We start from the raw sequence: 71745 nt of genomic DNA on the forward strand, positions 1-71745 counted from the left end.
AGGCAACGGATATTCCAGGGTGAGTATGCCACACAGATAAAACCAAAGCACTCCAGGCCCTGACTGCTGACTGGGGTGATGGATGCTGGAGATCTCCTCTCCAAGGAATTACAAGGAGCCAAAAGAAACTGCCTCACCCAAAGATGCTTCCAGTAGGCACCGCTGGCGGCATCCACACCTGCCCAGCATCCCTTACCTTGGAGAAGGGCTGAGGGCTTTCCCAGACTCAGAGCTCTGCAGCAATGCCCCCAGGCCCTCTGTCTGAGTTCTTACCAGCCTGACTCTGCTTCACACTCCTCCTCAGAGACCTGAGCAGCGGTAAGTTAGGGAAGCAAACTCCCTTTGCTCCAACAAGAGAGATGGCTAAGGGAGGCTCAGACACATTTTCTCACTGTGACAAGGCCACAGTGGCGGGCAGGCTGGAGCTAGGATCTATCCACAGGGTCTGGACACCACCTGCCGATGACAAGAACTGGGGACTATGGAGACCAAGGCCACTAAGGCTACTTAAATGCTTTATTTGGATTGCTGTATGTTCAAAGCGTTTTGTTGTGGTGGTGTCGATATTCTGGTGTGGTTCTATCTAAATCTTCCAAGCCTTGGATTATTTGGTCTCCTAAACGTATGGGATGGTTGTGGTGGCAGAAAGGGCTCCACAGGCAACTATTTTTGAGGCATAAGCTCGGAGACTCTAGTTCAATTCTCCAAACCCAGATGTCCACTTTGCTCTCCGTTGCTGTGATAAACACCATGACCAAAAGGATCTTAGGGGAGAAGAGGGTTTATTTGGTTTATGTCCCCTACGGGCTTGCATACAGTCCAATCTTATGGGGACGTTTTTTGCAATTGCCATTTCTTCTTCTCAGAAGACGTCAGCTTGGGTCAAGTTGATATGAACCCAGCCAGCTTGGGGTGCTCATTCATGCCCTGCCCTCTCAGCTTCCTGTTATAAAACCCCAGTCACAGGGTTATCATCGGAACCTTAATCTCAGGCAGAACACTTGTAAGTAACACGTAAGAACGCAAAGCAACCCATCTGCTAGTTTCCCAGGAGAAAGCACGTCTCGCCAGGGAGTACTCAGGTTTCGTTCAAGAAGCAAGCAAAAGCCCTACTGAACCCAAGGTTGAGTTGGACTCTTACGAGGAAATGTTATTATTCTATGTTTAAAAAGAGATTTTTGAATATTTTAAGCATAGAGGCCCCACAGCACGTGCAAGTGGAGTCAGGGTGGGTGAAACATCTGGTCGCACTTAGAGTAACTCATTTAGCACATGTAGTTGGTTCATACTGTTTTTTCTCCTTCAGGGGAGAGAGAAATACAGTTTCCCTTGACTAGGAAAAAAAATGCCATCAACACAGGAGATTTGGCTTCAGCTTCAAATTTACATTATGGTCACATGACCCAATCTCCCACTGAGTATCAGCCAATATCCTCAGGGTTTTCCTTCCCCAAAGAGAGCACACTGGGTTTAACTAGATTTGTTTTACATGTAAGCTGATTATACAAAGGCCCTTTTAGCTTAGGTAATATCAAAATCTACAGGGGAGAGCATGATTCATCTCTCTCTCTCTCTCTCTCTCTCTCTCTCTCGCTCGCTCTCGTTCTCTCTTCGTTAAAATCATATAAAAGTTCAGCATGATGGTGCATGCCTGTAACCCCCAGCACTCGGGAGACGGCGATAGGAGGCTCATGCGTTCCTCCAAACCTAGACCACATAGACAGACCCTCATCTCAAACAGAAAAAATAAAAATGACAAAGTACAGGAAGCTGTTCTCTTCTGGAGGACACACAGAATGTGGCAGTTGAATTACAGTGAAGTAAAAATATTGTGTGTGAGGAAAAAACATCAAATATTTGTGGGAGCCTAGGCAGCTTGGATGCTCACCTTACTAGACCTGGATGGAGGTGGGTGGTCCTTGGACTTCCCACAGGGCAGGGAACCCTGATTGCTCTTAGGGCTGAAGAGGGAGGGGGAATTGATTGGGGGAGGGGGAAGGAAAAGGGAGGCAGAAGAAGGGAAGAGACAGAAATCTTTAATAAATAAATAAATAAATAAATAAATAAATAAATAAATAAATAAATAAATAAATAAATAAAGGAAAATGGATTAAAAAGCAAAATTTCTGCAAAATACTTGAGGGAATCAAATGGCTAAGTTCCCTCTAGTGGCAGAGATTGGAATTGCAACAGAATTTCCTTGATGGCCTTTGGAAACAGGCAATGAAATGTTGTCTAGGTTACCTATTTAAAAGTTCATGCACCTTAATGGCTTTGTGGGAGCCTAGGCTATTTCACCTTACTAGACCTGGAAGGAAGTGGGAGGTCCTTGGACTCCCCACAGGGCAGGGAACCCTGACAGCTCTTCGGGCTGATGAGAGAGGGGGAGTTGATTGGGGGAGGGGGAGGGAAATGGGAGGCGGTGGCAGGGAGGAGACAGAAATCTTTAATAAATAAATAACAAAAAAATAAAAAATAAAAAAGTTCATGCACTATTTCAGCAGCAAGAGGCTTTTTATCACGTGATCTTCCTAGCTTTCTTTTCTGTCATTGTGATAAAACATAACAAAAATTAACTTATGTAGGAAAGGGTTTATTTCATCTTACAGCTTATAGTCTACCTTGAAGGGAAGTCAGGGCAGGAACTCAGGGCAGGAACTCAGGGCAGGAACTCAGGGCAGGAACTCAAGGCAGGAACCTGGAGGCAGGAACTGATGCAGCAGTCAAGGAGGAAGGTTGCTTGCTAGCTTGCTCTGCATGTCTTGTTCAGCCAGAATTACCTACTCAACCCAGAGTGCGCTGGACCCTCCCACATCAACCAACAATTAAGAAGATGCCACCCAGACTTGCCCACAAGTCAATCTAATAGAAGGTTTTTCTTAGAACTTGTTTCCCCTTTCTCAGATGACCTTAGCTTGTGTCAAGTTGACAAAAAGCTAATGACTTTCAGTTTGTGACTATTTGGTGTAGAGAAGTATCTGGTTCTTCTCACGTTGACCTAGACTGGGTCTCATTCAGATTTCCTTGGGAAATTTTCCATGGAGCCACAGGCGCTTTTATACCAAGCCTAGTCCCAACAGAGTCCTTCCTGCTTGCGCACACTTTCACGATTTTTACGGAATGTGCCATCACTTCACCGTTGGGTCACCCATACTAATGCCCACATCTCACCCTCCATTCCAACATCCAGGATGGGCGCTGAGGCTAGAAACTGGTCTGCTTTCGTATGGTTTATACGGTTTAGTTTTCAGTTAGAGCAACTGTGAGTACCTGTATAAACCCATGCCTGACATCATGTCAAGAGATAGGTATTGAGACCTGAGCAGGATTCTGAACTCCTGAGACTCCATCTCCCAACAACACACTCATGCCCAAGGAGGGCATGTCGAGCAGTTGAGTGTGCTTGGTACCTGAGGACAAGGACCTCTCTGCAGAGCAGGGTGGCAGAAGGACAGACTTCCTTTAGATGCAGACATTTGAATTTGTTTAGGCATTGTGTACTGAAGGAAATGTGAGCACAAGGCAGGGTAGTGAGGCAGGGCTGTGTTGTGGAGACACTGAGCTGAATGTCCTCAGTGAGACAGCAGCTGTGCATGTGTGGTGTGAGTCCTGACAGAGGTTTCTCCTGAGGGGATAAGACAGAGGATTCTGAAGTGGGAAAGAGCTGGGTCCAGGACAGAAGGTCCCCACACATCCTATTCATTTATTTTTCTCTGGCTCTATCCTTTCCACACTTGCAGGCAGGAATGAGGGCTTCAAGCTTGTGTGTGTCTACACTGAACATCCTGGAGGGCATCGGATGGTGCACACGGAATCACTAAGTTAGTTGTTCAGTTGTCAAAGCAAATGTTGGGTTGTCGATTTTGTTTCAACTCTATGGGGATCTGTCAGACAGCTTATTGGGGAATATCGCTAAAATATCCAGTCAATCATGACAATCTATTCTCCAAAATAATGTTCTATTTGTTTTAACCTTAGACCTATAAACCGAACATTCTTATGGTTACACTCCCTCTTAGGTTGTATAAAATTCAAGTTGGCAATAAATAAACAAAATTGATGCACTTTCTCATTGATTAGCTTGAAAATGACAAAACACTGAAGCTGTAACAAATATTTCTCAAAATGCCAAGGTCAATACTGAGCCCTTGGTTCTTTATGTAGCTCATTTTAAAAACACAGCCTGGCATGAAGGCATCTGTCCTCTGCTGGGAATATCAGCAGAAGCCATAAATCCAAAAATCTAAATAATAACAACAAAGAAAAGGAAAACAAGCGTGGTTTCTTTCCTATTTTAATAAGGGCGGGTTTTCCTTTGGAAGCAATGACCTCAGAGATAGTGTTGGTGGTGTCTGAAGGGGACAAAAGATTTCCTCCCATTGTCAAAGTTCATCTGCAGTGGAGGTGTTGGCAGCCCCATCCAGTACACATGTGTTTTGGGGTGACTCTGACCTGTACTCTGAATGGTCCAGTCTATCTGGGCAGCCTTGACTCTGCCCCAGGCTGAAAGATAAGGTCACTGGGCATTTTTGCTCTGACCAGGACCTCGGGTTTCCTTCTCCTGCCCCTTCAGCTGCTCTGGGGAGAGATGCTGTCTTTGTCACTGACACCACACAACAGTGACTGCCATCTAAGGAGTCTGCCTCCCTTTCACTGTGCAGGTCCAGTCCTCTGAAATAGGTCACCTGGGAAATAAGGGAAGCTCTCCCTGAACGTCCTAACATTTCTCTGACAGGCCTGGAGATGACGGTCATCTCTGCTTGTATCAAGACACTGCTGGAGTTTCCACTGTGAGGTTTCCAGCTGCCTATCTTCTTCCTGCCAAGGAACAGGCAATAAATATATTTCTTTCATTCTTTTTTCTAGACAGGGTTGCAGGTGACTCAGGCTGGGGTCAAACTTACTCTGTAGCAGAAGATAACCTTGCAATTTGGATCTTCCTTACTCCACCTCCCCCGTGCTGAGATTACAGGTGTGAGCCCCTCGTTGAATTTTATGCAAAGATGAAGATCAAACCCGGGGCTTCCTGTCCACTAGGCAAACACTCTACTAACTAAACCGCATCTCAAGTCCAGCTAACATTTCTTGCTCTGCAGGCCACAGTTCGTGTTAGAGTTAACCGGCTTGGTGCCACCCTGGGGAAGTCACCACAAAATGACATCATTAGGGAAGGGGCACAGGCTTGCTCCTCAGAAACTTTAAGGACACTGAAAATGGACAGACTATTTCTTTTATGTTTTGCTTGACATTTAAAATTATCAGTTGGCTTTTTCTTTCAAAGCTGTCATAGGTGATGGCAAGAATGTCTAAATATTAACCTACAGGTTAAGTATCAAAAACTCTGTAAACTAAGCATGCTTGGGAAAAGCCATATGTAAACCCACATGTTTATAAACATCATATAATTACACATGGATATATATGTACATATAAATATATAAAAGTATACATACATATAAAAGAATATACATGGAGTTACTTTATATGGGTTATAGTGTTCCTCCCAGAAGCATAGGTTGCCAAGCACAAAGTCCTGTGCCAGGTGTGGGACTCACCGAAGTATTTAAGGATCAACAGACCAGGACATCGAGTTGGGAGAGGAGCATGCGTGAGGGACCTAGGAAGGGTTGAAGTGGTGAAGTAATGAGTGTATAGAATTATACTGAATACATGTATGATAACTTCAAAGAATAAATAAAATTACTACCTTTTTTTTCTTTCCAAAAACCAATACCTCTGGTCATTAGAACTCTTTATAATAAAACACATTATGTTTATATCTGTGTTTTACTATTTTTAGTGACACACTTTTTCTTGTGTGTGTTCATAGGTTATTGAGATGCAAACTAGGCATAGTACTTACATAAAATATTCATCCAAATACAGATATGCATAATAAAATGATGGAGCTACTGAATCCAACCATTCAAAAATGCATTGTGTTCACACAAACACTTACTACTGTATTCAAGTGAGATTTTTCTCATTCATTATTGCATAGAGATCAAAAAAGTAGTTTTAAAAATTATTTTGGCACACACCCGCTACCATCCTCCACCACATCTGTGAGCACTGGAGCCTTAGCTTAGGCCGCCCCTGGACATAGCCTTGGCTCAGCCTGCCCCTGGAGAGAACTTTGGCCCAGCCAACTGCCCCTGGAGAGGAGACCCAGAGTCTCATCAGCGTCCACTAGAGGCACAAACCTGCTTACACACAGAGGGAGAGCAACCACCTAAGCCACAGGTCTCACTGTCACCAATTGGAAAAAGGGGACCCCCCTGAAGCACAGGCCCCACCTGCACCCACCGGAAGAAGATATGGGCAGGCAGCAGTGTAAGAACACATCCAACAACACAAAGACCAATATGATACCATCAGAACCTAGTGGTCCTACAAAAGGAAGAACTGATCATTCTAACCCAGAAGAAGCAGAAGAAAATGGCCTTCAATATAACTTTATGAAGATGACAGAGACCCTTAAAGAGAAAATGAAAAATTCCCTTAAAGAAATGGAGGAAAAGACAAACAAAAAAATTGGAAGAAATAAAAAAATTCTCTTAAAGAAATCCAAGGAAAAAACAATCAAACAGGTGAAACAAACAGTTCAAACAGTTTAAGACTTGAAGATTGAAATAGAGGTGATAAAGAAAACAAACCAAGGGAAATGAAAGATCTGGGTAAATGAACAGGAACTGCAGATGAAAACATAACCAATAGAATACAAGAGATGGAAGAGAGAATATCAGAAGTTGGATATATAGTAGAAGAGTAAGATTCATTGGTCAAAGAAACATTAAATCCAACAAATCAAATTTGTAACAAAAAAAATCCAGGAAATCTGGGACAGCATGAAAAGACCAAACCTAAGAATAATAAGGATAGAGGAAGGAAAAGAACTACAGCTCAAAGACACAGGAAAAATATTCAAAAAAATCATAAAAGAAAACTTTCCCAACCTAAAGAAGGATAAGGCTATGAAGGTACAAGAAGCTTGCAGAACACCAAATAGGCTGAAACAGAAAAGAAAGTCCTTTTGCCATATAATAATCAAAATACTAAACATACAGAATAAAGAAAGAATATTAAGAGCTGCAGAGAAAAAAGGTCAAGAAACATATAAAGGCAGACCGATCAGAATTACACCTGACTTCTCAATGGAAACTCTGAAAGCCAGAAGGTCGTGGTCAGATATGCTGCAGACACTAAGAAATTATAGATGTAAAAATTACTATACCCAGCAAAGCTTTCAATCACCATAGATGAAGAAAACAAGATATTCCATGACAAAACAAATTTAAACATTATCTATCCACAAATCCAGCATTACAAAAAGTACTAGAAGGAAAACTCAAACCCAAGGAAGTTAGTTACACCCACAAACACAGGGAACAAGTAACCTCACACCACATACTAGCAAATCCCAAAGAAGGGAAATATACGAACACTACCATCGATAAATAAAAGGAGTAAACAACCAGTGATCATTAATATCTTAATATCAATGGACTCAATTCACCTATAAAAAGATACAGGTTAACAGAATAGATCCAAAAACAGGATTCATCCTTCTTCTGCATACAAGAAACAAACCTCAACCTCAAAGAAAAATGTTATCTCAGAGTAAAGGGTTGGGAAAATATTTTCCAACTAAATGGACCTAAGAAGCAAGTAGGTGTAACTATCCTCTTGTTGAAGAAAATAAATTCCAAACTAAAGTCCATCAAAAGAGATGAGAAGGACACTTCATACTCATCACAGGAACAATCCATCAAGACGAAATCTCAAGTCTGAACATCTACGCCTCAAATACAAAAGCACTCACACATGTAAAAGAAACATTACTAAAGCTTAAATCACACATCAAATGCCACACACTGATAGTAGGAGACTTCAATATCCTATTCTCACCAATGGACAGGTCTGCCAAACAGAAACTTAACAGAAAAATAGGAAAACTAACAGATGTCATGACTCAAATTGATTTGAGATAATCATAGAACATTCCACCCAAACACAAAAATACCTTCTTCTCAGCACCTCATGGAACCTTCTATAAAATTAACCACATACTCAGTCACAAAGCATACCTCAACAGATTAAAAAAAAAAAACTTTAGAATAACCCCCTCCATCCTATTGCGTCACCATGGCTTAAAGTTAGAACTCAACAACAAAACTAATTGCAGAAAGCCTACAAACTCATGGAAATTGAAGAGTGCTCAACTGAATCACCCCTGGGTCAAGGAAGAAATAAAGAAATATGTTTAAGACTTCCTAGAATTCAATGAAAATGAATACACAACATACCCAAACCTATGAGACACCATAAAAGCAGTGTTAAGAGGAAAGTTCATAGCACTAAGTATCCACATGGAGAAAGTGGACAAATCCACAGTAGCAACTTAACAGCACATCTGAAAGCTCTTGAACAAAAAGAAGCAGACTCATTTAGGAGAAGTAGAAGATAGGAAATAATCAAATTGAGGACTGAAATCAATAAGATAGAAACAAAGAAAACAATACAAAGAGTCAGTGAAACAAAGAGCTGGTTCTTTGTGTAAATAAACAAGATAGACAAGCCCTTATCCAAATTAACCAAAAGACACAGAGAGAATATCCAAATTAACAAAATCAGAAATGAAAAGGAGGACATAACTACAGACACTGAGGAAATCCAGAGACTCATTAGGTCATACTTTGAAAACCTGTACTGCACAAAAAAATGGAAAATATAAAGAAATGAGCAATTTTCTGGATAGGTATCACATACCAAAATTAAATCAAGACCAGATGAGCAACTTAAAGGAACTTCTACAGGCCTGACATTAATCTCTACTATAGAGCTACAGTAATGAAAACAGCTTGGTATTGGCATAAAAACAGGCAGGTGGACCAATGAAACTGAATCAAAGACCCTGATTATTAACCACACCCCTATGAACACTCAATGTTCGACACAGAAGCTAAAATTATAAAATGGGAAAAATAAAACATCTTCAACAAATGGTACTGGCATAACTAGGTGTCAACATGTAGAAGAATGAAAATAGACCCAGATCTATCATCATGCAGAAAACTTAAGTCCAAATGGATCAAAGACCTCAACATAAATCCAACCACACTGAACCTCATAGAAGAGAAATTGGGAAGTACACTTGAATGCATTGGCACAGCAGACCACTTCCTAAATATAACCCCAGTAGCACAGACACTGAGAGCAACAATAAATAAATGGGACCTTCTGAATCTGAGAAGCTTCTGCAAAGCAAAGGACACAGTCAGTAAGACAAAATGGTAGCCTACAGAATGGGAAAATATATTCACTAACTCCACATTGGACAGAGGACTGATCTCCAAAATATATAAAAAATCCAAGAAATTAGACATCAAAATACCAAATAATCCAAATAAAAAAATAGGATACCACTCAGGATCTGTGAAGAATTTTGATGGGACCTTGATGGGGATTGCATTAAGTCTATAAATTGCTTTTGGTAGAATTGCCATTTTTACTATGTTGATCCTCCCAATCCAAGAGCAAGGGAGGTCCTTCCATTTTCTGGTATCCTCTTCAATTTCTTTCTTCAATGCCTTAAAGTTCTTGTCAAATAGATCTTTCACTTCCTTGGTTAGAGTTACCCCAAGATATTTTATGCTGTTTGTGGCTAACATGAAAGGTGAAACTTCTCTGATTTCCCTCTCTGCTTCCATATCCTTTGTGTATAAGAGGACGACTGATTTTTTGGAGTTGATCTTGTATCCTGCCACATTACTAAAGGTATTTATCAGCTGTAAAAGTTCTTTGGTGGAGTTTTTGGGGTCGCTTATGTACACTATCATATCATCTGCAAATAACGAAAGTTTAACTTCTTCCTTTCCAATTTGAATCCCCTTGACCTCTTATGTTGTCTTATTGCTATTGCTAGAACTTCAAGCACTATATTGAAGAGGTATGGAGAGAGTGGACAGCCTTGTCGTGTTCCTGATTTTAGTGGGATGGCTTTGAGTTTCTCTCCGTTTAATTTGATGTTAGCTGTCGGCTTGCTGTAAATAGCTTTTATTATATTTAGGTATGACCCTTGTATCCCTAATCTCTCCAAGATTTTATCATAAAGGGATATAATTGGTGATCCTAAAGAAGCTAAATAGGAAGAACCTTCATCTGGTGATGGATGGAGACAGAGACAGAGAACCACACTGGAGCACCGGACTGAGCTCCCAAGGTCCCAATGAGGAGCCGAAGGAGGGAGAACATGAGCAAGGAAGTCAGGACCACGAGGGGTGCACCCAACCACTGAGACAGTGTGGCTGATCTATTGGGAGCTCACCAAGGCCAGCTGGACTGTGACTGAAAAAGCATGGGATAAAACATGGCGAACAATGAGGGCTGATGAGAAGCCAAGGACAATGGCACGGGGTTTTGATCCTACTTCATGTTCTGGCTTTGTGGGAGCCTAGCCAGTTTGGATGTTCACCTTCATAGACATGGACGGAGCGGGGAGGACCTTGGACTTTCCACAGGGCAGGGAACCCTGACTGCTCTTTGGACTGGAGAGGGAGGGGGAGAGGAGTGGGGGGAGGGGGAGAAGGGTGGGAGGAGGGAGAGGGAAATGGGAGGCTGGGAGGAGGCGGAAACTTTTTTTTTTCTTTTTCTCAATAAAAAATTAAAAAAAAAAATAGGATACCGATCTAAACAGAGAATTCTCATCAGAAAAATCTCAAATCACCAGAAGACACTTAAGGTACTGTTCAACATCCTTAGTCATCAGGGAAATGTAAATCAAAAAGACTCTGAGATAACATCTTACATCAGTCAAAATGGCTAAGATCAAAAACATCAAAGATAGCTTATGCTGAAGAGGATGTGGAGTCAGGGAAACACACCTCCTTTACTGGTGGAAGTGCAAACTTGTACAGCCATCTTGGAAATCAGTGTGGTGGCTTCTCAGAGAATTTGAAACCCACTTACCTCAAGATCCAACAATACCACTCTTGAGCATATACCTACAAGGGTATCTGCTCAGCTGGGTTCAAAGCAGCATTATTTGTAATAGCAAGAACCTGGAAACAACGTTGGTGCCCCTCAACCTAAGAATGGATAAAGAAAATGTGGTACGTTACACAACAGAGTATCACTCAGCGGGGGGAAAAAAACAGTGGCATCTTGAAATGTGCGTGCAAATGGATGGAACTAGAAAAAACATCCTGAGTGAGGTAACCCAGACCGAGAGAGACAAACATGGTATGTACTCACTCATAACTGGACATTAGACATAAAGCAAAGAATAACCAGCCTATATTCTACAATTCCAGAGAAACCAAGTAAAAGGAGAACCCTAAGAGACATAGATGGATCCCCTTGGGAAGGGGAGACAGATAAGATCTCCTGAAATGATGGGTGGATGGGGTTGGAGAAAAGAAAGGAGGGTGGAAGAGGAGGGGAGGGAGGAAGAGAACGAGATGCTCAAGAAGAGGGAAAGACAGAGAGGAAGAACAAGGAAAGAGATATCTTGAATGAGGGAGCAATCAAAAGGCTAGTAAGAAACATGACACTAGGGAAATTCCTAGGAATCCACAAGGATGACCCTCAGCTAAGACACCAAGCAACAGTGGAAAGGGTGCCTGAACTGGCCTTCCTCTGTAATCAGATTGATGACTACCTTAATTGTCATCATAGAACCTTTATTCAGCAACTGATGGAAGCAGATACTGTGATCTACAGCTCAGCACTGGGCCAAGCTTCCAGAGTCCAGTCCAAGGAGGGGGGGGTACTCTGAGCAAAGGGGTTAAGACCATGATGGTGATACCCACAGAAACAGCTGCTCATTGACTCTAGCAATGGGAACCTGCATAGGACCAAACTAGGCCCACTGAATGTAGAGAACAGTTGTGAGGCTTGGGCAGTCTGTGGGCCACTGGCAGTGGGACCAGCATTTATCCCTAGTGCTTGGAGCACATTCTCTGTGAAGGGATACCTTGCTCAGCCTAGATATAGGAGGGAGGGCCTTGGTCTTGCCTCAAAGTGCAGTGTCAGACTTTGTTGACTCCCCATGGGAAGCCTTAGCCTTTCTGAGGAGTAAAAAGTGAGTGGGGGAAGGCTGGAGTGGGAGAAGGGGACAGAGCGGGAAAGGAGACGGCTATGTAAATGAAAAAAGATTATATTAAAAAAATCTTAATTAAAAAAAAGATAGAAAAAGCACCAGAAGGTGATAGTAGCACAGTGGCATTTTAAAAATAATTACTTTGAATCTCTTTGGAGTTTTTGTTTTAAATGATTACAGATTTATTTCTCTTTTCATCGCATAGATAAAATTGCTTTGTAGAAGAAACCTGGTCTTTTTTTCCTGACTCAGTAGCTCCACTTGACATGTCTTCCACATTTCATTTACAACATGAATATTTAGAGACACCCTGTACTGTGTCAGGCACAACTGACCCAGAGGCCAAGAAAGCCCAGACAAGGGGCACCGCATATGCGAACCATAGAGCAAACAAGATCACTTTACAAGGCCGCATACAAAGAGCTCTCCGGCTGCTCACTATGGAGCTCGAATCCCTTGTAAATTCTCTTGGCTTCCGGCTCTCATTCCCTGGTTTCTGCAGCTTATGTTTTTGCTTTGTGTTTCCTGTGACTTCCCCACCCCTCACTACTTCCTGTCCTTCCCTGCCTGAGAGGACTAGGTATCCTTGGGGCTGAGATACTTTTTTGCAGATGACCAAACTTTAGTGCTCCTGGTTATTGACTTTCTCCTAGGATTCCGTTCAGAAGAAAGAAACTGAGGGTTTCGACGCTGTGATCCTCGTCTCTCACAACAAGAAGAACAGGGTTTCTTTCTATTTCTGGCCTCAGTTTATGTCATCTGTATTGAACAAGCACAAACCAGAGCCAAAATAAGGCAATTTCCTGTTATTTAAAACAATTCCAGCTGCTTTAAAACTTGACCTCAAGTGAATTCCTAAGGGAAGCTCCACCAGGATGAGGTAACTGAACACATAGTCTCTAACAAAGCCAAGGGAAAACAGAAGCTCAAAACCAAACACATGAAAAGCAGTCTGGCTGATTGACAAGTACACTGAGCATCTGTGACTCCATCCCTGCATCCTGACACTGCTCCTCCTTTAGCTGTGCTTCTGTGATGGCCCCCTCCATGTTTAGCTGTGTTACTGTAATGTCCCCTCCATGCTTAGCTATGTTTCTCTGATGTCCCCTCCTCCTGGTCACAGCTCTTGGGTGGAGTCATTTGACAGAGCAAGTCTGTTGGCTCAGGTCTTGTGTTTTTTCCAGAAGAGCTGAGGCTCTGGTGGGGTTCTGTGCAGCCCCTGCCTATACGATTGCTATGCCAGCATGCATAACAACGGTGGGTGACGCGTGTAAGCTCCAGCCATGCGGCCATGTGTCAGGATTGTTTAGACACATATATAATGTCCTTACGTGTATTGTTGGAGTCCTGGAGGCTATTAAGCTCTCTGACACAAGACGGAAGTGAATCTCCTGTGGGAAGACAACCCCTATATTGTCTGAGGTTCACCATTAGGAAGAAAGCAGTCTGAGATGGGCTCAGAAGGAGATGTCCTTTCTGGATTCAGGGATGCACAGCTGTGCCTCACTGTTCTTTGTTCTCTTTCTTTGCTGTCCCAGAGTGAGCCTTGGACATCCCACTAATAAACTGCAAGTGTGGAGGGACAGTGGGAGCGCTAACTGGTGGGATGCAGAGCCAAGGAGTTTCCCATCCAGCATCTTTTAAGCCAGAGATGGAGAACTGACAGGAGGTGGAGCAAAAAGGAACATTCACACACACACACACACACACACACACACACACACACACACACACATGCTTGCTCTTAAATCACGTATTTCTATTGGGGATATGGTTTTGTGTGTGTTGGATAATTGAAAATGCTTCAGATTTCCACAAGAGCCATTACAGGATCCTAATTGACTATCAGTTTGATCACTGTGAGAGGGCCTCAAACATTCCCATTCCCAATCTCCATGCTTTCCCCTCTGTCCTTGCCAGTGATGATGGCTTACACCATCCTTCCCAGGTACCCACAAGAGCATTTGATCTATCTACTAGTATGGAGATGCCTCTGCCCTTTCGTTGGATAACACAGGCATGGGAATGCAGAATCCCGGATGGAGGGAGAGCGTTGCCCATGCACTCCCTCAAGTCCTTGGTTCACTATTCTCTGTTATACTGCTTCCTACACTCCCTTTCTGACTCCCAAGGCTCCTTTTGAATTTCCTTATAGTCTTCACCAGCTGCAGCTCTTCACAGATATCTGGTCTACCTTGGCTTCTTTATTCATCGTCTCCTGAGACTTTGGTTTCCCCCTCCCTGCCAGGCTCCATAGACTCTTTCTATATAGCGCCATTGTCCTCCTCCACAGACAAACTTCATCTACAGAGCTAATATCCTCCTCTCTACAGACACATTTGATAATGACCACTGGCCAGTGGCCCTAGCAGTTGCTCTTTGAATGACACAAAGCTCAGATTTCTCACAAAGCGAGTATAGAACCAAGTTATACATGTCTCCAAAAATGACCTTAGGCATAACTGCACAAATTTCAGGGCTTCTTCAGGCCATGCATAGCCCTAGGGATGCTACAAACATGGAAAGTTTTACTACAGGGGCACTCTGAAATCTGAGCTTCCATAATTAGGGGTTCCTAATAATGAATGCACCAAAGCCTTCACCATCAGCCTCCACACAAACCAGTCTATATGGACCTTTGGACACTGTCATAGGGTTTTTGTTGCTGGGATGAAACACATGACGACACCATCAAGGAAGAAAGGATTTATTCCACTCGCATTTCCACATCAAAGTCCATCATCCAAGGAAGTCAGGGCAGGAAGCTAGAGACAGGAACTAAAGCAGAGGCCATGGAGGAATGTTGCTTACTGACTTTCTCCCCATGGGTTATTCAGCTTGCTTTATTTTTTTTTATATAACTCAGAACCATCTTCTTAAGGGTGGTATGGCCCACAGTGGGCTGGGCCCTCTCACATTAATCATTAATCGAGAAAAAAATGTCCCCACTGTTTGTCTATAGGCTTATTTCTTTTCTAATTATTTTATGTGTGTGGATATTTTGTCTGCATGTATGTCTGTGTACCACACATCTAGGGAGGCATGAAGAGGGTCCCTGGCCCCTTGAGACTGGAGTTGCAGATATTGTGAGCTATCATGTGGGCCCTCTAGAAGTACAGCCAATGCTCTTAATTACTGAGCCATCTCTCCAGCCCTATCATATGGAGGCGTTTTCTCAATTGAGGTTTTGAAAAGTTAATCTCCAGACCTATGAGGGGGGAAATGTACAATTTTGCACTTTCCAAACATCTATTTTCAATTTATGCACCTTTTCTGGGCATGTGTGGTATGTGAATGTGTGGTATGTGTATTATGCGATAAGTCTGGTGTGTGTGTTGTGTGCAGTGTGTCGGGTATGTGTGTCTGGTATATGTAGTGTGTATATGTGTAAGGTGTATGTGTGTGTAGGGTATATTGTGTGCATGTGTGTTGGGTTTATGTGTATATGGTATATATGTACATAGGATAGTGTTCATGCAAGTCAAGCATCTACTTCTGAACTCTATCCCCGATATGAACCATTTTATTATAATGACAAAATTATATTTCCTTATAGAAGACAATAGAATAAGAATATTTCAGCATCCTACCTTTTTCTAGTCCTATTTCCCAATATCAATATCACTATATCAGGAAAGCCATGTTCTTTCCATAATTCTTTCAATAAACACTGCCCTGGAATGTTTTGTTCTTGCTCAGCTTTAGTTTTATTTTCTGCTGAAAGTGGTCACCCCTGAGTTTGGGGAACAAGCTCCACAGTGTCTCAGGACACAAAAGTCCAAGGGCGCTGTGAAGGCTCTGGAGATGCTCAAAGCTGAAGGCCACTTCCAGAGGCATCTGGGAGAAGAGGTGGACGTGACAGCGAACTTGCCAAGGCCTTGATGTCACAGCTAACTGTCAGGTTTTGCCCGACATCTAAGTCTTAGATGAGGTGGGCAGGTGAATTCAAAAACAACATTTTAAGGAGACATCACACTTTCAGTCAGGAATGCAGAGACACTGGCATAACTGCAGGCTTCCTGGCGGCAGAAGATAGGACCTTGATCTAGGTCCCAGGGAGAAGAGAAGGCCGACCGCCTTTGTTGTGGATAATGAGCCTGTACACGGCCAGCTGAGGGAGCCAGGTCCCACAGAGCAGTGCTTTAAACCAGATGATTTCATTATCGCGGCCCAGACTCAAACAAGCCTAATGTGAACATTAGAAAACCAGCTTGGAGTCCCCATGGGGGTACGAGGAGGCCACAGTGTACTTGGAGTGCCGGTCATGAGGTTGCGCTTCATCTGCGATGTGTAACGTGAATATTCAAACTCACTGGAGTGGACCATAGAACCAGGATTATAAGAAGTTGAGAGGAGGGTAAAATGATGACCAGAGGGTGAAATGCTTTCGTCTTTGAGAACCTCAACATGGGAATGGCAATGTCTGTTTTGGGCTATGGACACAATGGATAGCGCCATGAGGACGTTCAATGAGGCATTGTGTCGGTTAGGATGTCCCAGGGATATGTCTGTCAGCAGTTTTCTCAATAGAAATAGCTGGGATGGGAGGACGCACCCTAAACGTGGGCAGTCCCATTTCAGGAGCGGAATCTGCACTAAAATGAAAAGGAGAGAGAAAACTCAATCCTGACTTGTGTCCGTTAATTCACTGCTCTCTGCTCTTCTCTATGGAGGCGGTGGGACTGGGTTACTTCAAGTTCCTGACTGTTCCACGGCCACGATGGACTGGAAGCTGGAAATGTGAGTCAACAATCCCCTCCTCACTTAAGTCATTTTGTCTGGGATCTGTTAGCATAACCACAAGGACCAAAACTAAGACCCAAATGGCTAAGTGCCAGGAGATAGGGCCATGGCTTTGATGGGTGTGATCATGTGGCTTTAGGGTCTCTGGAACCAAAGCGTGGGAGGAGTGTGGAAGGGTTTGGAACTTTGGGGTGGAAAAGTTGTTGAATACTAGAAGCAGAGCTTAATGACTGGGTATTGTGTGAACTACGGATAGCCTGGCTGATGAGATCTGTCTTGACAAAAGTGGGAAGAGTTTGGGCCAAAGTTTGGCAGTCAAAGACGTTATGCTCAGGAGCTAGATGATGCAGTCGAGGTACTGGACTCAGGGACCGGGAGATGCAGTTGAGGTGCTGGGTTCAGGGTCTGGGAGATGCAACTGAGGTATTGCACTGTGGACTTTTACTTTCTTCTCAGCAAACATCTCCTGAGATCTCTGTGCAGACAGAAAACACCCATTTCCCTCAAGGAACAGAACATCACCTGCACTGAACAAAGTCATTATTGTTGTGGAGGGAACCAAAACCTCTGCTTTTTCTGTACCGGGAAACTGAAAACAAATGTGATGTGTTTAATGAAGACATCAGGACCTTGCACAAGCGCTTAAGTTCCTCCAAAGCAAAGACACTGTTATCTCTGGCACAACAGAGAAACACCTACGACCAGCTCACACACATATTATGTCCCTGTTAAGCATAATGCTAAGAGGAACAGCCATGCACCCTTAGTGGGAAAAAAATGGTTTAGTGGTTAAGCCCTGGCTCACTAGTAATGATGTAATCTGGGATGAATTCTTTTCATATCTGAGGTTTTTATTGGTTTGTTCATTCCTGATTAGTGTTCTATTTTAGGCATGGGCTCTACTACATCCCCAGCCATTCATCTGGGAAACACGGATAGTCGTGCGTTGCTAACACATGACATCATAATATCGAGGGCCTTGGTGTAGGTTCAGCACTAAGGGCAGTGCTTGCAGTAACAGAGTGAGGAATGTCCACTCCCCTTATGAGCCTGGTGCTGGGCTGTAGTTTGCATGATGATTCATGGTACAGTTTAGAACACCGACATCACTTAGGGAGCAAGATCTCAATGGGTGTTTAATGCCAGCCACACTGCTTCACAACTGACTACCATAATAGAATTGCCTTATCTTTGCTGGTGAGACTTCTCTGAGCAGGCCAGTTTCTTCATTCATTCATTCGTTCATTCATTCATTCATTTGGGTATCAGGCATGTCTTCATCTTTCTGTCCCTCTATGTGTGTTTCTTGAGCATTCCCGTGGTTCTATCCTATACCAGTGGCTAACACGAATGAACCTTGAGTGTGTGATAGTCTTCCACTCTATAGATTTATTTCACAAGGGAAACATTTCTGGCTGTGTGGATTTCAGTGTTTCTGAGAAGTTTAAGAGGAAGCAATCAGTTCCTAAAGGAGGACGGCACCTTCCCACGGACAGGAGGCCCAGGATGAACAAAAGAAGAAAGTGAGTCAAGCTTCAGTATGCATTTGTCCCTCCTTCCTGACATAGACACAACCAACCCCATCATGCCCCTGCCTCCATGCCTTGCCTACCATCTCCTATTACACCCTGAGTCAATAGGAATTCTTTTCCCTTTAAGTTGGTTCAGGCCAGGAACTTGACCATCACAAGGGAGCAGTAACTAATACAAGTGAGGAAGAGACATGCCCTGGTGTCAGGAGCTCACCCGTAGGTCATCTGTTACTTCTGAGGGCAGGCCCAGCCTCGCCTAACTCCTGTTCCAGCAGAGAGTAGATCAGGGGAGTGCAGCTTAAAAACACAACACAACAATAAAAATAAAATGGGCTGTCTCCTCTCCCACAGTGAGCTGGAATAAACCCTTCCTTGTTTAAGCTGCTTTTGTTGAAGCACTGGGAAGGTGTGTGACTGATAGGAACACAATAATTGTGCACAGAATGGCCACACTCTTAATGGCTATTAAGAGTGAAAACTTTTGCCATACTTCAAGGTCTCTGTGTACCTTCTCTCAGGCCCAACACTTACCTCTACACAAAAGGCAATCTTGGTCCAAGCCTGGCGGTGCACACCTTCCTGGGGGGCCTAATTCATAGTTTGGGGTATGTTATATGCAGCATATGTGATTTTTTTTGCCAGACACCCCCAAAAAATGTAGCAAGCAAAGTTTACTGTGCCAAAGATCATTAACTTCTGATATCTAAGGTTGTGTAAGCTGAGACTAAAAGTTCCAAAGAGGAGCAAAGTGCATCATAAACTCCGTTTTGGAGTAGATTGACCACTGGGGTACTTTCTTTATTCCTTGGCGCCCCCTAGAAGACATGTTAGTCCTGCCCGCACATGTAATCTTGTCATGCACACATTTTGCATGTTGTCTTTTTATTTTATGGTGTGTCTTAGACATCTTTCCAGACCAGTGTGTGTGTTTGTGTGTGTGTATGTGTGTGTGTTCCCATGTGTCTCTGTCTGTGAGCTCAGGGTAAGTGTCCCATGACAGGGGTGTGGAGATCAGAGGACATGGTCTCCTGTCTTGAACATTGAACATCTGGAGATAACCCCATCTTCTTCCATCTTGTAGGAGTGCTAGGGTTCCAGGTAAACATTACCCTGTGCTCCTATGCATAGCTCGCGAGGGTCAGAACTGGGATCTCCAGGCTTCAGTGGCAAGTGCTCTTACCCATAACTTGGTCTCCACAGCCTAGACTCTCTTTGGGACTTTCTGCTTTACATAAGCATTTGTCTTAAGCCGTAGGACAGTCACAAGTACTGGCTATGGACCTCCAAAGACAGGTCCCTGAAGCCAGGCCTGACGAGGGCGGCTGGTTATTGATCTCCTCAGGACTCTCCCCACACTTCCGTCACCATTCTCCTCCTCTATGTTCTAGCAAAGCTGTTGCATGGCTGTTGTGCCTTCTGAGGAGGAAGACAGCACACTTTAGGGTCTGAGATCCACTCCTTACGGGTCTGAGATCCACTCACAAATGACAAGGTGGGTGAGGGGTTCTTCTGCAGACTGCTGAAGGTCGGTGTGGGTCATAGCTGACCTTACAGAGACCCTATTTGTTCTTTTCTCCTTGGGAGTCTCATGCTGAAACCAATTCAAATCATTATGACAAAAGCCAAAGGCCACCAGCATTGTACCTCAGCCAGGGATCTGACCCCTGGGTACCCGTGCATTCCTAACATGCCCCATGCACTCTGGTAGGGACAGCGCTCCAGGAGGGCTGTGTTGCTTTGCTGGGCTGTGCAGTCTGCTTACTAAATTGCAAACATCATAGTCTCTAGGAAATTTGTCATTGAATTGTTACACGGAGAGTTCAGCAGTGATCAAAGCATAGATAGCATTGTGATGCTTCCTCTTGGGGTCAGCAGGGCCTGACTTGGAGTCACCTGGGAGACACACCCCTGATTGTGTCTGTGAGAGCATTTAAGAGATGGTGACTTGAAGGGAGGAGATCCATTCTGAATGTGGGGAGCACTACCTGTGGACTGGGTCTCAGACAAAACAAGCTTTGCTTTTCAAGGAGAAAAACCAAGGAACACAAGTATGTGGGTATCTCTGTTCCCCGACTGTGGACATGCATGGTGGGACTGACCAACTGCTGTGCCGTCTGTGCTAGGATGGGCTGTCTCCTCTCCCACCGTGAGCTGGAATAAACCCTTCCTTGTTTAAGCTGCTTTTGTTGAAGCACTGGGAAGGTGTGTGACTGATAGGAACACAATAATTGTGCACAGAATGGCCACACTCTTAATGGCTATTAAGAGTGAGAACTTTTGCCATACTTCAAGGTCTCTGTGTACCTTCTCTCAGGCCCAACACTTACCTCTACACAAAAGGCAATCTTGGTCCAAGCCTGGCGGTGCACACCTTTAATCCTAGCACTCAGGAGGTAGAAGCAGGTGGTTCTCTATAAGCTTGAGGCCAGCCTGGTCCAGAGCTGTATAATAAGATGTTGTCTTAAAAACAAATACAACAAAAGCTCACCCCCCCCACACACAACCCAGAGATAAGCTTGGCTTGCTTCTTCAAGTCATGCTCCAGCTAAGTCTAATTTTATGGATTTACTCATAGTTCATCGTCTTTCTATCTAGTTTCTTCCACTCTGTGCTTTATTTATTTTTTTTTTTGTATTTACCCATCTTTTTTTCAGTTTGCTCTTCCCTTTAGCTACAAAGGCCCCACTGCCTGCGCAGTGCAATTCACTAATCATTCTATTATAACCAAGAATAGGTATTTTGGGGTATCTTGCTATTACCCTGAAGATGTTCTTCCATACCCTTTATCTGAAGAGACGCGGATTCGTGGTGGATATGGGAGACGGCTGATGGACTCCCTGGCTGCTAAGGGTCACATATGTCCATCTCACTGCACAGAAAATTCTCGTTGTGTTTGGCCTTAGGGTTGATGAAGGGTCCTGGCCGTTCCACATCCTCCCTCCTGTTTGGTAGTGTCGTTGTTAAACTTTCTGTTTCTTTTGGTTGTGTATTAATTTCCTGCTTCCAGATGCCTGCTGCTGTTAAGCACATTTTGAAATGCCTGCTTGAGAGTTGGGTAATATCTTTGGTGGTGCGTCTGTTCAAAAAGCCTTGCCAGTTTTGCTTTCATGATTTATTGGCTTGTTGAACTTTTTAACTTCAACTAATTACTGTTTATGCATGCATGTGTGTTTACAGAGGTGGGAGCCTACCATGTGCTTGCAGAGGTGGGAGGGCGACTTTCAGCTTTGGTTTCCTCCTTCCTTCCGCTGTGGGATCCTGGGACTGAACTAGGGTCATCAGGCTTGCAACCATGCAGTGGCCATTTCTTCCAAGCAAGCGTGCTGGTTAGCATTTTGCATTTCATGGGTCCGATGTGTGGGAAATGTCTTCCTTTGATTTATTTTTCTTTTCTGCCATCATGATGGGCCTCGTATTTGTCATGACAATAAAAAAGATTTACTAATCTAAACACAACATTTTGTCCCAGAGAGGACCCACCTGCAAGGATCTCTCTGATATGGGGGCTTTAAAATAAAGGGAATAGAATGTAAAAGATGAGAATGACTCTAGTTTCTTGAAGTTTTATCTCCACCAATCTCGTCTGTCTGTCTATCTTCTCTGTCTCTCTCTGTGTATGCATGTGAGTGTGCACATGTATGTTCATGTGTGACCTTGCTGTACTATAGCAGTCTAAAGTCATCTTTCCTTGGTGATCCAATGAATAGACACATCTCTCAATGGCACTTTCAACAGGGGTTGGGGCTGGGGAAGTAAGTGCCCAGGAGAGGTGCTTGTCAATCAACACTGTTTGATGGCTACAGCTAAGTCTTCCTAAATCCCTCGTCCAGACCTGGAACTGGGAACAGGCCATTCTGTGTGGACCACTGCTACAGAGGTCAGCATCTTTTGGGTTTGCCTCACTCTGGTAAAGTGGACTGCAGATACCTCTTACTTCTGCCGAGGGAGTGTAGTTACGACAGTGGCCAGAGCCAGGACCCTGCTGTCTCAGAGAGAGTCCAGAAGAGTGGATTCAGCTCTGAGGCCTGTACTGCTAGCCAAGTATCAAGCAGTGGTACCCTTCACACTGATGGCTGCAGGAAGGGCTCGGGGGCAACCTTCCCTGGCCAGCGGCATGGGTACCCTTATGAAATCATCAGTTTGGATTGCTGGGCTCCCAGACATTTTCTTGTATGTTAGGCTGGAGCTTTTTCTCCAGCGGCTTGGCTCCATGCAGCCCTGCTGCAGAGTAGGTTGTCTTGGGTCAACAATATCCATATCTTGGTTGAGTTTTAATGTGAACTCGCCTCCAGCGAGCTCACGATGGAAAAGTGCATAGCAACTGTGACACCCCAAAGAGTGACTAGCGCAGCATCTTAGGTCATGCACAGAACATTTTATTACAACAAACATGTTACCGCATACAGTAAAATCCTACAGAAGAATACATATACATATACCCCCAATACTAAAGCTCATCTGAATACACTCAGATGATATGTGATCACCCGCATCATTGTTCTTTGGCTTAAAAAGAGCTTATTAAACAATATCAGTTCATCAAGAGGGTAGGACACGAGCTGAATTATTGCTGGAAGGAACCAAGTGCTCCTGGGTTTGATGGTTTGGCTATTTATCTATGCAATAATTAGACCCCAAAATCCAATTCAATTCAAACCTGAGCCCATTTTTCCCACATTGTTTAGCCAGATAGCATCCTACAGTTTCCAGCATAAAAATGAACAGCCCATGATTTTATTATTTAACACTATATAACAGAGACACTGGGGGCTTTAAAATCAGTGTGGGGGTGTCCTACCCTCCAAAGTTCTTCAGCAAATCGCCTTTCCCAGCATCGCCACCCTGAGTCAATCGGTCATCTGACACCACTGTCTGCAACATTTAGCAAATGTCAACTAAATGACGCTCTGCTTTCCTGGTGAAGAGAGTGTGCTTCACAAACAAACACCCAGATTTAAAACTGAGAAAGGAAACCAATTTCATGATATAATCCGAACTTAATTTTTACTGTGATGATAGAATATCACAATTATTCACTTGAAGAAGGGTTATTTTTGAGTATTTTAAGCCTAGAGGTCTGACTCACCCAACCTGTGCATACACAGAGGGTCAGGAGTAGGAGGGACAGCTTGGGGTGCATTTCGGATGGCTCACGTCCCAAGTGTACGCTGCTCTTGTGCTTTCTTAGGGGAAGAAGCCATGCAGGTTCACTCAACTAGAAGAAAATGAACTCCAAGTCAGAAGATGGGGCTTCAGCTCCAATTTGTTTCTTGTCACATGATCAAGCGGGCATCTGCCCCTGTCGTTTGGGCTTTCCCAGGTAAACTGAGTACACAGGACTTAACTAAAAAAATATCAAAATCTGCAGGAAAAACGTGACTCAGTTTTCTCTCTAAAATACCTTGATAGGAGTTGGGGATATACAAATGTAACCCCTAGAATGGGGGAAGTTAGGGCAGGGAGAGCATGGTTTCCAGGATAGCCTGGGCTACATAGTTATACCCAACGTCAAGGGAAAAAAAGGCAGTCACTAAGCACACAAACAAACAAAACAGGAAATACAGAGCTCCTGACCTATTTTGGGTGAGACAAAGTGTTTTTGTTGAATTATGATGACCTTACTGAAGTATAAACATCTTTTGTGAGAAAATACATACAAATCCAGTTCCTTATCAAATTCTTAGTACTTATCCAAACACACACACACTGAAGGAACAGAACCAAAATTCACCAAGTTCTAAAAGTAAACTCTGAAGCAATATTTCTGAGATGCCTAATGAAGTCCGACATCTCAGTGCCCTCTAGCGGCAGCAGAAGAATTTCAGGGACGTTAAAATTCATTGGCAACAGAAAACTTGCAACTATTTTTGCTCTTTGATAGGGAATTGTTATTTTGCAAACGGTGAGATGCAGCTCTGGTCTGGCAAGCATCACGCGATGCTTCCACAGGAAGAGTATTTGACCTGTTCTCATCGTCTTTTCTGCCTTTTTGTTTCAGAGAAGCATCTGGTTCATCTCACGTTGACCTAGACTGGGTCTCATTCAGGCTTTCTTGGGAAATATTCCATGGAGTCACAAGCACTTTTATACCAAGCTGACCACACTCCATACTCCCGACAGAGTCCTTCCTGGCCTTGCTTCCATGACTTTTACGGAATGCGCCAACACAGCCGTTGCTGCTTTTCCAGACTTAGAGGATGACCTTCTACTCTTCCTATACTTCTGAGTAAAAAGTCCAACATTCCAAAGCAGAAGAGCCTTTAAATAGTCACCGGAGGACGTATTTTGTGATGTTTCCTGGTGAATAAAACTGGCATATTTAGTAGAAAATAACTCACCTTCTCAAGTAAGGAGGAGGAGAAAGGAAACAAGGGATTCACAGTAAAATTCCACAAAAATTCAAACACAAGTTAAATACGTTGGTCTTTGGGACGAGTGCACCTCGCTCTTCTGGGAACTGAACTCTATCCCTGCACACAGGCAGATTATCTGTTTTATAAGCTATCATTGCGTGGTTTTACCCCTTTCTTCTTAGTTCAGTCAAACTAAAACAGACATACAGTCCACATTCTCAGTAACGATAATCCACAGACAGCCAGAGGATATACAACCGAGAATCATGTTTTCATCTCTGGATAGAGAGCGAGAACCTCGGGTGGTGGACAGCTTCACGTGGAGATTCGCATAGCTGGTCAGACTATCCTTCTTGTCTCGGGTTCACCAGTCCAGCTTCAGGTCAGCCTTGCTCCATACATACTTGCCTCCCCGCTTCAGGAACATCTTCTCATCAAATCCACTGAACTTTATCGCTTCTTCCACCCCGACATCTAGGATGGACTTGGAAGGGTCCTTCCGGCCACCAGTACAGTTCAGGAAGCGCATCTGAGAAATACAAGGTAGAAATAAGTATGTTGCAATATGGTTTATCCTGTGAGACTCAACTAAAACTATCATTTCAAGAGTCCACATTCCAATCGTGTCACATGGGCACTGAGATCTAAGATAGACTCTAAAATCCTCAGACTCCACCCCCAACACAGACAGCTCACACTCGTGGAGAGGGTGGCAACCGGGAGTAATGAACAGTATGGTTTAACCACCCGAGGACTCGGCCCTCTCTCGAGACTAACTGGATTTGTTTAGATATCATTCCCTAGGGTAAAGGAGAACATAGAGAACAGCAGTATGGGCACTGTGCTCTGAGGAAGCTGAGCTGAATGTCCTCAGTGAGACGGCCACTGTGCTTGTGTGGTGTGAATTCCTGACAGAGGCTTCTCCTGAGGGGATAAGACAGAGGCTACTGAGGTGGGAAAGAGCCGGGTCCAGGACAGAAGGTCCCCAACACATACTATCCGTTTGTCTTTCTCTGTCTCTTTCCTTTTCACCCTTGCAGGCAGGAATGAGGGCTTCGAGCTTGTGTGTGTCTACACTGAACATCCTGGAGAGCATCGGATGGTGCACACAGAATCACTAAGTTAGTTGTTCAGTTGACAAAAGCAAACATTGGGTTGTCAGTGTTTGTTACAACTCTGTGGGAACCTGTCAGACAGCTTATTGGGGAATATTGCTAAAAATCTCCAGTCAATCATGACAATTTGTTCTCCAAAACATCTTCCTTTCTTCCTTTTTTTTAACCGTAGATCTATAAACTGGACATTTCTATGGTTACTTTCTCTCTTAGGTTGTATAAAATTCAAGTTGGCAATAAATAAACAAAATTGATGCACTCTCTCATTGATTAACTTGAAAATAACAAAACACAAAAGCTGTAACAAATATTTCTCAAAATGCCAAGGTCAATACTGAGCCCTTGTTTCTTTTTGTTGCTCATTTCAAATACATGGCCTGGCATGGAGTCGTCTGTCCTCTGCTGGGAATATCAGCAGAGGCCATAAATCTAAAGATCTAAATAACAACAACAAAGAAAAGGAAAGCAAGCGTGGTTTCTTTCTTATTTTAATAAGGGCGGGTTTTCCTTTGGAAGCAATGGCCTCAGAGATAATGTTGGTGGTGTCTGAAGGGGACAAAAGATTTCCTCCCATTGTCCAAGTTCATCTGTGTTAGAGGTGCTGCAGCCCCTCTGTTATTCAAGACAGGGTGGAGTGCAGGGGACGGGGTGCTGCCGCAGTGCAACCCTTGAGCCCATGCGAGACCACCCACTAGAGAGATCTACTGTGATGTCCTTATGACATCTGCAGATGTATGGCTACTTGGGATGTCATCTCATGGTGGCTCACCCCAATCCAGGTCTAGGATAATGTCCTGGGTTGATTTGGGAGAGAGCTTGGCATGTGAATCCAGGGCTGTACCATGCTGGTAATAAAACCACCAGAGCGGCACCGGACATAATAGTATCCTGAATGTGTTCATTTGGGCACACCTCTGGCATGTCTGAGCTGCCTGCTTGTCTATGAATTTATAGCTCGTGGGGGGATACTCACATATTCATCCAGAATAAGGTAGGAGTCTTTCATCTGCAGAGAAAAACAGAATCAAACTTTAGTTTTCATCCAACATAGATTGTTTACCTTTTATGCCCTATTGGCTGTTTTTCCTTTGGTGTGTGTGTGCACGCGTGCGTGCGTGCGTGCGTGCGTGTGGCAGGCAGACAGGCTACGGCCCTTAGCAGTGGAGGGTCTGCAAGGGCCCGTCCATCCAGTCATTCTGGATTTTTCTGACTCAGACCAAAAGAATTTTACCCTGAAGGCTGCTTTAAGCAGCCCAGCTTTCCCACCTCTCCAGCCGGTTCCAGAATTGCTGTCTTCATCTCTCAGTCCCCAACACAGTGACTACCATTCAAGGAATGTCCACAGTTTTTAATGTCCAAGTGAGGCTCTTGGCGGAGGACATTGTTTCTGAAGCTCCTAATGTTGCTGTGACCTGATGTGGGACAGTTTTGTGTTCTCGGGTGTACTGGACACTGCTGTTACTCTCTGTAGGGAGATTCCGACACTCTTTCCTCCCTCTAATAAGAGCTAGGCAGTAAATTTTATTTTTCCCTTTCTTCCCACTTCCCTCCTTCCTTCCTCACTTTCCTTCCTTTCCTCTTCCCTTCTTCCTTCTCTCCTCCTCCTCCATGCCTGCCTGCCTTTTTGACAAGGCATCAGGTAGCCTAGGCTGACCTCAAACTCACTACATGGCCAAGGGCGTCCCTGAGTTTTGGGTTCTCCTGCTGCCACCTCTTGAATGCTAGATTATAAACTTGCAGTGAGTGTTTTAAGCTATCCTGGGGAATCGAACCCAGAGCTTGCAGCATGCTAGGTAGGGATTCTCCCAAGTCAGACACGTTTTTAGACCAGTTAATATTCCGTGCACACAGAACACAGTCTGTGTCCTTGTTAATCAGCTCTGGACCACACTGTAGAAGCCACCTCCACCATCACCATCAAAACAAGAAAACAAATTTTGGTGCAAATAAATTCATAAAAGAATGGAGTGCAACTCTACTGCCTGGTAATTTTAGATATAGGCTCTCAAAATTGGAAAACCATTTCTTCTACATTTTATCCAGCTTTGAAAATACTCACTAGAGAGGGTGTAAGGGACAGTCGTAATGACGCTAACACCAACATGGAGCACACCTCCTTCAGTGTGTCAGCCCTGCCCACATGCTTCCCAACATGTAGCTGTGTGTGTATTTCATAATAGAGTTATAAATATATGTATTCATTTAATTGATCTGTGAGGTGGCCTAGTCAAACCCATTCTTAGACAAAAAAAAAAAAAAACAGTATCGTTGAAGAACCCCAGTCCCAGATGACAGGTAACCATACTCCATCTCCTTGACTCTAGGATTGATTACACACCTCCCCTTTCTCCTTCCAGAACATCTAGAATAACAAGATGGCAAATTGCAAAGCTCTCAGCACTGTAGTTATGTGGTAGTAAACACGGCAGCTTTTGCTGCATACAAACCTTCTGGTTAGATTCCGGCACCAAACAGGACACCTCTTGGTGACGCTCTAAGAATGCTTCAAATTCTTCATTGCTTATAAGAAATCGTTCTGCTTCCCTCAGGGCAGCTTCTCCAGAGTTCTCACCCTCAATTAGGAGGCACTGGAAGACCTGGGAGAAGATAAAGCATCTGTTAGACGAGGAGCCTCACAATACCATTCTCTCCAAGCCTCCGGGGAGCAGACCCTACCCAGTTCAGTACTAGCAAGCTCAGAATACAATTGATAGTCACCGCTAAGTCTGTGAACATTTAGACTATGAGGATCCGAGCCACAAGGGATGGAGCTAACGAAGTTCAGACGCTTTCCTTTGGAGCATTGCTAATTTTGGTCAAGAGCCCGCAGATAGCAGAGGTTTTGAAGAAGAAGCAAGAACTGGCCCTTAACTCTGAGAGCCAGTATCTTAAAATGAAGGATCAGGAAATCGGAGTAGAAGAGAGAAGAATGCAGGGAAAGGCCACGAGAAAAGAGGAATCAGGGCGAGGAAGGAAGGATGTACAGATGAGTCTTAAGAATAAGCGAGTGAAGGGAGAATAGTGAGGGGCAGTAAGGGTCAATGTAGCACTCAGGTAAAAGAGAGAGAGGAGATGAGCAGCCTGGCAGGTGACTGGAGGGACAGGTGCACCCCTCTTTCCGAGGTCTCTGCCTCTCTTTGTCCTGACTCCACCATTCAGCTTTCGTTAGCTGTTTTTCATTTATTCTGTGACTGAGGGTGTCGTTGACGTTAAATTTCAACACATTTATTGTTTTAAAAAATCTTTAAAGTATATAGCATTTATAGCTTATTTCTAACCTATTTCCAAATATTCCAGTACAGTCAATGGAAGAAAATTCTTATCCTTATTCCCCTACTGACTCGGCTCAGTTGGCATCTAAAGAAGATGCAAGGTTGCCCCGGAATGACAGCTTTTCTTGGGTGAGCACGACTCTGGCCTAGCTTAGGCCTTCTCACCCGGGCCAGCCCCATATGTGGAAATTCTTTCCTGCTTTCGAAACACAGTCCAATGTAACTTCTTCCACGATGTCTTGCCATTCAGCTTGGTGTGCCACACCTTCCCAAGTCCTCCATATGTACGTGTCAGGGAACTTGCACCCTCCGTCTTCTAGTCCTTCCCAAAACTCAGTTCCCAAATCCCATCCTTCACTTTGTCTACTCTGTCTCCAGGCACAGATCCAAAGGAATTACAACGAGGATAACCACATGGCTTGTTAAAAATACAAGCACACCCCAGCTCTCCCAACCAGGCCCACCCTTATTGGACAACAGTAGATGCATGAAGGGGTCCAAGAAGCTGCTTTCTAAGCAGTCCCCTTGGTGGGCTCTGAGCAGTCAGGGGCAGAAAATATGAATTTCCCATTTATGGTGGGTCCTGTTTCTCATAGGCAGGCTTGTATCTTTGTGAGCCTGGGACTTCCAGTGATTGCTATCTGGGACAGTCCTAAGGAGTGCATTTTGGAATAAAGGCCAACATTGCTCTATAGACTTCCCCTGTGACCAAGTAATTCAATGCAAACTCAAGAGCATCGGGATTTATGAAGATCATCTAGCCCATGCACTGTAAACCTGGAGTAGGAATTTACTTGAGGCCCAGCATGGCCTTTACTCTCAGAATAATCCTGAAGAAAACCATTTCGAGATTTTGGAAACAGACACGAAACACACAACAGCGAGGATGGAAACTTAACAAAGCCCAGAGTTAAAGTACCGGCTAGAAAGTTCCAGAGTCCCCAGGGTCCCTAACTTGAGTCTCACCTAGCGAAGCCTCCCTTGCGTGTTTTGTGGATTAAAGTCAAGCAAGCGGCAGTGTGGATTTACCTTCCAGCGGACAGGGTTCAGGGCCTTGATGTGTTCATTCATGTCTTCATCCACATTGAAGCGATTGATGACGGAGTTGATCTTGAAAGCCACCTTGTAGTCTCGACACCACTTCCTCAGTTTTTGAAGGTTTTCCACGTGGTTCTTTTTCCCCTGACCCCGGCCAATGAGAACATTAACATCCTCAATGAAGCTGTCACAAGAGATGGCAAGAATGTCCAGATAGTCACCTGCAGGAAAAGGATGATGATGATGGTAATAATAATAATAATAACAACAATAATAATAATCTGCCCCCTAAGCCCTCGAATCCATTTGCATCTCTTTACAGTAAAGTGCACCATCTTCGCAGCTGCGTTTTAAAGACTTTCCTGATTCTCTGTTCTCTGTCCTGGACGCAGGAAAGTCAGAGAGATGTGAATTACGCAGGGCATGTATGTATGCGATCAATAAAATACATACATGCATAATGAAATCACAGAGTTACTTAATGTGATCAATTTTATACTGCACCCATGCAGGTACCTGAATCATCATTAGCACCATTTAATATGATTTTTCTCTTGTGTTGTCATAGAGACGCACAAATCATGAAGCCTGTTTCTATTAATTATGAAGGATTGTAGGCTTGCTTTGCCCGGCATACAGACAAACTTGTGTCTTAGTTGTTTAGTCATTTCTCCAGGCTCAGGAGCTTCCTCTTGCTGTGCCTTACACGTTTATTTACTATGGAACTATTTGCAGACACTCTGTGCTGCATTGGGTGTGAGCGATAGAGAGGCTGAGACAATCCAGATAAAGGGGAGCTGGGTGCAGGAGCCACAGAACAAACAGGCCCCACCCTGCAAGGCCATGCATTAAGAGTCCTGACAGGGAGTCATGGGGAGAGCTATAAAATATTGACATTGAGCTTGGCATTGGGCCTCTCTTCACCGGTCTCTGGAGCTCCAGTGTCTGCTCTGTGTATCCTGTGACAGCCATTTTCCTTCCCTGCTCCCCGCCCTCGGCTGCCTGAGAAGAGCAGGCATTCTGGGGCCTGAGGTAATCCTTGCAGCTGACCAAGCTTGAGCTCTCTTGGTTGGTGAGAATGTCCAAATGTCTCCATTTTACTCTAAAATTCTCTTCCCATTATAGAAGGGAAGAGTTCCAAAATTTCTTTCTGATACTATTCTCTATAATCGCGAAAAGACTAATTTTAGCGTTAGGTTTACTCCATGCTGCCTGTATCTAACAAGCACACACCGGAGCCAGAATAAATTTCCTGTTATTTAAATCAACTCAAAGTGTTCCACAACTTGACCTCAAGTGAATTCCTAAGGGAGGCCCCACCAGGATGAGGTAACTGAACACATAGTCTCTAACAAAACCAAGGGGACACAGAAGCTCAAACCAAACACATGAAAAGCAGTCTCTTCCAGGAGCACCTTGGCTGGCTGATTGACAAAAGCACCGAGCATCTGCTGGTCCATCCCTCTATCCTCACCCTGCACTCCATCTTTAGCTGTGTTTTTTGTGATGTCCCCCCATCTTTAGCTGTGTTTCTCTGATGTGCCCCCATCTTTAGCTGAGTTTCTCTGATGTCCCCTCCTCCTGGTCACAGCTCTTGGGTGGAATCATTTGACAGAGCAGGTCTATTGGTTCAGGTCTTGTGTTTTTCCAGAAGAGCTGAGGCTCTGGTGGGGTTCTGTGCAGCCTCTGCCTATATGGTTGCTACATTATGCAGCATGCATAACAACAGTGGGTGATGCGTGTAAGCTCCAGCCATGCGGCCATGTGTCAGGATTATGTAGACACATATATGACGTGTTTACGTGTATTGTTGGAGTCCTGGAGGACTCCATGTACTTAGCAATACATGCTTGAGTGACCAGCCCTCTGTGACACTGTCTGATCCAATATGGAAGTGTCCTGTGCGAAGACAACCCCAACATTGTCGAGGTTCACTGTTAGGAAGAAAAGAAAACCTGTGCGGGCTCAGTTAGAGATGGGCTCAAAAACAGATGGCCTCTCTGGACTCCGTGATACACACCTGTGGCCTGCTGCTATCTTGCTCTGTTTTTGCTCTCCCTGAAAGAGTCTTGGCAGTCTGCCAACAAACTCCCAAACTTGGAGGTGTTGTGCGTCTCTGATAGCTTCTCCTCATGCCCGAGGACATAGGTCCAACTTCGAGTTATTTGCGGACAATTATAATTGGGATAGTTTTACAGAGAATATCGCTTTATGTATCTGGGATAATTTGAGGGTAGGCAATTTTCCATCTAGTCTAAAAGCCAGTTAACATTTGCAATTGCCATCTACCTGACTACCACGAAGAGAGCCTTGTTGTTGACTTTTGCGGTCTGTGTGTTTCCCTCTCTCTAGCCGATGATGCTGAGTCACATGACCCTTTCTGGGTGGTCTCTGACCACAGTCTCTGACACTGTCCCGAAGCATACGTCCTGTCCACACTCTTTGACACAGGGGCAGATGTTTTGAGTCTTTCATAAAGAGCGACTACTGCCTGAGTACACCCTTCAAGACATGGTCCACTGCTCCCTATTCACGCTGCTTCTGCCAACCTTCCTCCTGTCTCACTTTGTGGCCCCAGAGTCTCCGTCCAGTGCCTCTCGTCACAGACGTCTGGCTTGGTACACCACGACAGCTTCCTCCTTGAGTTGCTGTCCCTGTTTGCAAGAATCCTCCTTGCCTGCCCAAACATCATAGACAGCCTTCACCCACAAGCTCAGCCTCTGCCTGCAGGTGGATGCATTCTGTAAAACCGTCTGGTCAGTGTCCCTAACCAAAAGTGCTGGCTTCCCTTTGAATGACTGCAGAGCTTCACAGGGTCACAAAGCAAGGGTGGAGTAAGGGAACCAGAGGGGAGGTTTGAACTGTCTTCTAAACAGAAAGTAATCACAACGAGCCACCTCATGCTCCCAAAACACTACAAACATGGACCGCTCAATCACTGCAGATCTCAGAAAATATTAAGAGCACCAAAAATCAGTCAGTCCGTGTGCTTTGAGCTTCTAATATGACTAGACTTATAATCAGCTTAGTCCTAACAGAGATTCAAAAAAAAAAGTCTCACTAGACATCCCTGGCTGAGCTAGAACTCCCTATAGAGATCAGGTTGGCCTCAAACTCACCAAGATCCATCTCTCCTCCCAGGTGCCGGCACTGAAGGTATTCACTGCCATGCCCTGTCACTAACAGAGACATTTATAAAGCTGTAGAGTGTGTTGATTTTCCTCAGTAATGGCTAAACCTAGAGCCCAGTTATCCATGAGTGCTAAATTAGTAGGTGTAGCAACGATCCGCACACTGACTTGTGTTCTCCTCTCTGTCTCCCCGTACCTGTTTATTAGCACCCAACAGAAACAAAATAATCTAACACCATGCACAACTCAGGAGAGATTATAAGAAACAAGATTAAATTAGGTTTTCTTTCCTCCCAGTTCCCCAGATGTCCTGGCCTGGAGCCCAGAAAGGGAGAAAACACAGGAGTCAACATACGAGTTGTACTGAGCAAGGTCTTGCCTGCGGGAACTTACCATAGTCCATGAACCACTTCTCGCGAATGAGGCTGCCATTGCTCACGATGCTCACAGAGGGCAGGGCCAGCTCCTCCTTGCAGAATCTCACGAGCTTACCCACGTATTCACCCCTGTCCTGCAGAAAGGGTTCTCCTCCTGAAAAGTTGATCTTCTCCATACCTATAAGGGGCAAAAGCTATATGTTTCGCATTTTCCAAATACTCATTTCATTATTTTGGTTATGAGGCTGGAAGAGAGGACCAGAGTTCAGTTCCCAGAGCCCACGTTGGACAGTTCACAGTTCCCTTCAGGGGATTCTATGCTTCTGGGGACACTGACCAACACAGGCACTCATGCACACACACACATACACACATAATAAATCTTATTATTATTTTGTAATATTTTAGTGTGTATTTGTATGTATTTACATGGAGGATGGGATAGAAACAGATCCCAGGGTCTTGTATATACTAGACAGGCACTTTGGGATGATGAGATACACTCACAGCCTCATTAATTTTTGTTTTAAAGACAAATTAACATTTCCTTATGGTAAAATTAATGAGATAAAACTAACCATTATTCTCTTTTTTTTATCTCATCCTGTTTTCCAATATTCATACCACTCTCAACAACTGTGGGTTCTGTTCATGGTCTAAACTAGGAAGGAAGTGACTGTAGTATTTCGTTCCTCTTCTTTTTCTATTTGGAAACAGATACACTCAATGACGGGAAACCAATTCCACATCGCAGCACACTCTCTGAGAAGTCCAAGGGCACTGTGAGTCCATCGGGAGATGCTCAGAACAAAAAGTCAATCCCAGATGCATCTGGGAGAAGATGTGGGGGTGACCATGAATTCATCACAGCTGTGCTATCCGGAGCTCAGAGTCCAGTTCTGTCAAAGAGCTAAGGCGTAGGTGAGTGGGCAGGTGACTCCTAAAGCTTTCAGTGAGGAAAGCAGAGACGGTGGATACCTTACGAAATCCCTGCTGCCAAAAGGCTGAACCTTAATCTAGGTCCCAGTGAGGTACCAAGGCTCAGAGTCTTTCCTGTGGGTAATGAGCCAGTTCAGACTGGAGCCAAGTGAATCAGATCCCACCATGCAGGGCTGTGTATTGCATGATTTCATTATCACACACATAACATCAGGCGAGTCTAAAGTGAGCATCACAAATCCAACTGGGAGTCCCCCTGGGGTCAGTGTGGTGGCTGGGAGGCCAGCTTGCTCCTGGAGCGCTGGCTAATAATTCTCTATTTCCCAGCTGTGGTCCAGGGAGACCTCTTTGCAGAGTCATGGGGAAGTGCAGTTAGCATGCTTGGTGCCTAGACCTGTCGACTGTGCTTCGGTTAAAGAGAAGAGAAGGCAATTTCTAGATGATCAGGTATTCTGGAAAGAGAGAAAGGGAGGGAGGGAGAAAGGGAGGGAAAGAAAGAAGGAGGGAACAAGGAAGAGAGGGAGAGAGGGAAGGAGAGAGAGGGAAAGAGGGATGGAAGGAGGGAGAGAGTGAGGAAGGAAGAGAAGAAGTGAGGGAGGGAGGGCAGGTTAGGAGGTGAAAATGCTGCACAGCAAATCTTAGGAGAAAAATCCCATGACGTGCCTGTCAAAATCATGTTAAGGTTTACAGAGGGCTGGAGAGGTGACTAGGTGTTATGACCCACTTGCTGCACAAGCCTGAGAACTTTTGTTTGGATCCCTGATACCCTAGAAAACCTGAACACCGCAGTGAGCATTTATGACGCCATCCTTCCTACTTCAGGATGGGAGGAAAGAGAGTCTTCTGTGAGGCTCAAATGCCAACCTACACTGCACATCATGTCAATGGCAGAGAAACCCTGTCCCGTAGGGCAGACTGATACCTGAAGTAGTTGTCTTTTGGTGGTCACAGGCTACAGCTCTGCTGTTGCCAAGCAGGTGACCAGATTACCACACACACACATGCACACACATACACATATACACACACACATACCATACATACATATATATAAGTGCGCACACACCACAATACATATATACACGCATGCAGACACACCACACACCACACACACACAATGTGTATGCAAAGAATGCAAAGATTTTCTTCTTTTGAGGGAAAAGTCTTCACCAAGGAACAGGGTGAAGCTTCTGCCAGGCTGTTCACACCGGGGACGTGGGTCTTCCCTTCCCCTTTCCCACTTAGTGTTTCTGGAAATCAGATTTCTCTGGGCAGACTCTTCCAGGGACACAACTTTCCTGAGTTCCTGTTTCCAAACACCAGGAGGAACAGGGCCCTGTTCACACCTCTGCTCTCGGGAGCGACTGTTCACCTCCCAGACTGGAGCAAGCTGTTGTTCCCTGGCCCATCCTTGAAAGACTGCCTGTTCCCTGCCCCACGATGCTGTGTCTAAATCTCAGGGAGCCCTTCGAACCCTCATCCTATGTGCAACCCCTGTTATCTGGCATGCGCATTCTGGCTTTTGCCTGGGCTAGGAGCTTACCAGCCTGTTTGAGCAGAAGCAGCCCTCGCTTGGCCTCCTCCAGGGGCAGCACGAAGGATGTCTTGGCTGTGTGGAAGCAGAACCCGCACTTGTAATTGCACTGACGGGTGAAGTGGTAGTTGACGCTAACAGGGACTGTAGGCTGAGAATCGTTTGGTTCTTCCGGGGTCTCCTCGGGCATGGTCCGGACCTGTGGCTGTGGTTGTCCCTTTCCAGAACCTAGCCATTTCAGTGCTAGTCTAAACCAGCAAAACAGGATGGCCAGTCCACTCCAGAGGGAGTCTAGCTGCTGCTGGAACAGGCTCAGCAGCCCCGCAGCGAGAGCAGTGGGCAGGAGCATCCCCATGGTGATCTGCACTCACCTGCAGCTGCCAGAGGGCTTATAAGCTGCGGGCCAGCCACACCCCCGTGCATTCTGTCACATGGCAGAGGGAAACGCCTCCCTTGAGTAAGTCTCAGCTGAGCAGAGTTTCTGTTTTCTGAAAATGAAAGTTGAACCTGAGCCAAGACAGAAGCCTGGGACGGAGGCCAATGGGCTGCCTTTCCCTGGCTCACGGCTGCTCCTATGCTATGACCCCTGTAAACAGCGTCAGTCCTGATGAGCCCGATGACGCTGCAAAGATTCCAGCAGCCACCAATTTCTAAACAAGGGTCGTCCAGACACATAGCTGCCTCCCAACAGGTTATTATTTTAACACAAAATTATGCGTTAAGCTTCTTGTAACGAATATCTATGCATACTTAGCAATTTTTAAATCCTCTTCTTTGGTTCTCCACCCACCCCACTCGTGCCTTACAAACAAACAAATAAACAAAACCGAACCACCAAAAACCTGGAGTTTTATAACTTTGCACGAGGCAGACCATGCAGGCTGACCTTGGCAGCTCTCTCAAAGAGGAAGGAAAAGGAGTTCAAGACTGGTAGATGTCAGGAAAAACAAAAAAACAACAAACAAATAAATATAGCAAAGAAATTCCGCACAGTAAAGTTAATCACTTTAAAATTGGATTTCTTAGTAATTATTTTTTTTTCTCTTTTATATTGCCAGAGGACACACATTGTAGATTTTCCTCAGACTCTTCCTTTCAAAGCTTTGCCATCGTGGTACAGTTCTGCAGTCCTGTGCACAGTGTGGCCGGTTCCTTTCCTCCAGGCAAGCTCCTGTGTTTTGGTAATAAGGTCGTTTCAGACAACACATTAAATTTGCTTTGCTTGTCTCTGGACTTCTCCTCTTCTGATGCTTCTGTCTCCCCTCTGGCATCTTTCCCAAGGAGCTCCATGCTTCTTGAGTTGTCTTCTTTGTGTTGTTTCTACTTTAGTGTTTGGGGGGAAGTAGAGAGAGTCTTGGACATACAGTTCCTTCTGCCTCTGAGAAGGAAAGGACAGCACCACAGCTAAAGACCACAATTTAGCAGGCTTCATAAATGCTGATGGAGGGACTAAAAGAACCAAGCTTGGAAATTCTTCTACTATGTATATCTTTTAGTTGTTTTTTTAAAAAAAGCCTCTTTGAATGGAACATTTTGCTTTTTGTAACACCAGATATTGTTTCCAATCTTCCCTTACAGCCACTGCATCTTCTTTCTCTAGTAAACAAAGAGGTTGTAGGCTGAGAGTCCCTTATCTAACATCTGGAGGGGAGATGTGATTCTTATTTCATGGTTTGTTTCTCAGATTTGGGGAAAATTTATACTGACAAAGACTATCATTGACTGGTCACCCTGGAAGTAATACAAGACACGTTTTAAATGGAATCTACACACAGAGCAGTTGTATTCATGGAGTTTTATACCTCTCTCTCGCTCCCCCCCCCCCCGTGTGTGTGTGTGTGTGTGTGTGTGTGTGTGTATGTGTGTAAAAAGCTAACCATTCTAGATTTGAATTTACAGGCATTCAACCTGAATGCCTGTAATGTGGCATCTTCTTCCCAAGAGGCTCGCATGAAGTACTTAGGGTTGCTTGCTGTGACAGTCAGAGAAAGAATCATTTCCCAGGGTCCAGCTGGCCAATGCTGGTTCTTTCTTCAAGAGAAGAAGTCAGTTTGCCAGAGAGATGACTGGAAGCCCATGTTCCCTGTAGTGTTACAGAGCCAGGATGTGGATTCCTCCAAGAGTTCATCTACAGACTGATGGGTAAGGAAATATAACACAGGGGCTGGGACAATAACTCTGCTGGCAAAGGGCTTAACTTGTATTGTGTTAACATTTTCTGAGGCAACAAAAACAACAAACATGTTTTCATCTCAGAAAGGGCGTCAGCGAAGGACCAAAGTTCAATTCCAGCCAAGCGCAATTTGGTGAGCCAATGAGTTTATTATATTTATAGAGCGGGGGAGGGGGGGATGGGCTACTTCTGAAGAAAAGCATCGTGGCAGAGCCCTGCCCCAGCATGGATGAGGACCTCATGGAAACTGCACCACGCGGGTCCCCTTTCAGCTAATCTTAAACTTGGAATGTATCCTATGATTTCCCAGGATCACTTGAATTTGTGAGAGCAGGAAGGAGTCACAGGGAAATACCAGGTGAGGGTCTTGTGACATTCCCCTCTTCTGTCTACCAAGGCACCATGTCAATAGCTCTTTCCTGTTACCACAGACTTGGCTACCACTGCACTGATTCCCTGATTAGTGAACAAGAAAACCTTTGGTTCAAAGTGGCGGTGGGGTGAATGGGTTTTACCCTCAGTAGGAAAGACCATGCTGTAACATCTTGGAAGTGGTGGGCCTGAGTTTGATTCCCAGAACCTATATAAATAATGCCGTGTGTCGTATCACCTGCCTGGAATCCCAGCACTGGGGATAGGGAGACAGCCAGATCCCTACAACTTGCTAAGGGATTCAGCTAGGCCCATTTTACAGCAAACTGCAGGGGATCTGTCTGCCTTTGCCTTCCTCATTGCTACGACTACAAGTACAAGCTCCCATGTCAGGCTCTTTTACATAGATCTAGAGATCTGAACTCAGGCCTTCATGCTTACAAGATAAATTCTTTACCACCTGAGCCACAGCTGATGTAGAAGGGTCTTCTATCTATCTGTTGCTTTCATTGGTTAGTTAATAAAGAAAACTGCTTGGCCTGATAGGCCAGAACGTAGGTAGGCTGGGAAGACAGAACAGAATTGTGGAAGAAAGAAAGAAGAGTCAGGAAGTCGCCATGAAGTTCTGGCCCAAGATGGACGTAGGTTAGAATCTTCCCCGTAAACCACTACCTCGTGGTACTACACACATTAATAGAAATGGGTCAATCAAGATGTGAGAGTTAGCCAGTAAGAGGCTAGAGCTAATGGGCCAGGCAGTGTTTAAATGAATACAGTTTCTGTGTAATTATTCTGGGGTTAAGCTAGCCATGAGGGAGCTGGGCAGGACGAAAAGCAGGCCTGCTTGTCTCTTCACTACACACAGCCCTGTCCCCATTGTCACATTTTCTTTTTTCTTCTTTCTTTCTTTCTTTCTTTCTTTCTTTCTCTCTTTCTTTCTTTTTGAAACTTAACAGAGTCCTTAATTGGACTGTTCTAGTTCCCTCTTTTAATCAGAACGGTGTTAGCATGTTTTCTGTGAAAAGTGAAAAAGTCTGATGGCTGAATCTTGGGTGTGGGTCTGTGCTCAGGGTCTAGGTGATATAGCTGAGGTACTAGGCTCAGGGTCTGGGAGATGCAGCTGAGGTGCTGGGCTCAGGGTCTGGGAGATGCAGCTGAGGTGCTGGGCTCAGGGTCTGGGAGATGCAGCTGAGGTGCTGGGCTCTGGGTCTGGGAGATGCATCTGAGGTGCTGGGCTCAGGGTCTGGGAGATGCATCTGAGGTGCTGGGCTCAGGGCCTGGGTGATTCAGCCGAGGTTCTGTGCCTAGGCTCTGTTTGATGCAGCTGAGGTATTGCACTGTGGACTTTTACTCCCTTCTCAGCAAACATCTCCTGAGATCTTTGTGAAGAGGAAAAATCCTCATTTTCCAGAAGGAACAGAACATAGCCTGCAGGGAGCCAGCCATTGTTGTGAATGGAAACAGAAACCTCTATTTATTTTTGGAACTGGGAAACCGAAAGTAAACTCTGCAGCACAAGCCTGCAGCTTAAGGAAGACAGTTATGCCTGTGTTATCTGACACAAGTCCTTGAAATCCGCGGAAAGGAAAATGCTGTAATCTCTGGCCGAGATTGAGACTTGAGAAATACCCTCTGCGAGGCCACACACACACACACACACACACACACACACACACACACGACGTCAGCATCAGGTGAAACAGCTGGTGAAAAGTGCTTCAGTGGACCAATCCTGGCTGAGCTGGGACCACATACTTTGGGGTAGATTTTGTTACCTGCCTGCGATTTATTTGGCTTGTGCCATTCTTTCAGATATTAATTAGAGCATGCTTTCCTCAAGCCATCTTCTTTTTATTTTTTAAAAGCATATTTATTGAGATTGCCCTGTGAAGTTGTCATATAAAAATATCATCAAGTATGAATGAAATATAAGTGTACTAGTTAGCTCCGTTGTCAAACTGACTAGATCTAGTGCTCTGATGGGAACATCTGTTGGTTGACTTTAGGCGGGTGGTCCCCTCTTGGCTCTGTACCCGGCCATTTGTCTGCCTGAGCTTCTGTTCCATCTGGGAAACACGGACAGTCATGTGTTGCTCACACATGACATCATAATATCGAGGGCCTTGGTGCAGATTCAGCACTAAGGGCAGTGCTTGCAGTAACAGAGTGAGGAATGTCCACTCCCCTTATGAGCCTGGCGCTGGGCTGTAGTTTGCACACTGATTCATGCTACAGTTTAGGACACCGACCTCACTCAGGGAGCAAGATCTCAGTGGGTGTTTAATGCCGGCCACACTGCTTCACAACTGACTACCATAATAGAATTGCATTATCTTTGCTGGTGAGACTTCTCTGCCCAGGGCCAGGTTCTTCATTCATTCATTCATTTATTCATTCACTCATGTATTCAGGCGTGCTTTCATTTTCTCATGTTCCTTTTCTTTGATATATATTGACTGGAATTTCTCTATGGAGTTGTCATATAAAATATCAATAATTAGGAGTAAAATGTAAATCTGATAATTATCTTCACTCTCAACTTGACTAGGATTGATTGATTGATTGGATAATTGATTTTGATGGAAACATTTGTATTTTCACATGTTTCCAGGGAGTTTAGCCAAGAAGGTAAGGCCTTTCTTAGTGGACTTAGAGTGTCACCATCCCCTAGGCTGCAGGCCCAGACAGAGTAATAGTGGAAAGAGGAATTGAGACCCAGCATGAATCCCTTTCTACTTCCTGACTGCAGAAGCAACGTGACCAGTCCCATCATGCCACTGCCTCAAAGCCTTCCCTACCATCTCCTTTCATGCCCTGAGACAACAGGAATTCTTTTCCCCTTTAGTTGGTTCAGGTCTAAAACTTGACCAGGACAAGGGAACAGTAACTAATACAAATGAGGAAGAGACGTGCACTAGTGTCAGGAGCTTACTAGTCAGTCCTATGTTGTTTCTGAGGGCAGGCCTGGCCTCTCCTAACTCCTGTTCCAGCAGAGAATAGAGATCAGGGAAGTGTGGATTCTTGTTTCTGTATAATGGAGGGAGCTTGTGTGGTTGTGGAGGCCTTGGCGGTTAAGCTTTGCCTTCTACCTTGTTTGAGACAGGGTCTCCTATTGTTGGATTGAGTACTTCAGCCTTGTATGTGCACAGGTTTCTGGGGATTCTCCAGTCTTGGCTTCTACCTACTTTAGAAACACTGACATATCACACACACACACACACACACACACACACACACGCACGCACGCACGCACGCACGCACGCCCTCACCACTACCACCACCTTACTTGGCTTAGCCTAAGCTCCAAATTCATGTCTTGATGCTTTTTTTGGCAAGTGCTCTTTATGCTCAAGGCCCTCTTCATAATCCCAGACTTCCAATGGAATTTATATAAACATTTGCCGTACGCTACAAGACAGCCGTGTGTGTTGACCAATGACCTCCACAGATACTGAAAACTTGTCAACTTGACTTTTGGGCTAATTTACAGACCTGGTGTTCACAACGGCTTGAAGACCAGGCCTGACGAGGGCGGCTGATTATCGATCTCCTCAGGGCTCTCCCCACACTCCCGTTACCATTCTCCTCCTCTATGTTTTAGCAAAGCTGTTGCATGGCTGTTGTGCCTCCCGAGGAGGAAGACAGCACACTTTAGGGTCTGAGATCCACTCACAAATGCCAAGGTGGGTGAGGGGTTCTTCTGCAGACTGCTGAAGGTCGGTGTGGGTCATGGCTGACCTCACAGAGGCCCTGTTAGCTCTTTTCTCCTTGGGAGTCTCATGCTGAAACCAATTCAAATCATTATGACAAAAGCCAAAGGCCACCAGCATTGTACCTCAGCCAGGGATCTGACCCCTGAGTACCCGTGCATTCCTAACATGCCCCATGCACTCTGGTGGGGACAGCGCTCCAAGCAGGGCTGTGTTGCTTTGCTGGGCTGTGCAGTCTGCTTACTAAATTGCAAAGGTCATAGTCTCTAGGAAATCTGTCACTGAATTGTCACACGGAGAGTTCAGCAGTGATCATAGCATAGCATCTTCCATGCTTGGTCTTGGAGTCAGCTGGGCCTGACTTGGAGTCACCTGGGAGACACTCCCCTCTTCTTGCTATTTGGTACTTATATACCTGCTTAGAGCTTCTGAACCCTTTTATTGCACGTGACTTGGGATTTGGACTCTACAGCCGTCACTGCACAAATCTGCTTTGTTGATGCTCCCTTTCAGATCTCCTTATTTATACTGTGACAACCAAATTTACTAGCGTATATTATGTGACATGTTCTCTCTGTGAGGAGTCCTTTGCTGTCTGGGCTCTGTGAAGTCTTGTGTCCTCATAGCTCTGATTTCTGTTGTTCTTTATTTCCTACACTTGAATTGACTAGCTAAAGCATAGCTAACCTGAGCCATTTTTTCCGTTTTATAATATATTAGTTATTACATTTAAATGTCTTGAACTTACCCTTCCTGTTTTCTTTTTCTTTTAAATGTGAACGCATGGAATAATTTAGTCTTGTTTTTCCTTTGGACTGGCATCAGGAAGTGCTGAGTATGGGTCTTTGTTGTGAATGGAAACAGAAAGGACTGCTTTTCCAGCCTTGGGAAACTGAAAACAAACTCTTGAAGCGCTGGAGGTGAAAGACCTTCCTTAGAATACATGCCTGTCAAATGGATGGAGCTAGAAAACATCATAGCGAGTGAGGTAACCAAGACACAGAAAGACAATTATCATATGTACTCACTCATAAGTGGTTTTTAAACAAAAACCAAACAAACAAACAAAAAACCAGCCTACAGATCACAATCCCAGAGAACTTAGACAACTATGAGGACTCTAGGAGAGACATACATTGATCTAATCTACATGGGAAGTAGGAAAAGAAAAGATCTCGTGAGTAAATTGGGAGCATGGGGACCTTGGGAGAGGGTTGAAGGGGAGAGGAGAGGTGGGGAGGGGAGCAGAGAAAAATGTGAAACTCAATAAAAATCAATAAAAAATGAAAAAAAGAATACATGCCTACTATTCATAAATTCATTAATTCATCCACTCATCCCTTTGAAGGGACTTCTTGAAGTATTTTCTCAGCTTCTAGTTTCTCATCTCTGTGCCCCCAAGGGCAAATTGCTACAGGCACAGTTATTCAATCTGAACCAGATGGTGCCATCAGGCACTTTCCCCTAAGAACATTAACTTGGCACTCAAATATTTGACTGGCCGATTCTTGTTGTCCGTCCATTAACTGTGCCCAAGAAGCCAAGAGCAGCAGTTTCTGTTCTAGTCTTGCCAAGCAGTCTGTCTCAGTGGCTACGGGCCTTCACAGCTCCTTCCAATAACTTTACACAAAGGTCAAAGGTCAGAGCTCAAAGCTGATCTCCACCTCACTCTATTTAGAGGATCCCAGCACATTGTTATGGGTCCGGGCTTCAGTAAGTCAGAACTACTATTTTTTTGGTTTTGTTGTTTTGCTTTCTATCAAGCTGGCCGAGGGTCAACATTCTATAAATCTCTCAACTTTGTGCAAAAAAAAAAAAAAAAAACAACTTTATGCCAAAGAATTCAAGTTGTTTTGTTTTCATCTTTTTGTTTTATGCAACTTTTAGAAATGACAACCCTATCTGCTGCTTTTCTGGAACTTGATGGCCTGAAGAGGCTGGCCCCTTCCTCTTTTTCTTCATTTCCTTTGCCCTGTTTTTTTTTATTTTATTTTATTATTATTATTTTTTAAGTTAGCCAACCTGGAAATGTGGGACATAGCCAATGGGAAAAAGCCACAGTTAATACTTCCATTCAAACAACTCTGAGTACCTTCTCACCTTGCTGTGCTTCCTAGCCAGGGTTAGGTCTTAAGCACTTTTTTTTTTTCTTTTTCAAAAACAAATTGTCTTGCAGAGTTACTTTCATTTTGTTTCTTTGTGTGACACCAAAAATATTTATTTCCAGGAATTAGAACCCCGGACTCGGATACTCTATCTGGTGTCCTGGGCCGTGATTCCACACAGGTTCCTGCAGCTCACCGTTGGAGGTGATGCAATTCTCAAACAGCTCACTCCAGATTCTATTGCACACCCCATGCACATCGCATTTTCTTGCTCTACCAACTGTATTGATGCATCTGTCCCCGCGGCATTTTTACCCCTCTTTGTGCTGTGATAAATCCTAAATTGAAACTGTGACAGAGACACACATCTTTATTGTGAACCAGCAAAGTGAAGGTGGTCTTGAGTCTCCTTAAACACAGCTAGTACACACACACACACACACACACACACACACACACACCCGGGAGTGGAGGGAGAGAGACATTTCAAAACATTAGATATCAATGCAGGCGATTTTAATTGGCAGTTATTCAATGTGGCAGCCTGGTCGCATAAACGGTTTTTAAGTGGGCTCCTTGTGAGTAAGGAGCACACCGGAGGAGTCCTTCATTTGGGAAGCTGGAGAGCTGCCCAAACTGGTTGTAGGACTGGCTATCACGTGGCAAACTGAGGTCAGGACACCGCTAGCCTCTTGAAGGTCTCTGGAATCAGGTGTCTGTGCACAGGTGGGTCATGAAGTTGTGTGCATATGCTTTCTGGGAAGAGATCCCTCTGTGCCTCAGTTTCCATTTGCCCCAGTCCTTTCCTGTCAGGAATGAGTAGCCTGGGAGAAGTTTAAAACTCCGCTGGGAAGCACTTGCAACCACAAAACCAAACCAGACAAAGCTGAGGCCTCGAGAGAGGCTGGAATTCTCAGGGGAAGGCGTTGCCAGGGGACCACAGCAGCGCTAGCAACGCACCAGAGTCCTAGGGCCTGGAGAATTTCCTAACCGCCCGCAGGCGGTTAAGTGCGCGGCTGCTGTGTGAGGCGTAGAAGCTCAGGCGGGGAAAAGCGCGGCCACACCCAAGGTCCCGTGGGCAGCCGTCTTCGCTTTCGTTTCTCACCGATCCTGGGTCCTGTGGTCACCCGCAGTTTCGTTTCCGAGGCGTGGTGGAGGGCGCGGCCCGGAACACCCATGGCCTTAGTGAGCCGCCCTCGAGCCCCACTGTGGCTCGGGCGACTGTCGCGGCGGCTGTGCTCGCGGCACCGGGCTTGCACTGGGAGCATGGTTCGGCAGCGGCGGTTCGCTGTAGAAATGCCGGATTGCTCCCTGACTCATTTCGTCTTAGGGGACAAGGAAGGTCACCCGGACTCACGCCTGGCAGCACTGCTAGGGCCCCCGGGGCGCAGTTACGCGTTGTGCGTGCCGCCAGCCCCAGGCACAGGCTGCGGTCCCCGGGTGCAAGCGGCCCGGATGCACCAGCGTCTGCTGCTGCAGCTGCGCCGCGGTCCTTTGCAGCGGTGCCAGCTGAGCAAGCTGCTGGGCTACGGTCCCGGCGACCAGGAAGGTGAAGCCCAGCATGGCTTCCTGCTGCGCGACCCTAGCGACCACCCAGACACTCGGCGTGCCTTGCTGCAGCTTCTGAACTCCTGCCAGGAGGCGGCGCACCCGCAGCTGGCCGAATTCCAGGCCGACTCTCAGGGTTTGCTGTGGCAGTGCTTGTGGGAGCTGCAGGGAGACAGGCAGGTGCAAGTGGACTGCGCATGCGTCCTGCCGGCACAGGAGCCCCTTCTGCACCCATTGCTGCCAGATCTGCTCAACTCCGCTGTGTTCCAAGACAGGGATGCTGCACGGGCGGTATTGGAGGAGGTGAGGGCGAGTTCTTTCCCTTTGGGGCTGAGTGGAACTGGTTGGTCTGCCCCCGGCTGGCCAATCAAGTGCTTTCCGCCTGCCTGGTTTGTTTGTTCGCATTCGTGAGACAGCTGGTGTAAGCAAGCTGTGCAGGCTCTGTCTTCAGTATTTCTTGGGCAGGTTTCTGTCAAGCGAGTGCTGAGTGCATGCGACACCTGGCTGAGCAATGCTTGCTGGGGATACATTCTCAAAGTCCTGCAGGGGGAGTAAAGAGTCCCCTGGGAATTGGGGAGAATGAGGCCAGCCAGTAAAGGGGACAATTTGCTGAGCAGTGGCTCCGGATCTGGCATCGTGGGGGCACAGAAGATACACTACGTGGTTTAGAGGGCTTAAGCATTAAATAGTTTGTGGGCCGTATGCAGGCCCTCTCAACTGTTCAAACATTTTTTCTTTTATTTTCCCCATCATCTGTAAATTTTCCTGTAATGGAGAACAAGAGATTTCTGGCAGAATCTCCAGGAAAAAGCCTAGGGTTGTATTGGTGCCTGGGACAGGCAGACAGGGCCTGCTGGTCTATGTAGCTAACCTTATTTCGCAAGCTGTTGGACAGGGCTAGAGAGTGATCAGCCAGTGAGATGATTCCATGCCTGGCTCTCTTATGGCTTGGTTCTCCAACACTCTGCCTCCGTTTCCTTAACCTGTAAGGTAATAGTAACAGAAGCATTCCCACAGATGGACCAGTCTAATACTTACAAAGCTCTTAGGAGCTTGCCTTGCTCACAGTAAGCACACCAATGAACGAGAGCGGGCCTCAGCTGAAGGTCCTAGGGGCATGGGATGTTGTGATGAACAGTAAGGAAGTACAGATTCTCGGTAGGATCTCAGCTTGAAGCTGCATGAGCTTCAAACACTTTTCTCAGCTTTCTGGACCATTAGGGGGCTGTGTGTGCATGCCTGGCGTGTGTGTGTGTGTGTGTGTGTGTGTGTGTGTGTGTGTGTGTGTGTATTGGGGACTGGTGGTGGTAGATGCACTTGTCTGGTTACCTCTATAGAGCAGTTCATGTATATGAGACCTCTTGTTCCTATCAGGGCCTGGAGTTTCATCGTGCCTGTGGTTAGAATTATGTGTCTACTTGTCCTTCCTATAGGGTGGGCTAGCCAGTGTAGGATCGAGGTTGTGTTACCCAGACATTTGCAGCCTTCTTGCTGTTGTTGTTTTTGAGTGTGTTTCAGCTTCTAAATTCTAGGAACCCAAGTTCCATTTCAATCTAGAAAAGGTCTCTTTAGCACTGGGCAGCGCTGTCTTTGGCAGAATAACGACAGATTCCCAGAAGCCCCAGGGCTTCCTTGCTTATGCAGTTTTATTTATGTTTTCCCCTCATACAGTGCACATCCTTTATTCCCGAAGCCCGGGCAGTGCTTGACCTGGTTGACCAATGCCCAAGGGAGATTCAGAAAGGAAAGTTCCAGGTCATTGCCATCGAAGGACTGGATGCCACTGGTAAGTGAGCACTGCTCCGTAGCTATTGTCACCGCCATGAACCGAACAGCTGCAGGAGGAAGTCCTTGCAATACTAAATGCCATACAGAGCCGTCTGTGAGTCTCTATGCCAGGCTGACCATGGGTCATGAGAGGGGAGGTCAATGGAGGTCCTTTTCTGCTGATACCTTCAGAGGAGACCCAAGGTGATACCCAGGCTACATTCTAGGAAGAAATAAGAGCAGGCCAGATGTTGAAAACAAGGAAGGTGTACGCAATGACTGGATAGAGGTATAGCTTATGTCCAGGAGCCACAGGATGTTCAGAGGCCCCTGGTGAAGCAACCTGAAGAAAGGAGGCAATGTAAGCTTCCTGGACAAATCAAGACGGTCAGTGTATGAAAATGTGTTAACACTGTAGCGGTCAGAGTATGAAAATGTGTTAACACTGTAGCAAGAACTTTCAAGTCCAGGGAAAGGCTGGTGGTGGAAGATACTGTTATCTTTAGGCTTCTCCTGTGGCACTTGGATGGGTGCAGACTGCTGCCATACCCTTGTTTTGGTCATTGTACTTTTTTGTTGTTGTTGTTGTTGTTAATGACACAGGATTATCAGCAAACTGGAGACCTTAAGTGAGAAAATGCCTCCATCAGATTGTCCTGTAGGAAAGTTGGTAGAACCATTTTTTTTCTTGATCGATAATGGATATGGGAGGACCCCACACACTGTTGGTGGTACTACGTAGGGCAGGTGGTTCTGAGCTGTACAGAAAACAGTCTACGCCACACAGGAGGAGTAAGCCAGGAAGCATCCTTCCTCCATCGTGTCTGCTTTAGTTTCTGTCTGCCTGCATCCCTAACCTGTTTTCCCTCGGTCATGGAGTGCGGCCTGGGAGTTGTAAGATGAAATCCACTTCCTGGTGATAGTTTTGATCCAGGCTCCATCATAGCCACCGAGAGTAAACTAGGGTCATGGTGGCGGTGACTAGGGATTTCTCGCAGGCTAGGTAAGTGCTTTGCCGCTGCCGATCCACTTCCCTGGTCCCCAAGCTGTTATCTTGAACAACGTCAAAGGTACTTTCCACATGGGCATTTTTTGTGTGTCACAACTGGGTGGCACAGTGGGGAAACTGTGACTCACTGCCCTGGCTCTACCTGCAAGTCACCAGGCATCAGGAGGGAGAAACAATGCACTTGGCTTCGGCAGCTCTGGGCACGGTGCCAAGGCCTGGCTGAGGTTGGCTTTTAGCCACTGCTAAAAATTTTAACATCAGCTGCCCATTGTGGGTTTTTGATCATTTTCTTTTTTTCTCCTTTTTCTTTTTGGTTCAGTGTGTTTTTATTGTCGGCCGTTTTTGTATGTAGAGATAATTCACACTCTGTGGGACAAAAGGAAAATAGAAACCTTTAACCTCAGCACACCTATGCACACGCATGTGAAGTTCCAAAAGCGACAACAAGCAACAAGGAGAGGAGGAAGGGCTTTCATGGCCACGGCTGAGTGCTGGGCCCAGCCCCACGAAGGAGGTCCCTGTGAATGGCTGCTCCATTACCTTCTTATGTAGAACAGGGCACTCAGAGCACATTGTGTGTTAATGGTGTGCCCATAGTACACACACTGTACCATTAAGATCTGCCTGAACAGACCAAGAGAAGAGTAAATAAACAGATGAAGTCTTGGCACTCTGAGCGTTAAGCATGATAGAGGGAAAAAGGCCTTGAGTGTAAACAGTTGGAGCTCAGTGGGGTCAGTGAAGAATATCTGTCTAGAGTATATTATGCTTATCACTGTAGTCCTGGGCTCCAGGCAAAGGCTGGGACATCTAAGATGGACCCAGGGCAGTGTGACACCCAGGGCTAAGTAAAAAGGAGTCAAAAAATACACCTAAATATACTCTAAAGGAGACAAGGGTGACTTGAACTCTGATAAGTCACTCTCGGCTCCAAACACCATGCCAAACACCAGGCACAGAGTAGCAGGCATAGGGGCAGGGACTTTGAAATGGAGTTGAGTAGAAGTACAGTGGGGCTGGAGCAGGTGGAGAGGAGCTGGGAGAAGTGGAGAAGCTGAGAAGTGGGGCAGGTGGAGAGGAGCTGGGAGAAGTGGAGAAGCTGAGAAATGGAGCAGATGGAGAGGATCTGGGAGAAGTGGAGTAGCTGAGAAGTGGAGTGGGGCCTGAGCAGGTGGAGAGGATCTGGCAGAAGTGGAGTAGCTGAGAAGTGGAGTGGGGCCGGAGCAGGTGGAGAGGAGCTGGGAGAAGTGGAGAAGCTGGGAAGTGGAGCAGGAGGGAAGGAGCTGTAAGAAGTGGAGGAGCTGAGAAGTGGAGTGGGGCCTGAGCAGGTGGAGAGGAGCTGGGAGAAGTGGAGAAGCTGGGAAGTGGAGCAGGAGGGAAGGAGCTGTAAGAAGTGGAGGAGCTGAGAAGTGGAGTGGGGCCTGAGCAGGTGGAGAGGAGCTGGGAGAAGTGGAGCAGGTGGAGAGGAGCTGGGAGACGTGGAGCAGGTGGATCTTGAAGAGGAATGAACAGAGTGGGTGAAGAGCGTGAAGGGGCCCTGAAGGGGAATAGGGAAAGGAGATTTCTGTTATCTGAACACCACGACCAAAAGCACCTCAGAACAGAAAGGATTACTTCATCTGCCAGCTTTCAGACCCATCCTGAAGCAAAGTCAGGGCCGGAGCTCAAGTAGGACCTGGGGGCAGGAGCTGAAGCAGAGGCTCCTCGAGGCTTTGTGGAGTCTGCATTCTTATAGATACCAGGGTATTATGTAATCACTTCTGTTGAATTGCAGAGTAAAGACCTTTGCTCTTCCTTCGTGAGTAGGTTAGCGCTAACCTTTGGGAGGGACCATGAAGACTTCAGCTCAGAAGGTTCCCTTCTGTTTACATCCTGCAGGTAAAAGCACCGTGACCCAGGCAGTGTCGGAGTCTCTCCAGGCCGTCCTCCTACAGTCGCCACCCCCCTGCATCAGCCAGTGGAGGAAAATCTTTGATGACGAACCGACCATCATTCGAAGGGCATTTTACTCTTTGGGAAATTATCTGGTGGCTTCTGAAATAGCTAAAGAGTCAGCCAGGTTCCCTGTTATTGTAGACAGGTGGGTAATGCCTTCTCTGTGACACACGACTCTCTCTCTCTGCATACATACATATTCAGGTGCTCAATTGTGAACATGCATTATGATTACAAGGGGAATACTGAATTATTAACTACTTATGTCATGTCCTGATGTTTTATACTAATATCTGAATAGTGCCTTGGGTAGGTTGGAATCGGTCTCTGTAGTTAACTAATAAGAAACGTGGATCATCAAAGGTTGTATCATAACCAACAGATATCATTCCTCTTATTATGATCAATGGCAACCCCCGGGCTAATGTGGGGCCTATCATGTGGTCCCTACTGTGTCCTTTGCCCTCTGATAAAAAGTCCAGAAACTATTGAAAATGAAAGGATTGAGGGGTAGCTATGGTCACACAGTCTAAGCAGTCTGCCAGCCTTGGAGAATCTTTAAACCTTGAAACAGTCTTCTTTTTCCTGGTGACTTCAGTTTATATGATAAGTACTTGCTGTAGGTGATTCTTCTTTGATGTTGAATATGGTGTTTTACATTTGTTCACTTTTAATAGAATGTTGCCTGAATAGGACAAGAATCTGATTGCAGCAAAGGCTGGGAAGGGGGCCTTCACTAACAGTGCTTTGCACTTGGGTCTACAGAGGCCCCAAATGCCCATTAATGCCTGATAATGAGAGAGAGAAAGAGAGAGAAGGAAGGAGGGAGGGAGGGAGAGAGGGAGGGAGGGAGGAAGGGAGGGAGGGAGGGAGGGAGGGAGGGATAAAGACAATAAAAAGGAAATGCATGGGATCTTGGTCTCCTTTGCTCTGAGTCATTCTCTCCCATGGTCACCTTTGATTCCAGAACATTATCTGTATCATGGGTGACCATCTTCCAACAAGGGTTGAGTCCACCCACTAGGCAACAGCAACTCTTTCATGGGGGCCACATCTCTCCTGACTGATCCTGAGTTTATGATCAGCCAGGTCGCATCTAGACCAAGACTGACTAGCTATCTTGTATCCCAACAATTTTACCCATTCCCTACTTAATCTTGGCGCTCAAGTCAGTACGCCCAAGGACAAAGCTAAGAATACAGGTGCCTTCTGACCTGGTGGGACTCTACAGGACTTATAGGAATCCCTTTTCTGCTTTTCACCATTGGTTTTGATGACGGTGGCTGGACTTGATTTTCTGGGACACACAGAGTTGAGCCCCTGTTCTAGTAACATCGCACATGTATGTTAGTAAATATCATCCATTGACATATGCATGCATGTGGGCCTCAACAGCCATGAGGAACATTACGTATTTCATGCTAATAAACTCCATCCATTAATAGACATAAGAAACACGCACTTATTGTATGCCTACTATGTGCTGGTTTGTAGTTTTAGTGTTTGAGAACACAGATGTGACTAAGGAGCATTCCTTACTCAGTGAATACATTGTCTATGGAGGAGACAGCATTTCACACATGCAACAGTAGCTGTGATCCCCAGAAAGAAGTTCCTCAGTAGAGTCTCCTCCAATGTATGAGGAGCCAGAGGAGGAGCATGGCTTCCATGTGGGGCCTTCATGGGAGCAGGACTGTGAAGGCAGAGGAGGGACTTTGCTAGTTGAGGGTATCATCACTGCCAGGAGGTGCGGTGTGTGTCCAAGCAACATGGTATGGTATGTGGTCCAAGCTGGGAGGAAGTTCCATGTCTCACAAGGAGACAGAATCCTTTCATGGGGGTGGTGGACGGCTGTTAGGCTTCCAGAAACTATGCTAGGTTCTTTTCTATATATGGCAATGACTGTCTTCTCTACAGCTGCCTAGCTTGGTCCTCTCATTGTATAGTTACCACCACACAGTTAGACAACTAGATTTCTGTGAAGGGAGGAGGGGTGGCAGTCCTGCCTCCTTTTCATGGACATGGATTTCATGAGCAGTTTGAGTTTGGCACTGGGAGAAATGGCCCACACCTGCCAGACTTGACTAGCTCGGGACATAGTGTTAAATACAAAGGTACTATTGAGCTAACCTGCCATCCCTACCTCATGGCCACCTAGAAGTTAGTGTACTGAAGAGCCAGAAAGGTTGGCACCTGTCCTTATAGTATGTGATAGTTTTAATTAGATATATGATCTCATTACTAACCAACCTGTTACTACTATTGTTCACTCTGATTTTTGTGATATATATATATATATATATTTTGTGTGTGTGTGTGTGTGTGTGTGTGTGTGTGTGTGTGTGGTGCTGGGAAAAATTCAGCAGATCCAGCCCCATTTGATTCTTCTCAAATGGTATCTTGATTTCTGCCAGAGATGAGAGCTCAGTACTACCTTGTTCCCCAGGTACTGGCATAGCACGGCCACCTATGCCATAGCCACAGAGGTGAGTGGAGGCCCGCAGTACCTGCCCCCTGCCAACCACCCTGTGTACCAGTGGCCAGGAGACCTGCTGAAGCCTGATCTGGTCCTGTTGCTCACGGTGAATCCTGAGGAGAGAGTGAAGAGACTGGAGGGCCGGGGCCTGGAGAAAACTAAAGAGGAGGCCGAGCTTGAGGCCAATAATGTCTTCCGTCAGAAGTAAGTGTCTCCAGGTGATGGGAGCCGTGGGAGTCCCCAGAGTCCCTGCGCCGGGATCACAACCGCTTTAGGATACAGAGTGAAGGACACGGTCCCTGGGCGTCAAGGACCGGTGCCCCCTAAGCTACCCCGGTCTCTGTCACCACGCTCGTTACCATCCGACTTCAGTGTGGCCACTTGAGAACAATGGGGTTTCTGTGTCAGAAATGGCCGACCTTTGATTAAAACCCAAAGTTTCAGGATTGGGACATCTCTGTATAAGCAAGAGGACCTGGGTTTGACCTTCAGCATCTATCTCAGTCAGGGTTCTATTGCTGTGAAGAGACACCATGACCACGGGAACTCTTCTAAAGGAAAGGCTTTCTTTGGGTCTGGCCTGCAGTTCCAGCGGTTTGGCCCATCGTCGTCATCAGGTCAGGGAGCATGGCAGCACACAGGCAGAGATGGTGCCGGAGAAGATGCCAAGAGTTCGATATTCTGGATTCCTAGGCAGCAGGGAGGGAGAGACATTGGGCCTATTGGGATTCTGATACTGCAAAGCCCCCCCCCAGGGACACTATTCCTCCAACAAGGCCACACCTCCTAATCCTTCTAACTAGTGCTACTCCCTAGTGACTAAGCATTCACATCTATGAGCCTGTGGGGCCATTCTTATTCAAACCACTACATTCCCCTCCATGGATCCCATAGGCTTGTAGCCATATCACAATGCAAAAAAAAAAAAATGCATTCAGTCCAACTTCAGAAGTCCCCATAGTCTATCACAGTCTCAACACTGATTCAAAGTCCACAGTTCAAAGTCTCTTCAGGGACTCATGGCATCTGTGCATGGGTCTCCAACTCTAGGATGACCTTTGGGGATGCGAAGTGGGCCTCAGCTGCCTTTTCTACCATGAGAACGAAGAAGGTCCCTCCCAGTTAACTCTGAGTATACACTGAGAAGAAAGGACCAGGATACGTGATTGGCAGGTAGTAGGTTGCCAGTCATGACATACCATGGCTGACTAATCCTTCACTGGATCTGTTTAGGGACAGTGATGGTCACCAGGGTGAATGAGACTGGGGTTTGCCCCAAGCCACATGACAAGTCAAGGAAGTGGCTTTTGCAGGATGAACTGTGTAGGAGAGGAAGCTGACCTTTCACCTTCTCTCTGTCTCCAGGGTGGAAGTGACCTACCAGCGTATGGAGAACCCCAGCTGCCACATGGTTGACGCCAGCCCCTCGAGAGAGACTGTCTTACAGAACGTTTTACAGCTGATCCGGAGCGCTGGTCATTCATTGTAGTTCCTCCGGCTGTGTGCCTCATCACACCCAAAGAGAAGTTGCCCGACGCGCCTGTCCCCAGCGCTTGTCTGCAGCTTCTTAGATTCGGGTGCTGTGAGCATACTAAGGGGGAGAAAACTGGAGAATTTTTGCTTTATCCCCGACAGACAAAACCAATCAGCAGCTGCTAATCCTTTTCTGCCTGACCACGTACCACCATCTTCTTGGAATAGACTTTAATACCGCGACCACCTAGAAAGGTCTTCTGATCCAGTGGGTGAGCATGCGGAGGTCTTCCTGCACCTGGAAGCTGAGGCTATTAGATGTGGCCCACACTGATCAATTGTGATGGGCTAGCCTCATTTCCTTTCAACCTAATTCCTATAGCTAAGCATTGTCACGGAGCCAGGCTGTCCCCGGATGTTCCCTTGGAGCCATTTATGGTTGGGGACACTTGCAGAGGAGTGATTGATCTTGCCTCAGAGGTTCAAAGAGCACCTTGGGCACCTGAATGAGCATTCAGACCTGCATAGACTTGCATCCCTAAGCTGCCGGCATGCCAACCCCTCTCGTTCTCCTTTGCTTGTCTGCATTCCAATTCTCTCCTTTGAAACCAGTCGTGAGTGTAATGAGCAGTCTGCACGGAGCTGGATGCGTTTCACTTACTCAACGCACTGATTTGTTTATATTGATGTTTACATAGTGTGTTTCCTCCGTGTAAGAGCCGTGAGTCACTCACCAAAACCGAGGCCAAGGAGCTAAATGCAGCATTTGCTGCGTGTTTTCATTACACAAATTTGATTTGTCTTAATAAACGCCGTGGATTCTGGAGTGAGATTTCAGAGTAAATTATCTTGCACTTTGAATGTCTTCTGATTACATGTGAAGCTGTGGCATCATCTTGAAGGGTTCCTTGGTGAGAGAAAGGAGCCGCGGAGGGGAGGAGTCCCGGTGGCTCTGTAGCCGTGGCTGAGGCATGGAACATCGATAGTGTTAACAGTTTGATCTGAAAGAGGACAGCTGGTGGGCATGGTGGCACAGCCCTCTAGTAATAATTACTTGGGAGGCTGAGAAGGGAAAATTGAAAGTTCAAGGCCTTCCTGAGCTACCGCCTATGTGCAGGGCTAGCCTGGACAAGGTCTCAAGAGGAAAAGTAAGAAGGGGACTGGGGGTGAAACTCCATAGCACAACCCTGCACCGAATATTCCATCCCTGGGTTCAGGCCCTGGGTTCCAGTCTCAGTACCATAAAAAAAATATAAGCAGAAAAACAAATAAATATGACTAAGCAATTAAATAATAAAAGGAATTAAGTAATTTTTTTGTCATAGGAGGTGGTTGGGTCAGATTATTATTTAACATTGCAATTTTGGTATGGATTCCTCTCTACATCGTTTTGGTCCCACATCCCATATCCCAGTTCATATGAAGAATTCATCCCCAAGAAATTATAGGGATAGCTTTATCAGCTTTCCCTTAATCTTAAATTATAATAATATTTATTATTAACATATCGATATTATGTTTTCATCTCTTTTGGAACTATGTAAAACTTATACATAATATGTCCATGTATATAAGTATGCTGCTGGCTTCAGTAGAACATATTTTTAAAGCTGGTAAATAGCATTAGGGCTCTCTAATGTGGCGGCCACTTCCACAAAATGTTTTGTTCAAGCCTTTCTGAGACAACTGTACCAGAAGCCTGGAAGAAGATCTTAATGTTCTCTTCATGAAACCTTCCAGGGAATAAATGTGCTGGGATTTCCCTAACCCAATCTGTCATTACGGTTGTGTGACATATTTGTCTGACTATCCCCATGCGAGTTTGTCTTTCCACAGTCTATGGTTCTTATGCACATAAGAAGGTAGAAGTGATGAGTTTGGAATCTGTCGTCAGTGAGCTTTGGTGGGGAAATGTTTGTTTCAAACATTATTTTCACATCATAAATATCAAAGGGAATAAAAAGAAATCCATACCCTAGACAAATGAGAGGTAGATGATTTACATTAGAAAACACAGTGGCTCCTACCAATGCCAACATGCATGGCTCTGCTCACGGCAAGGTGGGGGTGTGTTCTTATGGCAAGATTCCTTCTTTCATTCTTAATAATGAACGTTCAGCTTGGCACATGGCTGCTTAGACCACAGTGTTCAGGTCTGAGTTTCTCAGACACTTAGATGTGTCTGGCTGACTGGCTCTGCCAAAAGGAACATGAGGACTGTCTAGTGAATATGTTCCTTTTCTCCTTCTGTCCCCACTAGGACCAGGTAGTGACCAGGAGGTGATTCTACAGAGAGGGAACAGCAGGAGAGGTAGCTGTGCTGAGTGAGGTCTTTGCTGATTGAGGATACACAGAATGTCTCGTATACCTAAAGCATACCTCGCCATGGTTTGCTCCCCTGTATTCATACGCAACCACTTGCCTACTATGATGGTTAATATTGATAGCCAATGTGACAGTATCTGGAATCTCTGAGATACAGATATCAGGGCATATCTGTGGGGGGTTTATCTGAAGCAAGAAGACCCACACAGCCAGAATGAGAGATTCAAAAGACAATGTAAGCAGACATTTCCTGTCCCTACTGCCTGTTCCTAAATACCCAGCAGATGCTTCCCAAATTACTGCACAGAGTCTTAATATAAATTACAAATGCTTGGCTGATGTGGGAATCCCCTCTGTATGCTGTGAATATTATTGGTTAATAAAGAAACTGCCTTGGCCTATTGATAGGACAGAGTAAAACTAGGCCAGGAAAAGTAAATTAAATGCTGGGAGAAAGAAGGCAGAGTCAAAAGAAGCCATGTAGACCCCCCCCAAGACAGACACCAGGGACAGAACTTTATCAGGTAAGCCACAGATACATGACAATACACAGATGAATGGAGATGGGTTAGTTTAGAATATAAGAGTTAGCCAGAAATACACTTTAGTGATTGGCCAAGCAGTGATTTAAATAATATAGATTCTGTGAGATTATTTGGGGGCTCTCATTACACTTGGCCAATAGCTCAGGCTTATTACTAACTAGTGCTTACATATTAAATTAACCCATATTCCTTATTTATGCTCTGCCATGCTCTGTGGCAGTACCTTTATTAACACGGCACATTAATTTCCTGTTCCCTCTGCACCTAGCTGATGATTCCTGACTTTACCCTTCTGCTTCCCATCATCCTTAGTTTGGTCATCCTGCCTATACTTCCTGTCTGGCTACTGGGCAATCATTTTTTTATTAAACCAATTAGAGTGACAAATCTTTACAGTGTACAAGAGGATTATCCCACAGCAAGGCATCTTTCAGCAAAGCATGGAGACATAGGGAGAGTTGTAAGAGGGGATTTAAATCTGAGTTTACTCTTGGTTAAAAGACACCAACAGTCAGTGCTTTGATTTCTTTCTGGCACATTCTTGGTGACTTGGAGTTCATTATTAATGCAGTCAAACCAACTGCAAACAGGAAAAAAAGACCCTCCCCACAGTCTTTCAATTTTCTGATTGCAACCTTGTCTTTCATATCTTTGCATGGGATACCCAGATGATCCCCGGCTAGTTTCCATTTATCCTGTCCATTCTCGAAAGTCTTGCTATCGAACATCCTTTTAGAAACCTTTCAAGGCTTCCCAGGCCAAGCAAGGCCATTAGAGTGATTGCCAGCGGGTTCATCCAGGATGATTGGATTTTACTTTTGAAACTAAACTCTCCAAGCTGAGGATGTGAGTCAATCTGTAGAGAACTTGTCTAGCATGTAACCATCCCTGGGTACCACTTCCTAGGGCTGCATAAAGTGTTGCTGCATTGTAATGCGTGACTGTCATCCCATTCCTTTGGAGGTAGAAGGAAGAGAACCAGAAATTCAAAGGTGTGAACAACGTTCCTTAAAAGAAGATGTGTCTGGCTAGGAAACAAAAAATACCTGGAAGGAGTTTCTGCATCTGAAGACTGATTAGAATTGTGGAGAGATTGGAAATCTGTGGGTTCAGAGACTAATTCTTCATCTTGGGCTAGTTTTGGCCTCTGGAACAGCCATGCTTTGCCTCACTCTGTATCTGAACTAACACCTCATCATAAGAAATAAAACCCTCTTTGAGGGCATCAACTTAGCAGAACGCTAGCTTCTACCTAACCAAGAGCCGAGAATGCTACCACATAGCATCTTGAGCCTATAAAAAAGTTTCTCTCCTTATACATTCTTCGATCAAGGGGCATTTAGGTTGTTTTCAGGTTCTGGCTATGATAAATAATGCTGCTATGAACACAGTCGAGCACATGTCCTTGTGGTATGACTGGGCATCCTTTGGATATATACCCAAAAGTGATATTGCTGGGTCTTGAGGAAGGTTGTTTCCTAATTTAGTAAGAAATCGCCATACTGATATCCAAAGCAGCTGTGCCAGTTTGCACTCCCACCAGCAATCGAGGAGTGTTCCCTTTACCCCACATCCTCTCCAGCATAAGCACAAGATCATCAGTGTTTTTGATCTTGGCCATTCTTATGGGTGGAAGATGGAAGTTGTTTTTATTTGTATTTCTCTAATGGCTACCTTTATACAAGGAAGTACTACACAGTGGGAAAAACAATGACATCTTGAAATTAGGGGACAAATGGATGGATCTAGAAAACATCATATTGAGTGAGGTAACCCAGACCCAGAAAGACAGATATCACATATACTCATAACTGGCTTTTAGACATAAAGTAAAGAAAAATCAGCCTATAATTCACAATCCCAGAGAACCTAGACAACAAAGATGACTCTAAGAGAGACATACATGGATCTAATCTACATGGGAAGTAAAAAAAAAGACAAGATCTCCTGAGTAAATTGGGAGCATGGGGGCAAAGGGAGATGATAGAAGGGGAGGGGAGAGAAAGGGAAGGGAGCAGAGAAAAATGTAGAGCTCAATAAAAACAATTTTTAAAAAAAGTTTCTCTCATTTCCCTCTCTCACCAGTGTATTTTAACCTCACCTTTATTTATGACTTTCTTTGTTCTGTTCATTACAAAAACCCTGTGAAACCACGTCCACATAGGAACATGGAATTTGGAGTAACTTAACTCTGTGTCCCCATGACATGGTCATTCACAATGACTTCAGAATAAATTATCACTCTGGTGCCCTCTTCTGGCCTGCAGGCATACACACAGACAGAATATTGTATACATAATAAATAAATAAATAAATATTTTAAAAAACTATCACTCATTTTCTTTAAGGTGAGAACTGTGACTTTTATGTCAACAAAGGTCATTCTGACTACATAGCAGGTTCTGTGCCAGCCCTGTCTGTGTACATGAGACTGTGTCTCAAAATGAATAAATGAATGAATACACAGCTTTCTGCATGGCGATTACCAGGCCACTGCCACTAATTGTGACCTACTCACTGATGCCATCTTTGTCATGCCCTTTCAGTGGGAAGACAGGACCCAAACTCAGGTGGGTAGCTGCCTTCTTCAGGATGATCCTCCTGTAATGGGCGGAGATTTGTGAGAAGGTGTTGCAGGAGGTCCTTCCGCCCCTCCAACCATTAGCTGCTGTTGGCCCATTGGGGCGTGGTCTCTCAGCAGCTATTGGTTGGAGAGGCGGAAGGACCTCCCGCAACAAGATAAACCCAGGCAGAAGTAAATGGCTTGGTTTAGGATGTCCACTAAAATCCCAGAGAGGTAAACACAGAGGACCTCTTCAAGGAGACACTTGGAAAGCTGAGCTGAAACTCCCCTCCCCCGAGTCCTCTGGAGGGCACAGTCCTGTTTTCCAGAGTGTTAGGCTCTGCCCAGCCACTATGGCTTGTAGGCCACACTTGTGCGCTCGCGATTTGCATACAGGAACAGATTTTAGGATATGGAAGGACAGAAACTAGAGGCAAACCATCTCCTTTGGCCCCGTGAGCGCTATCGAAAGAGCATGCACCGGTCTAATTCTCCTTTGCCTTGCTGCGTTCCGTTTTGGATCAGGAACTCCTTTAAGGACGTGCTGTGCTCCAGAAGCTGTTGTGGAAAACCTGTGCTTTGCTGGCCTTTGTGCTTGTGTTCTGTGGGGTGCCTGAACCAGTGAGCGGCAGTCTGCTCCATTCCCACTAGAGGGAGGAAAAGTGCCTGTTTCCCTTGTTTCCAGGGGAGCTGCCCTCTATGCCCAATAACCACTCCCCTCATAACGCTCACAAATGGCACGGCCTGGAAAAACAGCAGTTGTCGCTTCGTTTTTATTTAAATGTCGCCTCTAATGGGAAAACAAAGGACGGACTGAGGAACAATTCTAGGTCAAAGTAGCAAGTCTTTCAAAGTGGCTAATTTCGTGCTTCAAGAATTCTAAATACAGCCCCGAGGTCAGAAAAATATTCAAAGGCCATGGTGATCACAGGGTTCAATCTCTTTAATAGTTCGGGAAAATGAGGCCCAGAGAGAGACCTGCCCTGCTCTGGGTCATATAATTTGTAACTGCAGATGCATGCTGAAGTAATAAATTCTTCAGCTCTTTCTCTGGTGCCTTCTATAATAACTCCAAGACTTTGTCAGCGTACTGGGGGAGGGGAGTGGATTATACACAACCAAAGTTTTACGTGTGTGTGTGTGTGTGTGTGTGTGTGTGTGTGTGTGATTTTCTCCCTGCGATCTGCAATGAAGAAACGTTCTCTGCTTTTATGTGTCCTTGTTCATTTGTTTTTATAAATGTTCCTGCCCTGGTCCCCTCATTCCACCCTGCTCTGTGTGAATGGCACTGCTTAAGTTGGGTTTTGTTAATGGTGCCTACAAGGTCTCAGCTCTTGGAATTATTGAACAGGCACCAACATGACGGGGTTTAGGAAACACATCGTAAACTTTTTCCCTATGGCGTTTCCAACGTTTTTAATTAGCATCCATGATTTTAATGGCTGTGCTTATTTTGACATAATTGAGGATGTGTCCCATTTCTCTAAAATAAGGATGCTATCAGGGTTCACTTTTGGCTTACCTGGTGTGCTGGCTGGCCCTTTCAATCCTTATGCATTCTTGATTCTTCTCTTAGCTGGGGGAGATTATTTCCTGAGTTTTAACTGAAAGCAAAACCCAATCACAAGTAACAACACACAGAGTTCCTCTTATATCCCTGAATGTTGGAACCTGTATTTCTTGGCTATTTTTACTTGCTTAGAGCTTGCACTAGCGGTAAAGGATTTAGTCAGTGGATTTGAATATGTGCTTTTGATGTTAAATGTGAGCAGAACCATTTTTTTTTTAAATTAAACATCATGGATATAACCCTCTTTTTGATCATAAATATAGACTGATGGATAAAGAGACTCCAGACTGCAAGCAGAGCTAGTATTTTTCTCAGCTAGGTGGATGCGACCTCAGAGAACTCATTCTTTCTCTCTAGGCTTTATTTTTTTTTTTCTGTTACAAAATAGGACCAGAGGCCTATGGGTCCCCTATTTATACTGGGCTATTGCTTTATCTGAATGAAGAGGGGATGAAAATCATGTCTTTCCTGTTGGTAGTATACTCTACTACCACCAAAGTGAAATATTATTTTAACTAGGAAAAGATATGCTATATTTGTTTATTCTATAAAATATTACTTTGTGTAAACGTGTGTTACATTTGTTTCTGTTGCCTTTGTTAATGATGGAAAGATGCGCTACTTTTGTTTATGCTGCATTTGCTTATTATATAAAGATGTGTTGCGTTTACTTTACCTTCCCTGCCTAAGGCACCTGATTGGTCTAATAAAAAAGCTGAACGACCAGTAGCAAGGCAAAGAGAGGGCTAGGAAGGGCTGGCAGACAGATAGAACAAACAGGAGGAGAAATCTAGGCTCGAAAAGAGAGGAGAGAAGAAGGAGAGAGAAGAGGGAGGGATACACCCAAGATCAGAAGCCAGGCAGCTGCTAGCCAGCCAGCCAGACATGAGTGTTGACAGAATTTTCTGTCCCACTTGGTCTCACAGCTATCCAGTCCCAAAGAAACACACAGAGGTTTATATTAATTATAAACTGTTTGGCCTATTAGCTCAGGCTTATTATTAACTAGCTCTTACAACTAAAATTAGCCCATAATTCTTGTCTATGTTTAGCCACCTGGCTTGGTACCTTTTCTCTGTAAGGTATTCTTATCTTGCTTACTCTGCATATGGCTTGGAACTGATGCTTTACCTTTCCTCTTCCCAGAATTTTCTTAGTCTGGCCACCCTGTCTATACTTCCTGCCTGGCTACTGCCCAATCAACATTTTATTAAACTAATACAAGTAACTAATCTTTACAATGTACAAGAGCATTCTCTCACATCACATGAGAAGCAGTAAAAGTAAGAATTACAGAATGGAAAGAAAAGTAAAAAACCCAGAGGCAAAAGGTATATAAATAGAAACAGGTTAATTTACGTTAGAAGAACTAGCCAAAAGTGAGCCTAAGCTAGGCTGAGCATTCAAAATTAAGTCTCCTTGGGAGCTGGTTTGTGGCTCCAAAGCAAAAGCCTGTACTGTCACCTACAGTCTAATCACTGAATGGCAGGTAATGAAGTTCCTTCAATGTGTTAATTCTGATTGATGACCCACCTATTCATCTCATTAAGGGCTTCATTCTGTTCTCCTTTTAGCATTACTGTTAACACAAACCTTCACTCTTCCTTGATCTAAACTAGTACCTCTCATCAGCCTAGCTGGATAAAACTTATGAGCCAACTATCATGCTTATATCTGTTTCTACATCCATATTCAGAGTTTCACTTGTTGTAGTTTAGCAGTGGTGAGAATGAACCACCACGAACAACAAACCCATGCTGGAAGTTTATTCATAGGGTGTGCAAAGAGGAGGGTTCGTGAAGGCATGCCTCAGAAAGAGATGAGGTGGAGAGAGCCAGTAACAGCGGGGCTCACTTTTAAAGGGACTTAGCGCATGTGTACAGAGACTTATGCAGCCACACAGCCCATGCGTATAGATTGCATAGTCATGTACAGCTGTAGGACCCTCAGCTAAGTATTTGCGGGACACGGACAACGTCTGCGTGACCCTAGGACCCTGGGGCTGGCTAGGTGATGCTGAAAATGTTAACACATATTCAGTTTCACTGATACCCATGATCAGGTACATTCCTATGTCCTGTCTACACCCATGGGCAAGTTTCTATCATTCTTCATATTTTTCTATTGTTTATCATCTATATCTCTGAGGTTGTTATCTGTCTGCCAATGCACTGATTATTCTTCTTCACTTCGCTGGCTACCCAGACACTTTGTGTTATACATATCTGTAATTTCAGCTTCTATATAGCAACCAGCACCCAAGAGGCACTTAATAAACATGATGGAATGGACGTGTTTTATATAATGTTTGTCAGGTCTGAGCTGAGGTTAGGATTTGAAATTATATAATGTGGGTGATTAAATACCTATTAATCTGTGAATAGAGGATCTTCTTATAGACTGCGTGTATATATATAGATGTATGTGTGTGTACATGCAAGTCTGTATGTGAGTGTGTATGCAGATGAATGTATGTATGTGCAGATGGGTATCTTTATGTACGTGTGTACATGCATATCTGTATGTACATGTGTGTATGTGTGCAGATGTGTAACTATATGTACATGGGCATATGTATGTGTAGATCAATGTCTATATGTGAAAGCATGTGTGTGTGTGCAGATATGTGCATGCATGTGCAGTTGTATGTCTGTAGAAGCATGTGTGTGTGTGCATGTGCAATCATATAGAAGCTAGAGGTAAGCCTTTATGACCTGAAATTCCTCAGGTTCATGGTCATTCCTTGAAGTCTGTCTGTTATGATTTTTGCCTGCAGTCCCACACAGCTCACACCTGGTCCCGAGCAGTGGGTCCCTGACTGGAAGAGCTGCCAGCCCTGGGCAGAGCCCAGCCATGAGGTGGCCCTGAGCTGGTCCCAGTGACAGTGAGTCCCCAGAAGGTGCAGATTCCCAGGGTCGAGCAGCTGGGCAGGCGAGCAGGTGGGAGACACGTGGACAGACACATCATACAGAATTGGATATTTATTAGTTAAATTATGGAATGGGAAGGAAAGAGGGGAGAAGTGGGGAGAGGAGAAAGAGGGGCGGAAGAAAGAGAAGAAAACAGAGCAAGAGCAGCCAAGATGGCAAGAGGAGGGGAGGGGGCAGAGAGTGGACGTGGCTTGTCTCTTAAAGTGAAGGAACCATCAACAATGTCCACCTTGTTCTTGAGAACTGGGGCTAGTTGATTTGGATAGGCTGTCTGGCCAGAGAGTCTAGGGATCCTCTGTCTTTACCTTCTCACCACTGAGATTACAGGGAAGTGCACATCACCGCATCTGGCTTTTCCAACATGGTCTCTGAGGAATGAGCTCAGCAAACACATGACTAATGGAGCCATCTCCTCAGATGCATGAAGCCCCTCTGATGGATGCTGTTGGTAGTGTATAGGGCTTAGACAAGAGGTTGATGCTTTATCTTCTATCCTCATGTAGCTTTCCTCCTGGACCACAGAGACAGATGAAAAACAGGGAAGAATGCGGAGCTGGTGTAAGTATCTAGATGTGTGCATCCTGTGAGGGATCCCAGACAGGAACAGCATGGAGGTGTGACCCTGGGTGGTTTAGGAACCCTGGAGGATGTTAAATTATCGGATGAAAGTGAGGAAGCTAGATAGATGACCGTGAAGGCTTCAGCGGGGCCAACACAAGTGCAAAGACCCTAAGGTGATGGGGAAATATGGGTTATAGTCAAAGAATGCAAGAGGGTGAGAGGGAGGCATTGGAGGCTTGCCCATCTGTTTTGAGAACTAAAATCTGGGATTGGCTCCTTTGTGTGTGTGTGTGGAAGGGCGCTTATGTGTACGTGTGTGTGTGTGTGTGTGTGTGTGTGTGTGTGTGTGTGTGTTTGTGAACAGCGGGACAAGGACATGGGTAAATTCAGGAGGTGTTGGCTTCAGGGCTACAGAAGCAGACTTTAAAATTTAAATAAGAAACAAATGTGATCAGGCACATGGCAGGCCTTTTAAAGCCTCAAAAACATTTCCTTTAAGTTGCCAATCTTCTTTTCTGAAGCCAGGAGCTCTGGGTTGGAGTTGAAGGCTTATGTAGCAAGAATGGTGAGGGTCCAGCCAGCTGCTGTCAATCATGTTGAAAGCTACGCCTTCATCTAGGCTCAGGTCACCTCTGACCTCTGGCATTCTCGGAAATGGGATTCCCGATTCTGCTGTTTCTCAGAGACTCGGGCCAGCAGATCTTTTGCAAGGGATGGAAGACTTCCTGGAAGTCATTGCCTTTTTTTTTTTTTTCGGTCTTATTTCCCAGAAAAGCTCAGATTCTCAGGCCCATATATGTGAATTATCTCTAGACCTATGAAATGTCAAGAAGTGGCAAGAGCCTCTGTAATTAATCGGCTTCATGAGCACTCAGCGGAAGTGGGGTGACGGGATCCATTTCTCTTCTTCCTTGACATTTACGTAGCACGCTTTAGCATTTAAAATATATGATCTCTTTTTATTGCCACAGCAAGCCCATGAGCTAGTTAAGCAGAAAGGACGGCCCTTCCCTGCCTTCCCTGCACCCTATCTTCAAAGACTGAAAAATGAATGGATTTGATATAATGGAAATCCCTGTAATTCTAGTGACCTGTGTGTGTGCGTGTGATCATGTGCATGTGTGTATGTGTGTGAGTGCTTTAAATAAAGAGACACATTCTCCACCCATCAAAATTAACCAGTATTTAGGGCTGGGCAATAGCTCAAATAGTCAAGTGCTTGCTGCAGGAGCATGTGAACCTGAGTCTGATTTCCTGAAACTACAAAAAAAAAAAAAAAATCAGCCTGATGATGGTGCCTGTAATCCCAGCGCCAGGGGGGGCACAGGTTCATGGGAGTTCTTGGCCAGTGAATCACCTTGTTCCAAACAACCCAAACAAACAAGATGCAGAAGGACCGAGAAAGGCTTGAGGCTGGTCTCTCTGGCTTGTGTAAGTGCATCACACACACATGAGCACATACAAAAGTAGCAAGCATTCAAAGAAACATGTTGACAGAAAAAAAAAAAAAGCAGCAACCACGGCTATAGGAATGAGCCAAAATTTCAGAATGATGCATTAGAAAACTTACCAAGACTTTTAAAATGGGCTTACTTTTTGACCTAGAAATTTATAAGAAATTTCCCTAAAGACATATTTAGAAGGGTAATAAATGGCTAATAAACTGAGAAACACATGAACACATTGTTAAGAGCGACATCTTGAACAAGGCTAAACACCCTGACAGTAGAGCAAGGACGGAGAGCCCAGATCCAGAATAATGCTGGTCAGGAACTGTTGAAATAGGAGTGGCGGGGCTGTGTCCCCAACACCCCGGCCGCTTGGCTAGCTCATGCCCGAAATAACAACACACAAACTGTATTCATTTAAGAACTGCTTGGCCCATGAACTCTAACCCTTACAGGCTAATTCTAGCACCTGGACTAGCCCATTTCTAATGATGTGTGTAAGCACCCCAAGGTGCGCTTACCGGGAAGATTCTAGCCTCCATCCATCATGGTGTCTCTGCTCCAGAGAGCAGAGCTGTTGAGTCTCAGGGAGCAGAGCAGAGTCTGACCTCACTTCCTCTTCCGCCCAGAATTCTATTCTGTTTATTCCGCCCACCTATCTTTTAACCTATCAGGGCCAGCAGTTTCTTTATTGCTCAGCCAATGAAATCAACACTCCCACATCAAGGAACCACCTGGGCATTCCTTTCTCTATGGGAAGTTAGCTGTGAATAGGGCTGCACAGAGGTAACTTGATCCCCTGGTCTCTGACTGCAAAGCCAACTTCAGAATCCCAGCTTTAGGAACAGATCAGATCAGGTCAGAGCTGTGGATAGACTTAGCTGGCTACGCTAGCATCTTCTGGAATCCTGAAGAGAAACAGGGCCCAGCCAAGCTTTGAGGGCTGAAGAGGGATGGGCAGAGGGTGGGGCCCTTGCTGGCTTATATTGCTTCTCAGATTTTCTTGCTCCCGAGGCTCAGAACTGACTCCTGAACCCAGGGGATTATTAACTAAAAAAATAAATTTGGAGAAAGAATTTTGACATCCTGTCTGCCATTTTTTTCTCTTTAAATATTTACTTTAAAAAAATTAAATTATTTAAATTTGTTCCCAGCATTTCTGGGCATATATAAAACATATTCCAATTACTTTGACCTCCCGCCCCTGTCAGCTCTGCCACCCACCCCCACCCTCACCTCTAAGTCCCTGTCCCATATCTGTCTTTCCATTCTGAGACCCGCTGAGTGTAACCCAGGTTTGTCCATGTGACCATTTTTCTCAGCCATAGAGGCTGGATGAAGACTGGAGTTTAGCAAACAGTATTTCTGTGCTTCTATTTCTTATAAGTCAAGGTTCTAAAACTGTTACCTACTATTTTCTTTATTGTGAATATCGGATGGGGCATTCTGCCTATTTATGCACGGGAACTCGAGACTAGACGGGTTAGTCTAGTCTCAAGGCTGAGCTTTTAAAGGTAGCACCTCTGAAAACTAGCTGCCCAAGCCCTGCCCAGAATTCTGTCTGATGCTTGGAACTTTTCAAAGTGGGAACATTTTGCCCCATCTATGGTCAGGTGGGCTTCTGTCTGAAGTTGCCAATCTGTTCCTTATAGGAGATACGATTCACATAGTGAGCCAATATTCAGGAACTCGGTGTCCTGGGTGTCATCCAAACTTACGTTTCCAGCTTCCAGGTCACTGGGGGCTCAGGTAGAATGGGGCTGCTACCTTGGAGCACATTTACCCTCCTTTGCTTCTGGTCACCTCTCTCCTCTGAGGACCCCTTATTTAACAGCTATTGGTCACTGAGTTTCTCCCTCTGCATATGTGTGGATTTGCATTACTCCAGGAGCTTGTCTGCAGAATGAATTCATAACCAGAATTCTGCAGAGGCCAAGATTATATTTACTCTATTCATTTCTAATTGGTTCAAATTGGATAACCAGCATTGGCATAAAAGAGTGCCTTGGTGTAATTATGCCACCAGTGTATGATACTCTCATATTTAAATGTGTGTGAGTCACATACATGATAATTTTATTGCACTGTTTGCATTGTTTTTAATATAAATTGAGCCTGAGTGAGTTTCCAAGTCTTTTCCAGGTCTATTTCTGTCTCTTCACAAATGTGCTGATTGTGTGCTATTGAGTCTTGTCTTTGTAGATGTTTAAGTCATTTCCTTATACTTTTAAACATGGGCTCTGTAGTCCTGGGGACCATACACATATTTTTCAGTTCAGTATTTGGTTATTGATTTTTATGGGAAACAGTCTCTAATTATGTATGGCAATGTCTGAATCTTGAAACTCATACTTCCATGCTGTGGTGGTTTGAATGAGAATGGCCCTTATAGGCTCATATTTCATTGCTTCACACCAATCCCCTCTCTTTCTCTCTCTGTCTCTGTCTCTCTCTCACATACACACACACACACACACACACCTATGGATCAGATAAGACCTCTCAGCTACTGTTCCAGCGCCATGCCTGTCTGCTGCCATGTTCCTCATTGTGACAGTCATGGATTTAACCCTCTGAAACTAAGTCCCAGATAAACTCTTCCTTCTGTATGTTGCCTTGGTCACAGCATCTCATCACAGCAATGGGAAAGTAACCGGGACACATGACTCACCTAGAACACTGTCCTCAGCTTTAGGACTGGCATTTCACATTGCTTGTTTGTGCTTTGTTGGGATTCTAGGAACTGACCTCAAGGCCTCCCAAATGCTAGACCATCACTTTGCTATTAAGCTACACCCACCTGAAGATAAATAATTTAAAAATAAAAATCTTAATTTCCTTCTAGCTTGTGAATTTTTTAAAAAAAAAATTCATTTGTATTATGCATATGAGTGTTTGGCCTACATGCATGTAAGTGTACCACCTGCATGTGTGTGAGTGTACCACCTGCATGTATGTGAGTGTACCACCTGCATGTGTGTGAGTGTACCACCTGCATGTGTGAGTGTACCACCTGCATGTGTGTGAGTGTACCACCTGCATGTGTGTGAGTGTACCACCTGCATGCATATGAAGGTACCACCTGCATGTGTGTAAGTTACCGCTTGCATCTCCACAGAGATCAGAAGATAGTGTTGAATCCCCCGGAACTGGAGTTAGAGACAGTTTCTAATCACTCTGTGGGTACTGGGAACTGAACTCACATCCTCTGCAAGAGCAACAAATGCTTTTAACCACTGAGCCATCTCTCTATCACCTCTATATTTCTATTTTTGTTGACCATTCACAACTATTTGAGTGTTGAGATAAAGTTGATATTTCCAAATTTATGATATAGCGAGTCCTTGTTGCAATCAGAGGGTCACGGAAACAAGACAAAAAGGCATGAATGTAGAAAAAATGACTTGTAGGGAGGAGCTGGGGGATGGCAAGAGTCAGAATAGACAATGCGTTGTGTTACTTGCATTGCCAACAAATCTAATCAATTTTAAAAAATAGGTGTACTCTTTCAAATAATATTTTTAAAATTATATGTGTCTGTGTGTGTGCACACGCATGTGAAGGTGTTTGCGGAGGTCAGAAGAGAGGCTCTGATTTCCTAGAATTGGAGTTGGAGGCGGTTGTGTTGTGAGCTGCCTGGTGTGGGTCCTGGGAACTGAACTCTGGTCCTATGGAAGAGCAGCCTGTGCTTTAGCTACCCAGCCATCTCTCCGGTCCCTGTTTTTTTTTTATTACCTTTCTTGTGAGATATTTATGCCAAAAGCCATATTTTACACTAGAAACCTGTGGAGGAAAGAATGAAATGTTTCTTATACACCGGACACCAAATGTCCTGACGATTGGAACCATGAAGCGAACTTATTATCACAAACATGGGGAAGTACCTCGAACCCAGGTGCTGCTCATGGAGCTTGTCCTGTGAGCTGGCAAAGGCTCAGGATCCTTTGTCACTGAACGCTAACAGCCCACAGTGATGCTAACATCACCGTGTGTAGCAGTCCACACCATGCTGCTCCTGGGGCTCATGCCTCAGGGGCAACGCAACTCAGACTTGAACCCAAGTGAGTGTGTTTTCAACACTCCAGGGACAAGACAGGGGAGATACTGGCTCAGTAGGATAGGGGCCTTGCTGTGCAAACATGAGGACCTGAGTTCGGATCCCCAGAACTATATAAAGGCAGGTACCTTAGCTCTGCTCTGTTACGCAGCACTCCCATAACAGAGACGGGAGGTGGAGACAGACGAACTGGCAGTGGGTATGTCTGCTTGCCTGAAACACATAGCAGTGAACACCAGGAGAACCCTGTCTTACGGCAGTAGGAGAGGTGCTAAGGTTTGTACTCTGATTCCCGCCTGCACACAAGATCACACACACACACACACACACACACACACACACACACACATTGCACGCTTACTCCAGGGCTTCCAGAGTTGATTCCTGCTGTCAAGGGTGGGAGAGACGGAAGGATACGTGAATATCTAAAGTAATCCCTCTTCCTGACCCACGAATCAAAGTTTATAGCCCTAAAGTTTCAGGCTTTGCATTAAATGTGTTGTAGAATTGGACCTCTTAGCCATCCTCTGAGGCGAAAGACTCATACATGTTACACGTTGGCGTCTGTCCCAGGGCATATAGGGCACTTCACGGTGACAATTCCCTCCTAATTGGTTGTAAGTAATGCACTGCCATTGTAGAATTTATCACTTACCAAAATGGACCTTAGCAAATGGAATGTGCTCTCTATTTAAGTGCAAATTCACGCACACTAAAGCACAGATCCCTGAGAGGTGGTAGGGTCAGGAGGCCCCCTGCCTGCTCACTTACCTCTTTCTGATGGGGGAGAAAGTGGAAAGAAGCCAAATTACTAATGGAGGGCCTGGGACAGACAGCCTGGCTCAGTGCTGTGTGGGCCTCTGGAGTACAGAGGGACTCTTTGAAGGTCTGCTTTCTTGTGGGTATTGTGAAGAACCATGGCCACATCCAAACTTCCTACCCTCTGCTCTGGGAGCCCCCCCAACCATGTTGGAGAAGATGCCCCCGAGGCAATGGGGGTCCCAGTGCGGCTTATCAGTCCCACAGGCATCTTCTCTTACCTCT

The 71745-nt window shown here is 45.1% G+C and overlaps 2 protein-coding genes across 2 annotated transcripts; one reads left to right on the plus strand and one right to left on the minus strand.

The window, feature by feature from the left end:
* Nucleotides 1-22740: 22740 nt before the first annotated feature.
* On the minus strand, nt 22741-36489 carry Rsad2 (radical S-adenosyl methionine domain containing 2). The gene is made up of 6 exons (XM_050141883.1): nt 36144-36489; nt 33678-33839; nt 30145-30374; nt 28291-28440; nt 26817-26849; nt 22741-25257 (listed from the first exon to the last, which is right to left on the minus strand). Exons 1-6 carry the CDS (start codon nt 36487-36489, stop codon nt 25093-25095), a joined length of 1086 nt encoding a protein of 361 aa, XP_049997840.1. The 3' UTR covers nt 22741-25092.
* An 8498-nt stretch (nt 36490-44987) lies between these two features.
* Cmpk2 (cytidine/uridine monophosphate kinase 2) lies at nt 44988-55528 on the plus strand. The gene is made up of 5 exons (XM_050141881.1): nt 44988-46345; nt 47714-47828; nt 50697-50898; nt 53200-53433; nt 54595-55528. The coding sequence occupies exons 1-5, from the start codon at nt 45671-45673 to the stop codon at nt 54716-54718; spliced, it is 1350 nt and encodes a 449-aa protein (XP_049997838.1). The 5' UTR covers nt 44988-45670; the 3' UTR covers nt 54719-55528.
* The last annotated feature ends 16217 nt before the right edge of the window (nt 55529-71745 follow it).

Source organism: Alexandromys fortis, unplaced genomic scaffold, assembly GCF_014885135.2.
Source record: "Alexandromys fortis isolate MF-2015 unplaced genomic scaffold, M_Fortis_MF-2015_v1.1 scaffold_30, whole genome shotgun sequence".
Taxonomy (NCBI): domain Eukaryota; kingdom Metazoa; phylum Chordata; class Mammalia; order Rodentia; family Cricetidae; genus Alexandromys; species Alexandromys fortis.

Excerpts from the sequence above, each read along its gene's own strand:
- Rsad2 (XM_050141883.1), bottom strand. The coding sequence starts at position 36,489 with ATGGGGATGCTCCTGCCCACTGCTCTCGCTGCGGGGCTGCTGAGCCTG. Across the intron at positions 30,375-33,677 it reads GAAGTGGTTCATGGACTATG|GTGACTATCTGGACATTCTT; the intron begins GTAAGTTCCCGC and ends CTTTTCCTGCAG. Across the intron at positions 25,258-26,816 it reads ACCTTATTCTGGATGAATAT|ATGCGCTTCCTGAACTGTAC; the intron begins GTGAGTATCCCC and ends TGTATTTCTCAG.
- Cmpk2 (XM_050141881.1), top strand. The coding sequence starts at position 45,671 with ATGGCCTTAGTGAGCCGCCCTCGAGCCCCACTGTGGCTCGGGCGACTG. Across the intron at positions 47,829-50,696 it reads CGAAGGACTGGATGCCACTG|GTAAAAGCACCGTGACCCAG; the intron begins GTAAGTGAGCAC and ends TACATCCTGCAG. Across the intron at positions 53,434-54,594 it reads AATAATGTCTTCCGTCAGAA|GGTGGAAGTGACCTACCAGC; the intron begins GTAAGTGTCTCC and ends CTCTGTCTCCAG.